At 38.1% G+C, this 72,089-nt stretch overlaps 1 protein-coding gene across 1 annotated transcript; it reads right to left on the bottom strand.

Moving 5' to 3' along the window:
- Nucleotides 1-9,113: 9,113 nt before the first annotated feature.
- LOC131060433 (inositol 3-kinase) lies at nt 9,114-48,316 on the bottom strand. Its single transcript, XM_057993671.2, has 2 exons — nt 47,158-48,316; nt 9,114-9,843 (listed from the first exon to the last, which is right to left on the bottom strand). The coding sequence occupies exons 1-2, from the start codon at nt 48,040-48,042 to the stop codon at nt 9,409-9,411; spliced, it is 1,320 nt and encodes a 439-aa protein (XP_057849654.1). The 5' UTR covers nt 48,043-48,316; the 3' UTR covers nt 9,114-9,408.
- Nucleotides 48,317-72,089: the final 23,773 nt, after the last annotated feature.

Below are 72,089 nucleotides of genomic sequence, written 5' to 3' on the forward strand. Positions count from 1 at the left end.
TCTCGGGTTTCTTCAATCCAAGATTGAAGGATTGCTTCGAGGTCTTGAGGAGGGAAATCACTTCCTTGAGGCTCGATAATTTTCATTACTACCAAGGAGGGAGACCGAGACTCCAAAGAAGAGATCTCAGGAAAGAGGTCTAGCGCTAGGCGAGGTTGAGACTAAATAGCAATCCACTAGCCTGTAGGTGGAGAGCTCTGAAATCGGTTAAGTTTTTTGCATTTGGACAATCAGCATCTCTATGATCCGAGAAGTTACAAATCTTACAAACAGAATTAGGGCCTTCAAAAAACACCTTTTGAGACCAGCTACCATTTTTGGAGGTAATGTTAAGAATGGAGGGAATATTTTTAGAGGTATCCATGAGAAGGTATAGCCTAGCAGGCAAATTAGGATTTTCAAAAAAGTTTGCATCTATTTTAAGGAAAATCCCCAAAGAGTTACCCAGAATCTCTATGATCTCTAGTTCCTTGTATTCAAGCGGTAAATGTTGAAGACGAATCCAGAAGGGAACAAATTTAATAGGAGTAGAAAAGAGATTAAAGTTAGGAAAACATTTTTCCATATATAAGCCTGAAGATTCAAAGCACCACGATTTAACGTTTAAAACATCATCCCTTTCTTCTTTAGAATGAAACAAAGTACTAAAAAAACCATTCCCATTGTCAACCACAAAAACCTCATTAACCCCTTCCCAATTTTCAGATGCCCATTTGAATAAGACTCTTTTTTCTATTGATATGTTCCAAAATTTACATATTATAGCTTTTTGAAGATATTCTACAATCTGAGGGGAAAGGGATTGATTTGAGAAAGTAACGTTTACGTCATTTACTTTCTCACTAATCTGAAGATCGTTGCCCTTATCCGACTCCCACCTCAAGCTATCTAAAAATGAGTGTGAAAACGAAGCCTCTTAATCCTTTTTCTTCCATTCCTTTGGCAATTTCTTCATTCCTAATTTCTGCTACATCCTGAGCTTCTGGGATAGTTCTCTCTACCTTATTTTGCTCAGTTGTCCAAACTTGGCCCATTTGACTAACTTTCTCTTTTCCTTTGTCCAAAGGACAAGGAGGTATGAAAAACCTATTAGACTGATCCTCATGATTCCAGTGAGGATTACGAAGAGACCTCCCAAGTAACCGAAGATCCTTTCCTTCCTTCAGGATCCTATTTGAATGGAGGGATTTCCAAAGACTGGAACTTCCCCTTTCTGTGTGACACTGATTGAAGCTCTATTGAGAAATGGGAATGTTATTTGAAAAAGAAGGAAAGGAGCTAAGGGGATTGGAAATTCTGCTTGGAAACTCCTGAAAAGGCTTACTCTATGGTTTGACTGGATAGATAGGGGGTCTCCAACCTATGGGCTTTTGGGCTTTAATTATCTTATCTCTGGAAAGCGATACTTGCCAATGCTTTTGGGACCACGCCTTCTTAGGTAACGACGAGTTTATTGGCTTCCCTGAATATCCTAGAGGGAAAATGGGAATGTTGTTCGGGAATGTTCTTGGGCCAAATGAAGAGGAAGAATTTTAAGAATTTGGCCTGAGGTGCTTACCCAAAAAAACCTTTTAAAATCCAAAGCGTCTATCTTTATGGGGGAGTTGTTTGAATGGTGTTTGAGAATGTCGACCTATTCTTTGATTTCTACCAACTATTCTCCAGCCATCTTCATTCGGCTCTGAGTATCTACTATTCCATCGAGCCATCTTGAGATCCTACTGAGTTTTGTTTGTCTTACTAGGACATAAATGTATTTAGAAAAACTCTTAAAAAGCCTATTAGATAGTTAAAAAAATTATTTTAAATATTATCTACTTTATTTTGACTTGATATTTTATTTTAGATATTATTTAATATATATCTTACAGAAATAAAATAATTATCAAAAAATTGTTTAATATTTGTTTCACTAATTTCATTTTGTTTTGATTAAGTAAAAACAGGTTTTTCAAAGGAACCCGAACCTTTTACAAATCAGGAGAGCACTAGAGCTTGAAAGAACCGTGCCTAATCACTCCAACAACAAAAACTGATCCCACCTGAACAAAAAGGGATCTCAACACACATAACATAAAGAACCCCAAAAAGACAACAAAAGGAAAGCAAAAGGACAGCACAAAGACTAAGACAGAGACCGAGACCGAGACAGCTAGATATTTTTCATAATATCTTCAGCGTGGACCACCATCTGCTTCATGTTGTTCGCAGAGGTCTTTAAATCATCCAGCTCTCGACCCTTGATGTCGCCCTTATTCCTGGTGTTGGCTCTAGTCCTCTTCTCATGACCTTTTTTATCCAGTTGATCCTTCTCGCCCTCTTTATCTTTGATGTTATCAAATCTGTTAATCAAAATGTTCACATTGTCCACCGAGGCTTTAAGAATCTGGAAGTTATGTTCAGCTATCTTCTTCACTGTAAGTTCCATCATGTCAACTTTGTTGCCCAGATTATTCATAGCAATTTCTATCCCTTTCACATCTTTATTTCCTTCCATCTCCTTAACCTTCTTTTCAGTTTCAATAATTTTACTCACCATGTTTTCAATGGCTTCAGCATTATTAATTGCCACCGCCAATTCTTTGACATTTTTAGACAGAGGTTTGTCGCCTATCGTGGCTCTTTTGACAACAATCATATCCTTCTTCAGGCTACCTATGTCTTTCACCATTATGCTGACAGTTTCACAGAAACCCTTAATACTCTCATTATCTCCAACACAATCACTAGATTTACCCCTTTTGTCCTCTTGGTCCTCTTTCTGTAGACCTTGAGTATTCAAATCCTCATTGTTGCCCACAACCAGGATATCATCCCCCTCCTTACCCTACCCATTATCATTTTTATCCTCATCAGAATCAATCAAAATTTTATTAATATCTTTGTTACCTCCCCTGCTGATGTTCTTCTTCCTCTGGGTTTGCTTTCTGGTACCTTTACCTTTCTTGTTTTTGATGAATTTACCTTCAAAGGACTCATCCTCAGACTCTGAGATATCAGAATCCACCACTATCATCTTCCTCTTTCCCTTGTTCCTCCCCTTTTTGCTTAGCTCCTTCAAATCGCCTTCAGTTTCCGAGTCAAAGTTAAAACCACTAACCTCACTCTTTGTTTCCTCATCCCTTGCATTTTTACCTCTAATAGGTTTATCAATGCATTTCCCTTTTAGCAATTTATACACAATAGCCATAAGACCCTAATGAAGAGCATGGTCGCCCTTGGGGTCTTTCTGTATCTCTTTGATTGTATGGTCCATGGAACATGCAAGATAATATGGCAGGCTTACCTTTTCACCATGGCGGAAATGGTTGAGCAAGACAAAGTGGTGCCTGTAAGCTCTCGTAAATCTACCATCCAACGTTATATAGGTAATTGTAGCAAACAAAATGAACCTCCATGGCCTGCATATACATTTTGGGGAGTGATAGGAGTTGTCAACCTTCACCATTTTCTTCTTCTCACCATCTGTGACAGGAAATTTGGCCGCTGCCTTATCAGAGATGCTATGATCTCTATAGAATTTCATGCCCTCTGTCACCATCCTCCCATGGCTTCTGCAATAATCTCCTCATCCACAGTCATCATCTGGGTCCCCACCAAAACTTTGTCATTCTTCCAATTCTTGATAAAGTGCTTAGTGACCGTTGGATCTTTCCCACTAAGCCTCTCCATAAACACACTTAAACCCCCCTTCTATAGAATATCCCAAACCTCTTTGTTCTTCTTCCATTCCGAACAAGAGGTTGGTTCGAACCTTTTTTTGTTCCCTCCCATTTTTCCTTTGCAATCACTGAATTTCCTACTCTCGGCTCTAATTCTTCTTCTCTGGTTTCTATTGTTGCCCTGAAAAACAACCCTGAATCCGTGCCAAGTTATTATGATAAGACACTTAAATAAATGTTCATCACCGTCGTTGCAAGCCTTCATCGAAATAAGTGGAAGAAGCATTTAGAAATTATGGTTGATGATGCCACGTTGCCTCATCTGGATACGGTCCAAATCGAACAAGGATTTCAATACACATGCAAGTTCGCTCTCACCATTAATAGTAATGATTTCCTCAGTTCGACAGGCCAGGTTGGCGGCCCAGTCAGCACATGAATTAGCTTCCCGGTACACGTGTGTGAAAACACACATATCAAATGTGTCACTTATTTTCTTCGCTGCTTTAATTGCATTGCTTATTGACCAAGATGGTGGGAACTCCTTGTTCAAACAGTTTATTATATTCAAAGAGTCTCCTTCACACCAAACTCTGGTGCAATTGGCTTCCTTTGCTAGGACCATCCCATGATAAGCTGCCATAGCCTCAGCAACATGATTAGTTTGATTTCCTATAGGCATGCATTTAATGATTTTGCATTTTCTCCATTCGTCCCATAGGACCACACCACATCCCACATTACCAGGATTACCCTTTGAAGCGCAATCACAGTTGATTTTCATCCAACCATTGGGAGGACATTCCCATTTCACACCCTCTCTAGGATTAGTCTGAAAGTAATCTCGTCTCTTTAATCTCCAATTCTTGAATATAATTTGATCATCCTTGTCTTGAGGGTTAGCAATACCACCTATGATATTAATATTTTCCAATATGTTTCATTTTATTTTCTCAAACACAATTTGAGTCTTAGACACCTTCTCTCTGAACACTCTTTCATTTCTCTCTTTCCATATTCCCAGCATATATGGGGTAAGGTCAATTTCCATAACAAAATTGTAGACTTATTCCTTGATGGGGTGTTGCCAAGAATTAAAAACCTCTTGAACTAATTCCGGGAAACTCCAATTAATATTGAAGTGATCCAGACATCTTCCCCAGATATCAGCAGAGAAGGGACAATGAAAGAGCGGGTGGTTAATGGTCTCCTCATTCTATATACAAAGAAAACAAACACTAAGCATACAAATACCTCTTTTTCTAAGGTTATCAATAGTTAAAATTTTATCTTGAAGGGTTGTCCAGAAGAAAATATTAATTTTAGGAATTAGGCCTTTCACCCAAGCCTTAGCCCAACAAGGACTATCCACTTTAGAAAGCTGCTGATAATAAAGAGAGGCCATAGTAAATTTACCATTTGTTGTGAGTTTCCAGATTAATTGATCTTCATCTTCCACCACCACCATGGAGTTAATTATTTTGTTCAGCCTACCCAAGGAGGAATCAACTTGTGATAAATCCTTCCACTGTCCATATTTCCAGTAGTCACCCACCATAGAGCCATATTTCTCCTTGCACTGATTCTGAAATCTACTCCAATCAAGACTTTCATTCAACGGGGACTTGAGCAACCAGGGGTCTTCCCAAAATTTGATAAGGTTTCCTTTCCCCATCTTCCATTTCACACCTTTGGCAATTAGATCTCTTGTTATTGAAACATTTTTCCAGATATTGGATCCAATTGGGATATCTTATGCATTGAGGAAGCTTAGAAGAGTAGGATGTTGTCTTTTATACTTATTGTCCCATGTCAATTTCCATTCTCCCTGGTTATTATACCCTCTCCAAATCTGTTTGGCCATAAGAAACTCATTCATGTCTCTTATTCTTCTTAGACCCAGACCTCCCTTTCTTATTGGTTTACAAATCTTATCCCACGCAATCAAATTCATTCTCTTCTTCTCCTCGACCCCTGTCCACAGAAAAGTTCTTTGAATTTTTTCAATAGCCTTCGCAAACTTGGCAGGAATTCTGAAAAGGTTGATGGCATAAAGAGGAATACTTTGAAGAGTTGATTTCAAAAGCTGAACCTTACCAGCTTGCCTAAGAAGAGAACCTTTCCAACCTGCTAACTTTTTATGGAATTTGTCCACCAAAGCTCCCCAGAAAGTATCAGGAGGATCTTGGCATAAAGGGAGCCCCAAATAGGAAGCAAGAAGACTCCCCAATTGACACCCCAAAATGTTGCTTATTTTTATCTTTCTTCTTTCCGGAGTATTGATGAAGTAAACAAAACTTTTAGACCAATTAATAAGTTGCCCAGTAACAGACCCATAACTATCCAATTCTTTCTTTAAACTCCTAGAATCCTGCACTTAAGCCTTCCCCATAATTATAGAATCATCCACAAACTGTTGATGGGAGCAAACTTGATCCACTGAAGATGGTTTCAACCCACAAAACTCTCCCTTCTCAACCAACTTTCCAATGCATCTCCCCAGACATTCCGCCATGATAATAAAAATAACCGGAGATAGAGGATCTCCCCGTCTGAGACCCCTTGAGGACTTGAAAAAGGGGGAAGGAGACCCATTAATTAAAACAGAAAAAGAAGCAGAAGAGACTAATTGCATAATAAGACTGATACTTCTAGAACAAAAACCAAAAGCCGAAAAAACTTTCATCATAAAATCCCAGTCCACTCTATCATAGGCTTTGGATAAATCAAGCTTCAAAAGAAAGCCTTCTTTTTTAGCACTAGACAAAGAATGAATGTTTTCATGGATCGAAATTATCGAATCCAAGATTTGTCTTCCAGGGACAACCACTTTGCTACATGTAAGAAAATTTTGTAAACATACTTGGACAATCACCCTCCACAATCCCACTTAGTGGATACTTCAAGAGGAAGACCATACATGAATAGGGACGGATATGCTACTATATAAGGTGAAATTGGAAATTCAAATATTATAAAACCAAAATAAAGATCCAACCACATAAAAACCCTAGTTCTACAATGAAATGCACCATACACCAATGAAGAACCTTAAAACATGCAAAACAACAAATATAAAAGATTATACCATTCACATGCTCATTAGGGTTTGATCGTCATTGTTTCATATCTCCATTGATCTTGTTTTGACATTGTTGTTCTTAGATTTTATGTGTGCACGAAAGCTCAATAAAGAACGAATTGTGATTGTGTATGTAGACACTTGAGTGATTGATTGCATTAGCATTAGTTAAGGATTGATAAAGATGAAAGGATCCTCTTATATAGAGAGTACCCTAAAATTGGAAGGATAAGATTAAAAAGTGGAAAGATAAATGGTTGGCTCAGATTAGAAGGTAGGTATGAAAAATAGAAAAAAAATTAGGAAGGTGGTTAAAGGTAAATTAAGAGATGAATGACAAGTGTCATGAAAAGAAAAGGCTAATGAATTAATTAAATAAATAAAGATTATTTAATTAATAGAAGAAATGGAGCCTATTAAATAAATAAAATATTTACTTAATTTAGGTAAAAGATAATTTAAATAAAAAGTTTAAAAAATTAATTAAATAAATAAAAATCTATTTAATTAATAGAAAGTTTATGATAAAATAATTAAATAGGCTAGGACAATTTTAGATGTCTACAACTTGTTGATTAAGGAAAACTTGTAGCTAACTTTAGAGGCGGTGGCAGCAAATAGGACACCAAGCAAAAATGAAGAGAATGCTATATCTAGTTGGCAATTTGCTTCAGGTTCACAAAGTACCTATTACAATTCCCCTGACATCTATTGTTGGTGTAAACCTAGCATATTATCTAATTAGTTTCCTATTCACATTTATTCAAGTCGTTTACTTTTTATCTCATATCATAAGATTTGTCTTTATAACAAGGATCTTTTCATTTATATATATATATCAATTTTATTTTGAATATAATATTTTTCTCTAGCTTCATAGCATTTCCATTACTTCTCTTGTGTGAAAGATTGTTTTGGTTGTAGGTGTTTCTTAAACTCCTATAGGGTTGATCAATCTTTAACTCTTAACACACACACACACAATCTCTGTGAGAATACTTACTGAATATTGGAGGTTCCAAAAGAATTGAGCAATAATAAGCAAGCCGCGTGGTGTGCTTGTCCTCATTTTTGGTAGGTGATGTTAATCCCACTGAGCAACTTGTAGGCATAGAATACATCACAGCAGCCCCTAAAAAATCGCTTGGAGTAACGGTAAAGGTCTCCCGTTAATGTTGTAACTTGTATCCGTTCTCTTAAGGATAACCATTACACGGCGTCATGTTATATTATATTCCTAGTCATTGGAAAATGACAATCCATAAATTTGCATAAAATGTTTAAAAATGGACGCTCAAAATCTAATAAGGATGTAAACTCACAGACCTTTATAAGATCTACTAATAGTCAAATCTTCATCTGACCGGCAGGAGTGGACCGTTCTAAGGCGAATTATATAAACAAAGCTTAGAAAGCAAACACAAGATTTGACACAAACTGCCAGTAATGTTAATACCAGAGAAAGGGAAGATGCTAAAACATCAATCCAGTGAGACTTGCAACTAAAATCAAGCCTCAACAATCTTAGCAGTCCCAAATAGAGGATTTTTGGTGCAGGCTATTTTATTTACTTTAACAATGAAAACAATGAAATTATTGGACAATAACACATTAGAATTTAGATATTCACTTTCAAATTTCAAACATCCTATTTTCCATATACAACAAACGAAAAAGCACAAACAAAGCTTAAGTACCAAACTACATGTTACAAATCAACCTCTACTTTGAAAATTGCCTGTTCTACCAAAAATATAGCCAACCATTAGGCTAAAATTTAAAACTCCAGCTGTAAAAACTAGACATCTCGGTCTGAAAATCCCTCCTAGCTTAGACAATTTGCTGTCTCGAGGTGAGAAATGGCTTCCAGACCATTGGAGACAAAAAAGCTTCCACCATGCAAAAAGTAACCATCATGGTGATAAGATCTCCAGAAAAACTACTGTAGAAAATTGTTTGAAGACATAGCTGTTCAGAGTTCTTTTTGTTTTCCCAGCTTTTTATCTTTAAAAAAAAGACATTCTTCATCCGTGAGAGGGGACGCATTTCCATTGCCAAATGGCTGAATACACCCATATTTGGAGAAAACAGATGTTCCCAGGTACATAGCATCCCATCCCAGTGCGCATTGGATGTTTTACAGGTTTTCAATTTTTAAGTAGATTTCTACGCTCTTGAAATGACTAGAACTGAAAAATATTGCTCATCAAACTAAACGAGACGAAGATAAAGAACAATGATTCTATGGATAAATACTTTATCCATTCTGAATGGAGTACCATTTTAGACAGGATCTTCATGTATGGATTAATGATGGCAAAAAAATCATAAATGCTAATTTCTTTAGGACCATATAATTAATTGGGGAATTAAGTTGTAATTTTGTTATTTTTATTCAAATGCAGCTTGTGCCGCAGTCAATTCAAGGTATGTAGATTTATAAGCATTCATTCCATGTGTGATAAGAGACAGATTGCATATTTGCTGCAATCTTCAGTCTCAAGGCTTTTGTGCTATTTTTCATTTCAAATTACTGCAATAACATCGCAAGCTCAGCACAGATTCCATTGTGCATCCCAATAGGATGCACAATTCAAAAACAATTATATACATCTGAGGGCACATGGAAAAATTAAATCAGTGAACTTGCGCTCAAAATGAGGATTATTCAGAAAATTTCTTAATAGCATTTATTGGATGAACTGTGTTAGCATTAAGAAAATCCCCGCGCTCTTCCCCTTGAGTTGAGTTGGAAAACTCCACCGGATGTATTTGTGAACGAATACAACTGATATCTTTGGTTCTCCTGTCTAAATCTTCTCCTACATTTTTATCTTCCACTCTGACCAAGTCAGTCTGAAAATCATCAACCTCTTCCATTTGAGATGACTTCAGAAGCTCCACACAATCTATTTCTGCAGGAACACAGATGCTGTTTTTTATTTTCTCTTCCAACTCTTGTTCTAAAAGCTGATCTTCCACTTTAGGTATCAGAGTAAAAGCAGATGAATCTGACAAAGTAGAATTGTGGACACAATCTGTTTCTATGAAGCTATAAATGCTGTTTTTAGTCCTCCTGTCTAAAATGTCATGCAACCTCTGCAAACAAACAAAAATGTGCTTTAGAATACATGAATTTGAACCAGCAAAGGGGTTGGAAGATAAAGACTTCAACATGTATGCCAATGTAGATGGCATCCAAACATACAAAACAAAAGAAAAACAGTCCAAGTACAAAATGTAATTGGAACTACCTACATAAAATCATACCAAGCTATAGACGATTATAAGACAATGTGTGTACAATACAGAGGTCGGAAGCTCATAGCAGCCAACAAAAATCATATAAGATTCTATGTTGTCACAATGCTTCTAATTGATCCAAGGGGCACTTTGGTACAATAAATTGGAAGAATATCAAAAAACTATCTACTAGGGCACCTTGTCTCAGACACCAACCCTTCACCGTTGATTAGAATTCAAAACCATTATAAGTAAGTTGAAAAACCTTGTGTTGTGCTCTAGACCCACCAAAGTGGTTGGTATAGGATAAATTTTGGCCAGAAAAGTTTGACCATCCAACCAAAATGCTTTCAAGTGCCCCAGATCATGAAATACATATATGTAGAAATTACCAAAGTTTTCACAAAATTATAATCTGTTTACGTGAATTTCATATAGCATCCAATCCCCTAACTTCCTGGGAAAGCACAACATATCATATGGTTTTTTAGATTCCAAGGGAAATCACTTCATTTTCTATTTTTTGGCAGTCCATTTCCTACTATCAGTAGATTTAAAGGAATTTTTATTTGAATGTAAAAAATCAGTGTGTTGTCATAAACAACTCGTAGTTTCAGCAAAGCTTTGTTAAATTGCAGTATCAAATGTGTTTATACTTTATTCGTTTTCATTTTATTGAGTTCCTACAATTGAGTATGCTGTCCACCAGATTTCCAATTAAATCTGAACAATGTGCATAAGCCTATTTAGGTGTTGGTATGTGGATCAAAAAAATTAAGTCATTTGGATTTTATTTTTCTGTTAGGATGTTAGTTGGACTTTTCTACATGGTAACGTAATATTATGTAAAGCCTTAAAACTTTCCCTAACACATAAGAGAAAAGACCTAAAGTGAAAACAGTAATATTAAATAGGCTTGATACTGTAAGAAAGGAGAGCATATATATTTTATGTATATGATATTTTACACTCATCTACAAAAACTTCTTGTAGCCAATGCAACAAGCATACAGGTATTAGACACTTTTTGACAAGAGTCGGTACCCAAGTCTTCTTAAATAAATTATGTTCTATAAATTTCCAAAACTGATAATTTCAATAATATTGAAGTTATAATTCTTCCACTTTTCAAGCAATCTAAAAAATGTTATTCCTGTTGTCTAAGTAATTCAAGGTTTCATAAATTCAAAATGATTCTACGTTTCTAGTTTTACAAAAAGTTTGGTTTCTATTCTTGAGTGCAAATTTTATATTTCTTTTAATTAATGGAATTCTAGGTATTCTACAGGCAAAAGACAAGAACAAATGCAAGCCAATCAGCTAAAGATATTTTCTTCGTTGTTGATGAGGGCATGGCCTGATTTTGGATATACTGTTGTGCATGGGTCCAAAAGTACCATTTTAGCCAAGAAATGCGAATGTCCATGTAGCAACTGGGTCAAAATAAACGAAAATGAATTGACATGGCAAAACTTAGCTAGACTTGCCAAGCCTAGCCCAGCCCATGCAATTGACAAGCAACATAAAAAAAAAAAGTATAATTGTTTTTTATCATGTTGGATCCTTTGATAAGACAGGGAATAATGTACTGGCCAGGGCCAAAGACAGGCATTTTACTTGTAATCTACAAAAGAACAAATCTCCACTTTCAGCAAGAATAAACATTTGTAATATGGTTATTGCCACTAATTCTCTAGAGTTCCACAGGGATGGATCCCCTCAAAAAATGGCATTTCTAGATATGGGGACATCCCTAAGACAGCAGGAAGCCAGGGAGATATCCCTCCACTGTGCCCCACTACCACCACCAGGCAGGGGACGTCCTTGGGACATCTTTCTCAAAGAGGGACATATTCAAGGCATCTCCCCTTGTTCCCCAAGAATCCAAAGTAACTCGCTAAGTCACTCGAACATACCAGAAAAGCCCAACCATGCCCTGTGTTAAAACACTAGAAAAATACAATTTAGTTTTAAATTAAAAAGGCATTTTTTTTTTTATCGATAAAAGGCAAGAGCCATAAAATGTATTAATTTAAACAAAGGGTAATACATAAACAACCAACTAAAGACCAATTTTGCAGAAATGGCCTACTATGAGGCCTCTGAAAAAGTATAAGTCCTGTTTGAAAAAATGTGAGCCTACTCTATATAATTGCCCAAAAAGGGATACCCTGATATACTGCTCACAAGTTTCAAAATAACACAGCAATTTCTACTAACCCAGTAATGTTTCTGAAAGTTAAAGCCGATTTAAACATAGTAAAAAACAAAATCCTAGGCTTTTATACTTTTCCGCGTGCAAAAATCATAGGACTTCCTTAAGCTTTTTCATTTTCTTAGCTGAATGAATGGGTTCCTCTGTGGCGTCCTTTGTATTGTCCTTCGTTTCTAACTCGCTCCCAGTTCTTTGAGCTGCCATGAAATTCTCAACCCTCTCTTAACTACCATGAGCTACTGCTTCAACCATCTGAAGAATATGATCCACCTCAAATCTAGTACCCTGTCCACCATTCTTTAATCCCATCCGCCACTTTGTTAGCTAAGAGATCTGCCTCGCTGTTTGCCTGCCTATATATATGGTTCAAGGTAAAAGCTTCCAGATGTTTTAGAAGTGCCAAAGTCCTATCAAGTAAGGCATTTTTTTATATTCATGCCCCCGACCGTTATTCTAAAAGTTTATGGGCCCTACCCATACCCTAATCACTCAAAGAAAACTATAAAGAACCTCATGCCAACACTCTAAAATTTAAATCACCGCAAAAGCTTGAAAGTATTGAGCAAGGCTGCAAGAGAGAGCATTGGCAAGAGGGAGAGCAATAACAAGAGGGAAAGCAAGTGCCAAATAATCATCAATCAACAGTTCAAGTTTCAAAACGTTCATCAAGCCCTCAAGCCTTTAAGGTAAGCCATGGCCCTTTGTCTTTTAGACTTTTGGGATTTGCATTTATATTTTAAATATTCATTCCTAAATGGTATATCTGAAATCAATGATTATGTGATAGTTTTTTTTCCTCAATTTAAATATATAATAAATTGTTCATAGATTTGTATATGGTTATAAAATGCTAGTATTCATAGAATCATTAATGTTCATAAGATGTTGTTAGGGATGGTTGAACTGTTGTTTTTTACTAACATTTTGTAACCTTATACTATTTTATGAACAATTTATAGTACATCTAAATCAAGAATTGGAAAGAAAAAACTATGAACAATTTATAGACATTGATTTTAGATTTAGCCATTTATGAATGAACATTTAAAATACAAAATGCAAATCCTAAAAGACAAAGGGCCTTGATTTACCTTGAAATCTTGAGGGCTTGATGAATGTGTTGAAACCATAGTTACAAGACTCGGACTCACCTCAGACAAGGCAAGTTGATTTTGGACTCTAACTCGAACTTGGCACAAAAACTTGGCAAGGACTCGGCAAATTGAAAAACCCAAGAAATTCAAAGATTTTTAAGGATTTAAAACTTGTTCCATGCACCCTTTAATGAATAAACCTTAAAGGCACAATAACATCATCAAGCTAATTTGATCACATACACAAATATACATCAATCACACAAGTATAAACGCAAATTGTAGCTGCAGGAAATAACACTCACGATATATAAATATTGTCAAATGTATATAAAACTCGTGGAATATGAAATCCATGGCATCAAACAAATATTAAAACAAAAATTATAAGAGTGGCTCAAGAGAGGTTGCATTACTCATCCCAACATCACGACACATCATGCGTTGGCTATTAGTAATTTATTTTAAGCCTTCAATACTGCACGTTTTGTTGACAAGCTCATTAACAAAGAGTGGTTAAGTAAAAAGATAAATGGTTATATTTTATTTTGACTTTACCTAGGATACTAATAGATGGGATTCCTCTATTAGTTGTCTATGCAAGGCATGATTGATACATTTGCATTATGAAAATGGCATTTCTTGCCAATTGTGACTTAACTTGTATTCAGCAACACAGGGACTGTAGCATGCCAACTTTGCCTATGGCGGTCCTTGTATACTAAACAAATTTTCCAATATATGAAACAAGATGATCCTTGATTGTGGCTTTGACTGCAAATACGCAAAGATTTGCAACAAGGGATAAGTATTATGTAGATTATTATGACCATGATTCATCATTGGTCTATTACTTGCTTAGACTTATAGTTTGATGGGGGTTTGGGGGCAACACCAAAATGAGGTTGAGAATAGCACACCTCGTGGGGGTCTAGGGGCAGCAGCCCCAATGAGGTCAAGAGGCAGCGCACAACATTTTCATATTTTTTTAAATCCTAGATGGTCATTTCGTAAGTCATTGAAATTTTACGAGTTTTGTTTTTTTAATTAAAATGTTTGAGTCTTAGGCCCAAACTCACCTAGACTCAAGGAATCTAGCGACTCGCCGAGTCTAGGAAAGACTTGATCGAGTCCAAGTCCATGTCCCCCAAACTCATCAAGCCTAACTCGCGGAGTTTTAGCGAGTCTAGTGAGTCTTGTTACACTGGTTGAAACTTGAATGGTTGATCAACAAGGACTTATCAATTGCTCTCCCTCTTGTTAATGCTCTCACTCTAGCAACTTTGCTTCTTCTCACTCTTGCTATGCAACTAGTGCACTTGCAAACGACCACAAAAACAGCGTTTATGGGTTTTACTTTAAACTTTACATTAGGATTAATACTAGTCAAATTAGGATTTTGGATTAATACTAATCAAATTAGGATTTTGTTTTTGTGTCCTTTGCTTCTACACTTTGTGTGACCAAAAATAAAGAAGTAAAAATGAAATCTTCGACAAAATTTGAAGATCAAGGGTACCCTCTACTTTTGTGCTTCATGCAACCTGAAAGTAGAAAAACATGAAGAAAATCCTTGTGTCGTGTGCCCTTGGATAATGACATATGTATAGCTTAAAACTTAAACCATTAATTTCAATTTTTGCAACATCATTATGAGTTCTCACGGCATCCTTGGATAATGACATATGTATAGCTTAAAACTTAAACCATTAATTTCAATTTTTTCAACATCATTATGAGTTCTCACAGCATTGGTGATGAAGAGGATAAAAAAAAGTGCCTATGAAGGTCAAATCTAAGACCCCAAGTACAAATTGGGGGTGGAATGGTGAGGGTGAGGCATCTACTTCCATTGGGAGTGCACATCTTAATTGCCCTTCCAAATTATTAGAAGAATTTGCCAAGAGTCCTTTCAATAAGAAGTCTCAATTAAGACAACTTGCAACCAAACTACAAGCAAAACATGAGTTAATGCACAAACCTTTCACATCCAAGCAAAGGTGTGGATGTACACGACAAGTTGTCACTCAAACAATGGGCTTAAATAAATAAATTGTGGAGTTCTTCAAAAAACAACCACCTACATTACTGCTATGCCACCATGGTCCTACTCCTACTACTAGTGCTAGAACTTTCCATGAGCCACAACTTCCTACTTTTCCACCTAGTTCAAGCACACCAGAGCCTAAGGAGAAAACTAGAATGACTACTAGCAGTGATGCTGCAAACACAATGATAAAGTTATTCAATGTCCAAAATAATGATGAGATAGATGATGTCATTAGCCAATTCTTTGCTAATGGTATTCCATTCCATGTGTCTTGCTCTCTTTATCATAAGGATGTTGTGGTTAAGATAATAAGAGCAAGACCACGACATATGCAAACCATGAGAGACAAATTTGAGAAAAACAATCTTGTGTAAAAGCTTTTCCAAAATTAACATTCTAATGGAGAAAATGATGGCTACCAAAGTCACTAGTGGATGCATCATAGTCATAGATGGGTGGACAAACATTAGGCCTCATTCAATCAACAACATCATGGTCACACGTACAAAAAGTCCTTACTTAGAGTTATTGATTGTTCAAGGCACCGCAAAGATGATGATTATCAATTCCAAATCGTTAGAGATGCAATTGAGGAGATTGGACCACAAATGTGGTGCAAATAGTGACAAATGCAATCTATGTGTGCAAAGTTGCAAGAAAGTTGATTGATACAGCCTACAAACATATTTGGTAAGCTCCTTCTTGTGTGTATGCCATGAATAATCCTCTCAAGAGGATAGGCAAAGCTAGTTGGATCAAACAGGTTGTTAATGTGGTAAAATGTGCAAATGTTTGTCTAGCACCACCATACTTCACATGCACTATTCAGAAGCTTCTCCAAGAAGAAATTTTTGAAATGAATTGAGACTAGATATGCATAATGGCCACGACAAAGAGTAGAATCGATGACTTGATTCTACGTCAAAGTAGAGGAAGAGAATTGTTATGACCTAATCACGCATCACCCCATCCCAGATGGGGACCCCCTACTTTTTAGGCCCTCTCGATCTTTTGTTTTGGTTTTTGGGGTCTTTTGGTGGCAGTCTCGTCAGTCTCTCCGCTTTGCGAGTGTTCGGGGGTCAAATTGATTAAGTCTACTTTTCGTTTGAGTGAATTTGGTGAAGTCTAAGGCCCGTTTCGTCAATTTTAGGGTTTCTGCCTTTAGTCCTAGATTTTAAGGGTTTATGTTAGGGTTTTGGAAAAACTGAACATATAACTGGAATCAGGACCCTTCGAGGAACCTCCCAGTAAAATTTGAGTCAAAACGGAGCAACTTTCTATTTTTAGAAAGTTCCTAATTTTTAGGGATTTTACCAAGTCCCGGAATGTCTTCATTTTGCCAAAAATCAAACTTTCTATGTTTAGTAATTTCTATGTTTAGTAAGTTTATATTTATAGTAAGTCATCCTGCGTCCTGTTTTGGGGCTCTAACACTGACGTTTTGAAAAGTTTCTTTTTTTGGAAGTTTATTTCTGACAGGACCATTCGGGCAAGGTGATGAAGATCAAGCATTCACGACTACTTCTAATTCTAGAAAGTCAAAAAGCAAACAGAATCAGTCAAAAAATGGCTAGTTGGCATTCATACCTGAAGTGAAAAGCTCGAAAAGTGTTCTAAGTCTAGCAGGATCCACTTCAAATAACACTTCATCCAGAAATGATCAAGGAAATCCTGAAGAAGTCAAAATTCCTTCACCAAGTGCAAAATCCACCCTAAGAGCTGAAAGGGCGCCAAAATGAAGGATGCACGGAAAAGGTCCAAGTTGATGAATTCCTCCTTCCATGTCAAAAGGCGCCCAAATGGAACGCTCTTGAAATGATGAAGAAAAGGAGAAATTCCTCCTTCCTTGGAAAATAGCGCCCATGAAGTAGACGAGGCACCAAAATGAAGGAGCCATGGAAAATGAAGAAAATGTAAAGTTCCATGCCAAATGCAAAATAGCGCCCATACCTTAGGAGCGCTAAAGTCACATCACCGTGGAGAGATGGAAAATTGTGAATTCCTCGGCCTTAATGAAATTCTACCCTACTCCTCAGAAGGGCGCCAAAATGTAGTATGCATGGAGGGATAGAAAAATTGTGAATTCCTTGGCCTAGGTAAAATTCCGTCAAGTAGCAAGGAAAATTTGGAAATCATTGAATTCCTTGACCAAAGGGAAAGTGCCCTAGAGAAGAAGAAGGCGCCAAAGGGAGGTAATGAAGGACAATGTTAAAAATCATGAATTCCTCCCTCAATGCAAAATACCGCCCAAAGTGTCAGGAGGGCACCAAACAGAGGTATCCATGGAGAGCATGGAAAGAAAGAATTACATCCATCAAAGTCAAAATTCTATACCCAGTTAGGAAAATTGAAAATTCTTCCAAGGCTTGGAAATGATGAATTCCACCATGAAGAGTGAATTCCATGCTCAAGATTGAAAACTCAAAAAATTGTCTAAGGCGTGAAAATCCAAGGGTCAAGAATGGAAGGAAAAGCAAAAATCCTCTCGGTGAAATTTCCATTTTTAGACACCAAATCATATCAGAATCTAAACATTTTTACAGATTTGGAATCATGAGAGATTTCTCTCTCTATTGGACCCAGGGCCTAAATTTTAGGGAAATCCCTAAAAAATAAGAGATGTTGAAGAAGCGTGGAAAATTCCCTCTAGAGCAAGAAAAGTCAAGCCAAGATGATAAATCAGGTGAACCTTAAAGAATATTCCAATTTCCCTCCAAAATTTGATAGAATGGAAAGTTGGTGAGTTGACATAGAATATTCAAGTATGATGCATGACTTAGTGCATTAAGAGAAATTTCCAAATTTGAACTCAACAACAAGGAAGATTCCATGTACATGGCCAGAATCAAGAAGAGTTGGAGCAGAAGTAAAAGTCATACTTAGTGACTTTTTCATCACTTTCAAGGAACTTTTCAAGATGGCGGAATCAAGCAAGACGGCTACCATCACCAGGCAGGCACAGATAAAGGCAGAGATGAAAGGCTTTCTTCCAGTTTCCCAGATAAATTCTAGGTGGAAGGAAATCAATGATACAAATTTGGGCACATTCAACCTGGCTGCCTTCAAGATCAGAATGTTCGGAACAACAAGATATAATCCATCCCCAATAGCTATCAAGTTTGTCAAGAGCAAAATTGTTGTGGCAGATGGTTTTCCTCCTGCTATTCAGTGTCCAGATTTAAGTCTGGAATGTGCAAAGCATTACAATCCGGAGCGGAAGACAATTTCAACGTCAGATGGCAGGCTGCTGGCGACATTGACTCCGGAGTCAATTGGTGAAGCTTTCGGAATTCCTTCACACCATTCCATGACATATGGGACCATTAGCGGAGCTCAAGCAATGTATGATGTGGGTCTTGCCAGGTGTGCGGATTTAATCAACAAACAGTGGTTGTTGAATCCTAAGCCAAATGTCTCCAAATTGTGGAAGACTCGCTATCTTTGAATTCAAACAGGAATATATGGACCTGATAAAGATGTTGAGCAGGGTAATGGGATGTTCACATACTGTGAATTTTGAAACATGGATATTCTTCTACATTGGCGAGATCATGAATGCAAATGGGTTAGTAGATTGGGCTAGATTGATCAGCCATTACTTGCACGAACCGCTGAGAGATTTGAAAGAAAGGAAGTCCTGATCCTTCTTCATGAGTTCCTACGTAATTTATATGCTTGCAAGAAGGGGAGGATTTGATGGTTTGCCAGCAAGTGGAATCATGGGTTGTTGACCAGCACAGCTGAAAGTGCGTGAGTGTTATCCTCAACTGCATCTCCACAATGTTAGTTCTTAAAAGTTGGCGAACAACACCTTCACTATGTACTTGACAAGACTTATGCAGAAAGAATTGCACACAAGGGTGTCGCCACAAGCTAGGGCCTTGGTTCAAAAGTATGGAGCCACTTTCTTACAGTTTCCTAAATTCACCTGTATCAGGACACAGGGATTCTCATTCCAGTCATACAAATTGCCAAGGTATCCATCCGACAAATTGGTACTGCTTGAACTCATGAGGCAGTTAACAGCCTATGATCAATTGCAAAAGAAGAAGAAGCAGTCTATTCAATTCCCAGTTGTCCTAGGTGATTTCGTGGAGGTGTGCTCGGATTTGGAAGTAGTAGAAGAAATAGCATTATATCGCCTGGCATATTACACATCCAGAGCACAGTATAATCCTTATCGCCAAATCAAAAAGGTTGCTGGAGTGAAATTCATACACAAATTTCACTTAGAAGATTATTGGGCAAGTGCCAAGGATTACCTTGAAGTCCGGAAGAAAATGTACTCCAGACTGTGCCTTGACACCATCAGGATAAGTGAAATTGTCCAAGTACCGGATCAAGTGAAAGAGGATTCGGACTTGACGCAACCTGAATTTGAGAAAGTGAAAGATCAGCCCATTCAGCTGCCAGACTGGTCGGAGCTCGAAATTGATGATTTGAATATCTTGGCTAGACCTGTGCTGAAATTCACTAAACACTGGATTGATCAGCAGATAAGGAAGTTGACGGAAGGAAATGTTCAATTGACCTATCTGTTGATGGGAAGTCTAGATTCCCATAGTGAAACAACTGAAGGATCTTTGTAGGCCCAGGCAGAAGGAGAAGTTTGGCTTGATAAAGGGAAAAGTGCTCCAAAGAGGGCAAGGACAGCAAGGAAGAAGGATATCCAACAGGAAGTTCATCATGAAGCCCAGCAGGAAATCCATCAAGAAGTTCATCAAGAAGTTCAACAAGAAATGCAATAGGGAAAACCTCTGCAAAAGAGAGCAAGGGTAGAAAGGGTGTAGTCACCAACAAGTTCTTCCAGTGTGCAAGAGGTAGAAATGTTCGCGCAGGAAAATCCAGCGAATCCACCTCCAGGCAATACTCCAGCACCGGATATACTTAGCATCGGTGCTTCACACAAACCCAATCGGCCAAGAAGTCAAAGACAGGGAAGTCCTCCACACCAGGAAGAAACTCGTCAGGATAGTTTCGTAGAAGCCATCCTTGGTGAAATAGAGTAAAAATCACAGGAGCAAGAGCACATGGAAATCCATAGCCACTCCATTCCCCCTCTTGATTGGCCGATGGATAGACTAAGGAGGGAGCTAGAAAAAGAAATTGATCTAGCTCGGGAATTAGAAGAGTTGTTGAAAAGGTTGGATCAGCCGACAGAAAAGAAGGCTCCCCGGAAATTTTCCAAGGTCGTGAGGGATGAATCTGGATCCCGGACCTTGCACATAGCTGAGCTTGCAGTAGATAAGGACAGGAATGAAATTAGGCCGAAAGATTATGTTATCAGACAGGTTAATCTTGGTCACGCTTCCACAAGACAAGTAATTGAAGACTTCAAAGGATCTTCCTTAGCCTTGAAGAAAAGATGCAAAAAATGAAGGCAAAATGTAAAAGGTCGAGGGAAGAAAATAGAGCCTTATGCAAGTACATTAGAAGTCTTAAACGGTCGCTCAAGGAAGCAAGTCCCTCATGCATTCCTCCTTCTTCCCTCCCTAAGGAAGTTGTTGATGACACAGAGGTAATCAGAGCAATGGCACAGAATTCTAGGGAATGGGTGGAGGATGCCTACACTGCAGCGGGAAAATTCATTGAGGACTTGGCTCAGCTTCATTCTAGGTTCACAGAACTTCTGAACAGATTGGAGGTAGCAGAAGGTTTGTGGGAAGATATTCGTATATATCAGGACTAAACCATTCCGCGGCTTAGGGCTCTAATGAAGATTCCGAAGCAAACACTGGTTAATGGGAAAGTAATTCAGGAGAATGAGGTTTATGACTTTCCCCGATGGTTCTGTGTTGTTTGCTCAAGAAAGAATACCTTTGATAAATTCAACATGGAGTCTTTAACTTTGAAGGACTCAATCAGAAGGGTGCAGGAGGAAGTCATCAATGTAATTGAAGCACTATTCGCAAAGAAGCTCAACGAAGATGGAGTAACAATGAACTCCTTGAAATCCCAGTTGCATGAGTTCTTCTTCGTAGGTTCATTCATTGAGGAACATTTTGCGAATGTTTCTTCATTTTCCAATACGATGAAGAAGACACAGGAAATCATGGAGTGGGAAAGCTTCTTTTCCAAGAGCGAGGAGGAAATTACCTTGATGGAGTTTGACATTGAAAATGTGCCAAGTATCTCCATCGGAGAGCTGGAAACCGTCATTAGTAAATTCATTGCGTATGCAATTAATGAACGGGATAATGGTCGTCCATTCTTGGACGAGAATCTTTTGACTTAGTAGTGGTGGCGCATTTACTGCTGGAATATTTTTTACTTAGTGGCAGCCCAATCAATGCATGTTGAATGCATGAGGAATCTTTTTGCATGCAGCCCTCTTATTAATGGTTTTATGACAGATTCTTTTTGCATGCAGCCGTCGCATGAAGAATGATGGGCATTTATTTCTTGCATGGGAATATTTGTTGTATTTTGGGCAAGTTTGATGTAATGGGGTGCATTTAATGCACAAATGGATGCCATTTTTGGGCTTATTGAATTAATTGTATATGGGCATGATGGATATTAATTGTTGATTCCCACCTTGTTGCATCATGAGTGGAGAATCTTAGGATGAAACCCTAATTACGGTTTGCATGTTTTCATGGCCCAAGGCCTATATAAAGGGGTGACCCCCCTCATTTGTAAGGGAGGAGAGATTATTATCTGAGATTGTTGCTAAGAGTTTTTGAAGCAATCGCTTAATACATTGTTTCATTGTTGGTGTGTTCTTGTGTTGTTCTGAAGCTCGCATGGTCTCAGTCTCTTCATAGATTAGATTTGCTTTCATGTTGTTAGATGAACTCGATTTGATAGGGTTGCTTGTTGTAAAATCCATGCTCATACTTTTGGTGTGCAGCTGATTATTGCATATCCTGCAAAGTTAGCCTGAGCCTCTATTATATGTGTATGTTTTACTTCGATTACCAATGGAGATTGTTCGATTTGATGGTTTCTTTTGGTGATTTGAAAATCCTTAACACACCCTCTGAAGATTGCACCGCCTTCGTGTAGTTGTGCTCTGCTAGCGAAGCGAAGCGTGGTTGGATTTGCCATAAGTAATCTCGTCTCCTTGTTCATAGGATTAGATTAGTCATAGCCTGATTTTCTAAACCCTTCACTCATTTACTTTCCGCATATTTTAAAACCCAAAATCCAAAAAACAGAGCTTTCATTGCAAATCTTTCGCATAAAAATCCTTGAACTTGTAAGTTTGTTAAAATCTTTTGTGAGCATATGTAAGGCCCCTTGGGTTAGCAGCAAACCCATCAACTAACTGAGTCACATCCACGCACGAAAGGAACCTTGAGATTAGTCGTTTGATCTTTCTTTGCAATCTTAGCATATGGTCTAATTTTAAACAAGAGAGAGTGAAGTGGCCGTTGGAAACTTTATTCTATGTTCAGCGTAGTCCAAAAAAACGCATCAACAAGAATGAAAGAGGTGGTAAAGACAAATGTTTTTGGGTTGATGCAAAATATATGGGAATGTTAATACACCTAGCTTTGGAGAGGTGTATGAGTGCATTGATAGTATGTTTGACCAAATGAAGGTTATTCTGCAAAAAAAAAGATCCCACATTGTAGTTTTATCATGAACATATTCAGCCAATCCTTCAACAAGGATGGGATAAGTTCAACACTCCCTTGTGCATGGTTGCCCATGCATTGAACCCAGAGTGGTATATATAGAGGCCCGGTAGAGTTATCCTCATGAAGGATGTTGATATGAAGGTGGGGTTCATTATGGCTAATCAAAAGATGCACAATGTTAAAGATGTTGCCACCATTTGTACTAAGTGAGAGAAAATTGACTCTTAGGGAATATCCAAAAGAGGCCAAGATAGATAGGGAGACTATGGCACAAGAGGACCCAATTCTATGGTAGACTATGCATGGGTCTTATTTTTTGACACCCACATTATCCATTTGTCTATTGTCCCAAATCTTTAATTCTTATGTTGCTAAGAGGAACTAATCTACTTATAGCTTCATCCACTCTATAAAGAGGAATAAACTTACCTTTAGGAGGGCAAAGAAGCTTGTAGTTGTACATGGTGACTTGTATCTCATTGACCACAACACAATTATGTACAAGGAGAAAGTAGCAATCTAATGGGATATAGAACAAGAGGAGCCAACACAAATTGAAGATGATGAGCCAAAGCCAAAGTTGGTTGGTATTAGTTTGGAGGACCTTAACCTCAAAGAGTCCATCAATTCAAGTGATGAGGAGTTTGACATTTACTTTGGGGATGATCAAATGCATTGGGTCATTGAACAATTATATTTGAATTTGAATGTAATCAACATTTTGAATTTGAACTTTCAGTATTCTGAGATTTTCTTGTTCAATGGAATGTGTTTATATTTCAAAGTTTCATTTGTTATTCCTTCATACATTTTTACAACTAATTTTTAAGTACTATATATATTTGCATCATGGTCCCTCTACCATCCCCAAGTCATGGTCATTGGTCCCCTCATCCCAAGACTCCATGAAACTATGCATTTTTCATAGCACTTTCAACGATAAGCAATGCTAAAAACCTATTTTCATTAATGATTATCATATGAATAGAGCAAGTTGTCTTGCTGACAAAAAAACATTGCTTTTGAAATTAAAAGATGTTCCTTGCTATTCTTGTCAACTTTTCCTGCCCTAAGATATATCTCTTTTACTTGCTCTAGCTATTTTCCACTTTTTTGCACTTATTTTAAAACCAAAATGATCAACAAGAAGAGAGACTTGATAGGGGCTGACTTCAAGGAATCTAAAATAAAATTGGGAAGGTAATAAGCAATATTTGTGGCAAATAATTATTATGACAAACCTGCAGCAATGTTGGGCCACATGAAAGTTATGTCCAAATAATCAACTACTAATAACAAACATGAATGTATATATGAAGGCCATTTGAAAAAAGCCATGTTCCACGAGGACATGTCCCCTGGCTTGGTACCCCTGTCCCCATACCAGAAACGTTTCAGGGACTTGGGGACAGCCATGAAACATCCCCTTCCCCATCCCAGTTTCAGCCAAAAATCAGAAACATTTCGAGGATGGCCAGGAAACGGATAGGGGACATAGGGGATGACTAGTTGTCCCCAAGACGGCCACAATGAAGACAATATATATCAGGAAATTGTCCTATGAAATAAAATTTCACAATTTCCTATAATGCTGAAGTCAACAGTTACACCATAGACTCAATCATTCCACCCATCTTCGAGCAAGGAAAGAATTACCCGTCTTTGAGCAAGGAAAATAACAGAAATAAATGAATAAAAGACACCTTCTATCTGATGCTTCTTGACATAATCAGCGATGTGTTAAGGTTGGTTGTCTTAGGTTAATCAACAAATGGTTGTCTCAAAACAATCATTAACTAGCAGCAATTCCTTAATGAAGAGGCAACAAACATGTAGAAGAGACGCCACCTTTGGGAAGATTGTGGCTAAGGAAAGAGACGCAACTCTTCATTACCATATGAAGGGTATATAGGCAGATCGGAGAAGGGGCAGAGGATCAATTAATGACTGGCAGATCAGACTCTCTGCAGATCGTAATCATTTACAGGCTGATTATTACAATCATTACTGAGACAACAGATTGGTAGCTGTGTCTTAATTATGCATTAAATACTTGCAGTCATATTATATTGGAATTCAGTTAGTAAAAAAGGGCATATACATAGCCTATAATACAACATGTTTCATTTGTTCTTATATCTATACATTTAATAGATTTATGTGTAATGATGTAATCAGATCTATATAACAATTATATTTAATTTCATTAATTTACTTATATAATCATAATACTAGAGAGATTAGCATAATAATGACCTAATCCTTAGTCATTCCTATATTGCCCCTCGTGAGGGTAGGTTGTTTTGTTGAGGGAAAGGTAGAGTAATTCCATCCCAAAATGGGTGAGCCCCAAGAGGTGCTATGGACGGGTGTTCCTGGAACCCTTAGGGATTCCAAGTGGTGGTATGGACAGGTGTTCCTGAAACCCTTGGGCCTATTTGTGGAGGTGGTTTCCTAGCACCCCAACAAGTAATTCCACATCCTCTATTAGGGTTAATAATTAGGAAAGGAGTAAGGATTGGGGGCTAAAATATGGTAATTATCACTTGTATAATCATTATCAATTGTTCCTTAGCATTGATAATCTAATTTATGGCATAATGATGTATAATGATGTATGTTAATTCCTGGGAAACAGGCAGCCTCCTAGCAGGGTACATTACAGTCCCCCTTTCAGCCAAAAATCAGAAACATTTCGAGGACAGCCGGGAAACAGATGGGGGACATAGGGGATGACTGGTTGTCGCCAAGACAGCCAAGGGACATCCATATGTCCCCTATCTGTCCCAGGGACAGCTAGCCGTCTCCTGACATACATAGGCAAAATTTTATAAACTCAGAACCTTTCAATGCTTGTTTGGTTTATGACATAACCACTAGGATTTACCAAAAAAAAATATGAAAATGGTGTTCACCACAAAGGTCTTTGTGATTTTGAAGGTGTTAATTTGGGCTGCCCCTAAACCCCACGAGGGGTGCTTCCCCCAAACCCCCGCGAGGGCCACCGCGCCTCGACCCTGCTGGGGGAGCTGCCCCTTGACCCCTTTGGAGGCATTTCCCGCAAACCCCCATCAACTTATAAGTCTAACCAAGTATTGAACCAATGAAGAATCAAGATCACAGAATTTGCAAAATACATAACCCCTATTGAAAATCTCTACATCTTCACAGTCAAAGCCACAATCAAAGGATTATCTTGTTTAGTATACAAGGACTGCCATAGACAAAGTTGGCATGCTATATTCAATTTTCCTTATACTGTCGAATACAAGTTAAGTCATAGTTGGCAAGAAATGCCATTTTCATAAGGCAAAAATAGTAAAACTGTGTTACCCCGAGTTTTCGAGACGGGACGGCAGGGGACGGTGGGACGAGTTTCCTAGATGGTAAAATTTTGTGCCAATTTTGGGGACGATTGGGGGGACGGCAAAGGGGACGGCTATATAAAATATAGGGAAAGTTTATAACATATAGGGAAATTTTAAATGTTCATATGAAAAATAGATAAAGCATGTATATATACATTAGATTCATATGAAAACATGGATAAAGCATGTATATGTACAATATAGAACCTTAACATACCACATTTGTGTTCAGAATTCATTGTCAATACTCAATATTCATTCATATTTCAAAATTCATTGTCAATACTCAATATGCATTCATAATTGAAAATTCATTGTCAATATGCTAGCACTTGTTTGCATGTAGTTCATTGTTTCTTTCTGGTTGGAGGATATTTTGATAGTCTTCCATTACTATTATGACCTACAACCGCTTCTTTATGCACTACAAAGTTTTGGGTGTTTGTGAAATTCATTACCAAGCTATTATTCATATTTCTGAGTGCTTTTGGCTATGATTCAGACCTGTTTACCTTTCATATCAGTGAAAAGTCCAATATTGCAAACCTGCAACCATGTTTTTACGCACTACCGAGTTCTAAGTGTTTGTGAAATTTATTACCAGGCTGCTGTTCATTATTTCTAAGTGCTTTTGGAAGTGATTCAGACATGTATACCCGTCATATGAGTGAAAATTCAGTTTTATAAACCTATAATAAAATTATAAAAATGTTTTTTTGAGCATTTGAGTCTTTTTTATTTTTTTAAATGTGCTGGGAAAAGGGGGACAGCTGGCCGTCCCCGGGACGGTTAGGGAACGTCCCAGACGTCCCCAGCCATATTGGGGACAGGGGGACGTCCCCTTTGAGAATCATTGTTGTCCCCAAGTTTCCAGGACGTTTCCCACAGATTTTGCAATTTTGGGGATGGCCCGGGGACGCGTCCTCAGATAATGTAGTAGTAAAATAGTAATACCTATTATTACTATTCAGATTACCCATGCTCACAAAAGTTCTACAATGTCAATGATGAATGTTTAATCAATGTTATGATATGAATATTTGAAATTTCTCTATATTTTTAAAAATTTCCTTATTTAACAGTCGTCCCCTATTGTCCCCTAAAAATTGGCCAAAAAGTATCCCCGTACCAGAAACATGTCTCGTCGTCCCCTGGTATCCCCTAAAAATTTGCCAAAAAGTTACCCTGTACTGGAAACATGTCTTGTGTTCTATGAAGCCAAGTTTGGCATAAATGGGGAGAAATTGCATAGGTCCAATTGAAGTCCAAGTGGAGCATTAAGATAAACCTAGGTTTGCCTAGGGTCTAGCCTTGGCACTCCAAGTTCCTTGTGGATCCATCCCAATGATGTGCCCAAGGCAAAACCAAGCATATCAATTGTGAATATATAGGCCAAAGGCATTTAACTTTCTTTTTTTTCAAACCAAGAAATGCATTTAAAATTTATAATATGACTTATAATTTGGCATAAAGTGACTCAAACAACATTTATTTGACAAATTAAAGGGTCTGATACACCCACTTTGCCTCCAACTTGCCTTTTTACAATTGTAAAGCTTGCTGCTTATTTTTGAAAGGTGAAAGATTTTTAAAGGTATTCTTCCATGTTTATTGAGTGCTACAGAAGAGATTGTTGGATCTATGAAATTTATCAATCATAATGAATTTATTTTGAAAAAATCAGATCATGTTTTTTGAGAATATTTTCCCAGTTTTCTTCTTTCTAAAAACATTTTAAATATTTTTTAGACTTTTTAAAAATATAATAGGGTTACAATTTTTTTCTTTTCTCAATTTAATGTACCCTAAGGTTGTAATGTTTTTTTTTTGTTTTGTTATCCACACATAATGGCTGTCAGTTATAGTTCAGTATGCTAAATGACAAAGAGGTAGTTAAAATTGGCTTAGTGTCACATCTATCCAAGATCATATATGTGACCATAAGTGAGTAGCTTCTTGGAGGTGGGGGTTTTCATTGGTATTGTAATCAATGTGGAAATGAGTATAGGAGCTCATATAGTCAAGTGAAAGCTCACTTGTGCACTATGACTAAGGAAGGAATAAGAGTTTGTCCATGGCCAAACCAAAAACAAATGCCAAAAAAAATAAATTAGGACATATATTAAAGAACAAGATGCCAACAATGTAATTAAGAGAGCAAAAGGAAGTCATGTTCTCTATCAAAGAAAGGATTGTGCAAGCCTCCTATTGGCCCTACAATACCAACTGCCCCATATCCTTTCATTGCACCACCATGTTCCCAAAAAGATAATACCCCCTCTATTTACCATGAAGGAAAGGCCTTCTAGAATGGGAGATTGCACATCAATGCATTGCTTATTGCATTTATGCCAATAGGCTTCCTTTGAACCCTATGAGATCACCACATTGGTGGGAAATGGGGAAACCAAGTAGTAATGCAACTACCCTTAGTCTTGGGCAAGAAAAGGTGTGCACCACCTTGTGTCCAAAGAAAAATATTTCATAGCGACATTACTATAGGCAATCAAGGAAATAAGGTATGAAATAAAAGTACTGATTTCTAATGAAATAGACCATTTATTAATGTCATTGTAATGAGCCCTAAAAGGGTGATATCTGTTAAAGTAATTGATTGTGAAGGGCCAATAAAGGATACAAATTTCATGCCTGACATCCTCAGAGAATCCATTGAGATGGTGAGATGCAAAAACATTGTCCAAGTCATTACAAACAAAACTCACAATTGCAACACAACAAGTTTATTAGTGGAAGCTAATTTTTGGACATTGTGCGATCCACTCCCTCAACTTGGTGATGGGAACATAGTCACACAAATCGAATAGGTCAAAAAAATCTACACTAAGGCAAAGGAGATTCAAATGTTTGTGATAAATCATCATTTGTCATACACCATCTTTATGCCCCCCTCCAAGTTGGAGTTATTGAAAGGAAAAATCTATGAAGTTTCGATATTTTATTATTATTTTTTTTATTTACTTTAAGTTTGCAATTAAATTTACAAGAAATCTAAGCTTTAATTCTCACTCCATAACAAGCCAAACACCAAGCCCCTACCTTCTTGGTGGCGACCTTAGCCTACTCTATAATGGGGAGCTATTTTTGAGTTAGAGAGATGACTCCCCTAATGTGAGGATAATGTGATGCAATGAGAGAGCTCCATGTGTACCATTAGTTTTAAACAGCAAACTCCACAAAATGGGTGATGCAATATGTAAATGCCATATAACTAATAACCAATGGTGAACAAGACATGCATCGGCAAGTTAACATATGACTCCAAAATAACTTTCCAATTTGAGGGAGAAATGCAATGGGGCCAGTTCCCAAACAATGAATGAGACATAAAAAACACAACTTAAGAAAGGGTAGCCAGCAACTACAAGTCAACATTTAAACATAACAAAATGGCACAACAAGTCACAAAGTGTAACTAGTGCAAATGTTTGATGCAGTAAGGGAGACAATGGAGGGCGGGTGGTTCCAGAATTCAAATTTGAGCTGGAATTCTGGATCGGCATCAGGACAGCATGCGGCAGATGATTCAAAGATTCCTGCTGAAGGAGGAGGTTCAGATGGTAAGGACCCCGATGATCCCGTGAATTTGGGGGACCCAGGGGGAGGACCAACACCACGTGAAGAGCAGTTAGCAATAGAGAGCGGGAAAGGGCAGGTTCAAACTTCAAAAACAGAAGACGACAACTCGGAAGGAGCCCAAGGACAGCAAACGACTTTTGTTTCAGAGAACACAGTGGAAGGAAAAGATCATCCGAAAAAGATTCTTTCGTCAACGGACCCTAAAGGGGGACCCAATGGACAAACAAGTAAGTGGTCCTCGTTGTTTGGGATTAAGCCTAAAGGTAATTCCTCAACGCCTCCTGTTAAAAACTCCTCGAATGTGTCTCAGGGCAAGTTTGCTATCGTTGTTCCTGACCAAATCATTGATCAAAACATCGCTAGAATGGAAAATACTTTGATTGGTTATTTCTTTGGATCTAGACCTAACATAGAAATAGTTCGTGGATTTGTCAAAAGAAAGTGGAACCTAAAAAGTCAGGTTGATGTGGTAGCAATGAACAAAGGCTGTCTATCCTTCTCCTTTTCTTGCGATGAGGATAGAAGAAACATTCTATGTAGTGGATCTTGGGCAATAGGCAAATACATCATGTACATCCAGAAGTGGTACCCTAATGTAGCGAAAGGAAAGAATTTTTTGGCCCAAGTCCCGGTGTGGGTCAAGCTCCCCGGGCTCCCAATGGAATTCTGGGAGGAAGACATTTTTGCAGGAATTGCCAACACCTTTGGGGAGCTTATCGCTATTGATCAGATCACGGCTTCTAGAAGAAGGCTGATCTATGCTAGGATCTGTGTTGGAGTTGGACTTGATACAAACATGCCAGAGGAAATAGAGATAGAATCAAAACTGGGGAAGTGGAAACAGAATATTGTTTATGAAACAATCCCCTTTGCCTGTTTTCACTGTAAAAAAGTGGGACTCTGGGCTAAAAAATGTCCATCGATAGAGGATAAACCCCATATCCAAACTAAGGTTTGGAAAAAAGTGGACAAGCCACTAAAAGCTCGAGAATCCAATGATCTTAATCAGGAGAAGCAGTCTCAGATAGAACAGGTGGAGGAAGAAATCACCAGTGAAGTGGGTAATGAACTAAAGATTCAGATGTTGGAACAAGGTGTTAAGGACTCAGTACACAAAGAAAAAGACAACACTCAACAAGAGGATCAGAAAGAGGACAAGACAGAGGTAGAGAAAGCAGATAAAAAACCCACAGATAATAAAGAGGAAGGAGATAACTTCAACCTTGTTTCAAAATCTCAAGATCAAGATAAAGAAATAGACTGGTTCCAGGAGGCCCAACCTGATACCATTTTGGGCCAAGGGCTATCGGAAATCTCATTAACCACCCTAGCAAAGGGAAAGTTGGCCTATTCGGAGGAACAAGATCCAAAATGGGGAGATGAAGAGGACATAAAAAAGGCACTGGGGAAGAATGAAACAAAGCAGGAGGACGAAGAAGTAGCAGAGGATAAAAGAAAGAACAAGAACAAAAAAAAGAATAACAATAACCCAGTAAATAGTACGCTGACTAGAAACACTAGAAGCAGGCTTGGTGATGTGGGAGCGCAACACACTTCTCCAGGGAGACACTCAAATGCCAAAAAAAGATCATTGGAAACAAGCAGGAATTTAGCAGATGGTACCCAAAGAACCATCTTTGAGGCAGGTATTTCTAAAAATCCATGAAAATCATCTCCTGGAATATTAGGGGACTTAATAGTCCTCACAAACATAATTTAGTTAGAAACATGATTAGAGACAAATACCCTGACATTTTTTTGATTCAAGAAACTAAGATGGTTAAAGATAAAGTTGAAAGTTTGAATATTTTCAAAAACGGAAGAGTCAGCGGAGGTAGTTCAGAAGGTGCTTCGGGAGGAATTGTTACTTTCTGGAACAAAAACAATATAGAAGGAGAGGTGTTAATTCAAGACAACAATTTGGCCTGTATTAGATTTAAGCACATTAAGAATTGCACTACATGGGTCCTAACTAATGTTTATGCTCCTAACACTAAGATTGGGCGAAGCGAGATGTGGAGATATCTTACTGGGCTGAGAAGAAGGTTTGCTGAGTACAGCTGGATAATTATGGGAGATTTCAACACTCCCTTGAAAGAAAATGAGAAAAAGGGAGGGAGTCATGCTAATCTGGATAGCAGATTGGACCTAATGGACTTTATAAACAATAATGCCATTCATGATCTGGAGTTGCAAGGAGTCAAATACACTTGGACTAATAGAAGAAGTGGTGATAATTTGATTCAGGTTACACTTGATAGAGCTCTTCTTTCCTTAGATTGGTTTAATCTTCATGAATGTTCTTTATCTTCTCACATAAGGGCAGGATCAGATCATTACCCTATAACCTTCACGGCTGAAGTAAAGAATAGAAGGAGACATTTCCCTTATAGATTTGAAAAAATGTGGACTAGACACCCAGATCTGGAAAGTAAGATTAAGGACTGGTGGCAAGTCAATATTGAAGGCAATGCCATGTATAAAGTGGTCAAAAAGTTGAAGAATGTTAAAGACAATGTCAAGAAGTGGAATAAGGATTGCTTTGGGAACATCTTTACCTCAAAAGCGACAACCCTCTTAGAACTCAAGGAAATCCAGGATGAGATACAGAACAATGGTTACACCTATATGTCTAGAAACACTGAAGATGCTATTCTTATGAGATATCATGAAATAATAGCTAAAGAGGAAACCTACTGGAAACAAAGATCGAGAAATGTCTGGTTAAAGGAGGGGGATAGGAACACTAAATACTTGCATATGTCCACCCTAAGACATAAGGCCATAAATAGAATTGTACAGATTAAAGTGAATGGCAGATGTGTTGAAGATGATGATTCCATGAGCAAGGCTGCTATGGATTTTTTCTCTAATTTACTTGCTAAGGATCAGAATTTGAATATACAGGCCCAAAGGGAACTTCTAGACAGTATACCTACCATTTTGGGGGAAGATCAGAATGATCGTTTAACTGCCATTCCTTCCCATGATGAAATTCTGACAGCTGTTAAGTCCTTTGAGGGCAACAAAGCCCCAGGTCCGGACGGCTTTCCCATGTTCTTCTTCCAAATGTACTGGCATATTATTGGAGATGATGTTACCAAAGCTGTGAAAGAGTTTTTTGGTGCTAGAAAACTTTTGAAAGAAGTTAATGGTACTTTTATAGCTCTTATACCCAAAAAGATGGGGGCAGATTCAATGGATCTTTTCAGACCTATAAGCTTATGCAACTCTCTCTATAAGATTATCTCTAAGGTCCTTACCTCTAGAATTCTAAATTTGCTTCCTTCCATTATTTCGCCTCAGCAAAGTGGTTTTGTCCCGGGAAGGCAAATTTTGGACTCTATTATCTCTGTTCATGAAAATATCCATTCTCTAGCCTTTTCTAAAAAAGAAGGTTTTTTTCTAAAACTTGACCTCTCTAAAGCCTATGATAGTGTGTTGGTGTAAATAATTATTCATCTTGGATATTATTACACCTTACTTAAGTTTACTTAGGTACATGCATTTCATAGTAGTTTGGATATGAGACACTTGGATGTTTGTGCCATATTGGGATAGTGTAAGAGAATTTCCACCTTTTATGGTGTGATCTTGTTGTTACACTCCACATTCAGTGGGTGATCCACCTCATGTGGAATATTATATTGTTTCTCCTAACTACCATACCTATTTCCTACCTACCCTTGTTTCTTATTGAGCCACATGTCATGTTTGTGTGCTCAAATATCCATATAGCCTTGCTTATATAAGCAGACTCATATTCATTGTATATAAAAAACGATTGACGATCCAGTTGATTAGTAGTTTCATCTTGATAGAATACAGTTTATTTCTATCATATATTTTGTTCTCTCTTATTTGTGCTTTCCATTGCCTCTTGATCTTGGCAAAATCTCACATGGTATCAGATCTTGTCCATGTCTCACATGGTATTAGAGCCATTAGAGTGTCATTGGTTTGCTAATTGAGAGAAATTTGATGCTATTTGGGGTTTGCATTTTGGAGTTTTCTATTGCAGGTTTTTATTGGAGCTTGATGGGTCAAATCTGAGGTTACCATTGGATTGAGGAGGACCAAAAAGGTCAGTTTTGCCTTTTGTTTCATCAAAATCGGACTTCGGAGGCCAAATCTATAGGCATTTGAAGTTTGACGCTACGACGAAAATTTTCCAGAAATTATAATTTTGTAAGCAATTTTCAAATAGCGATATCTCACTCATCCGGACTCGTTTTTTCGAGCAATTTTTTTTGTTTTGGGGTAGAATTTCGTGATCTGTACAGTGGTGCAGAATTTTTCTGATTTTCGGATACAGATTTTTTGGAAATCGCGAAATCCCGATTTTTACAACTTTGGAGGCTTCGTTTGGGCTCATATGGACTCCTTTTCGGGTGCCGTTTTTTTTGAAAGTGCATATTTTTTCATCTACTTTCATAATCTGCTATCTATTTGCAGTGATTTTAAATAGAAATTGTACTTTCAGTATTTGGCCATTTTTGGCATATTTGGTACTTGCATTTTGCTTGGATCTTAGTTTAGATCACTAGTAGTATTTGTTGAAGTCTCTTAGATCTCATTTTGAGAAGTTGTAAATTGAAATCAGAAGTCCACTTTGTCTTGTTTTGCAAGTGGCCCATTGTATACGCACTAAGTATAAAGTGTCAAAATCACCATTTTGGGGGGATTTCTTGATTGAGTATTTTGGGGGGGGGTGTCTTGTGTGATTGTGCCTCTCTATCTTGTGTTTTTTCATTTTGGTGCTATGGGTTCTCCTAAATTTCATAATTATGCATCATGGAAAATTAAGGCATGGAGTAAACTAATGGAAAAAGGACTCATTTATTATGTAAATGAAACTATTACAGCACCACCTGATCCTAAGGCTGATCCTAATGCTCAAATTGAATGACTTACTAAGAATGCTATGGCACTTGGAACTCTTAGAAAGTATGTATCAGATGACCTCATTTTTCACATTGATAAGTGTACAACAATTAAAGAGGCTTGGGGTATTTTTAAGAAATTGTATGGTCAAGTTGATGAGATTAAGGGCTACAAGCTTGATAGTGAACTCACAACTTTGGATCCCAAGGATTTTGATACAATCCAAGATTATGTAACAAAAGCAACTGAGCTAAGAGCAAAGCTAAAGGATTGTGGAATTGACAAAAAGGATGCTCAATTGGTTTATAACTTGTTGGACAAGCTTCCTTGAGAGTATGCAGCCTTTGTATCTAGCTTTCACACCCATAGATTAGCTCAAGAATCCTCATACACTTCTCCCTCATTTGATTCATTCACGGAGATGTTGATATTTGAGCAATCTAAGTTGACCACGATGGGGATTCTCAAATCTTCAAAGTCACAAGCTTTGGTGGCTAACAAAGGGAATCAAAGTAATCAAGGAAAAGGTAAGAATCAAAAGCAACCTAAGTCTAAACCACAACAAGATGGAGCACAATCTTCCTCTCCACAACAAGGTGATTCACCATTCTCACCTAAGAGGAAATCTTATAAAGACAATCTTTTTTGTGGATATTGCAAGAAGTCAGGACATGATGAACATCATTGTTATAAGAAGGATATTGATGAGTTGAAGAATCTTCTTGAGAAGAATAGAATCAACCTACCTTCTAGAATGTCTACATCGGCTTCTTCTTCCAAAGATAAAGGAAAGGATCACTCTTTTGGGATAGATAAAGGAAAGGGACAAGCTCTTTGTGCTACTACAAGTCATGATTCAGGGAGATGGCTTCTAGATTCAGGGGCTTCTCATCATATGGCATCTTCGCAGTCTATGTTTTCTACATTTGAGCCTTGCCACATGCCACAGATTTTGATGGGCAATCATACATACATGGATGTGATTGGGAAAGGATCTATTGCCATTGGTGATAACTCCTTCAATGATGTGTTGTGTGTACCCCACTTGACAAATAATCTTCTTTCCATCTATCAAATCACACATGGGGCAACTAGGAAAACTGTGGAGCTTACACCTGATTCAGTTATCATTAGAGACTTAGAGAGTGGAGCTATCATTGCAACTGGGGTGGTTGATCATGCATCTCGGTTGTACTGTTTTTCAGATTTTGGTCCTATTGATGAGGTTGATTCTTCCTATGTTGATGATTCAGATTTTGAGAACTTTGGGCATTTGAACTTGGGGATTCTCACATGTGACCCCGTTCTTGAGCCTTGCATTTCATCTCCTTCTATTGATATCACACCACCTATTGCACCTAATGATGCAGCTAGTGCGACAGTTTTGCCTTCTTGTGATTCAGTGCAGCAAGATATTTCATGTCTTCCAATTTCAGTTGATTAGGATGCCTACTTGATAGACATTGCAAGTTTGTTTGTGGACTCCTACATTGCAGATTTGGGAGACACCATTGATGACATTCATCTTCTCTTTGATGAAGATGATCCTTCTTTGATTGTTGTGAGGGGTCACTCTAACCCTCTTGTGCATTCTCTACATGATCAATCTTTAGAGGTTGACATGATTGTGGATACTTTTGTACAACACTTGGAGGAGGTCTCTTTATCTTTTGAGGAGACATATGAGTCTTTGGATATTGTTCTACATTCTTCTCCACTAGATCTTGGAGTACCTTTTTCAGCAGTGTGGCACAGTTTACCACCTTTGGAGGGGGTATCTTTCAGCATCAACATGGGGACACTTGAGCAGTTTTCAGAGATTCCTTTCATCATGAGTATTTTTGCTTCATCTTCCCTTCATGGTTGGGGAGACTTCATGGATACACCTTTGGTTTTGTTTCTTCCTAAGGGGAGGAATGTTGTTCGACGTTCATGGAGCAGTTTCTTCATTCATCTTCGAGCTTCTATCATTGGTGCAAATTCCACATTGAGGAGGGGATTTCTAGTCTCTCTTCTTCTTCTCTCATATGGGGGGGACTTTTTCCTCACATGGGGTTTTGTCCTTCACATACTTCTATGAGAGTTCTTTGTATCTAGTTTTCATCTCTCTTTTGGGGGAGGGTTTTTTCCCATTGGGGTTTTCTCTCTTTCCCCGCTTTGTGAGAGGTTTCCTTGCATTGTTTTTCATGCATTTGCATTTGTACATGGGTACCTAACATGGCCTCGTAGCCGGGACCCATCTTGCATTGCTTAGTTGCATTGTAGTCTTAAGTGCATTTCCCTAAGTTGCACTTAAGGGGGGGTGTTGGTGTAAATAATTATTCATCTTGGATATTATTACACCTTACTTAAGTTTACTTAGGTACATGCATTTCATAGTAGTTTGGATATGAGACACTTGGATGTTTGTGCCATATTGGGATAGTGTGTGTAAGAGAATTTCCACCTTTTATGGTGTGATCTTGTTGTTACACTCCACATTCAGTGGGTGATCCACCTCATGTGGAATATTATATTGTTTCTCCTAACTACCATACCTATTTCCTACCTACCCTTGTTTCTTATTGAGCCACATGTCATGTTTGTGTGCTCAAATATCCATATAGCCTTGCCTATATAAGCAGACTCATATTCATTGTATATAAAAAACGATTGACGATCCAGTTGATCAGTAGTTTCATCTTGATAGAATACAGTTTATTTCTATCATATATTTTGTTCTCTCTTATTTGTGCTTTCCATTGCCTCTTGATCTTGGCAAAATCTCACAGAGTGGATTGGGATTTTATGATGGATTTTCTTTCTGCTTTTGGTTTTAATCCTAGGAGTGTTGGCCTTATCAAGCAACTTGTTTCTTCGGCTACTTTCTCTGTGTTAATGAATGGATCCCTCTCTCCTTTCTTTAAAGCTTCAAGAGGTCTCAGGCAAGGGGACCCTCTATCTCCAATGATCTTTATCATCATGGCGGAATGTTTGGGGAGATGTATTGGAAAGCTGGTTGAGAAAAGGGAGTTTTGTGGTTTGAATCCTTCTTCAGCAGATCAAATATGCTCTCATCAGCAGTTTGTTGATGATTCTATAATAATGGGAAAAGCCACTATGAAGGACGCTAGAAGACTAAAAAAGGCTTTGGATAACTATGGAGAGGCTACTGGTCAGCTTATAAACTGGTCTAAAAGCTTTGTTTATTTTATCAATACCCCGAAGAGAAGGAGGATTAAAATTAGTAACATTCTGGGTGGCCAAATTGGTAGCTTGCCTGCCTCCTATTTGGGGCTCCCCTTAGGTCAAGATCCTCCGGATACCTTTTGGGGAACCTTGGTGGATAAATTCCATAAAAAGCTGTCTGGATGGAAGGGAGCTCTACTTAGTCAAGCAGGTAAGGTTCAATTGCTAAAAACCACTCTTCAAAGTATCCCTCTCTATGCCATCAGTCTGTTTAGGATTCTTACTAAGTATGCTGAGGCCATTGAAAAAATTCAGAGATCCTTTTTATGGACAGGGGTTGAGGAGAAGAAGAGAATGAACTTAATTGCTTGGGAGAAGGTCTGTAAACCTATGAATAAAGGCGGTCTGGGCCTTAGAAGAATAAGAGACATAAATGAATACCTTATGGCCAAGCAAATTTGGAGAGGATATAGAAATCAAGGAGAGTGGAAAAAAATATGGGACAACAAATATAAAAGCCAATGTCGGAATCTTCAAAGTTTCCTCAAAGCGGAGATTATCCCAATTGGATCCAATATTTGGAAAAATGTCTCTAGGACTAGAGACTTAATTATCAAAGGCACAAAATGGAAGTTGGGGAAAGGGAATCTTATTCAGTTCTAGGAGGACCCTTGGCTTTTGGAGCTCCCTTTAAATGAAAACCCTGAGTGGAACAGATATCAGAACCAATGCAAGGAAAGATTTGGAACCAAGGTGGAGGATTATTGGAAAGATGGACAGTGGAAAGACTTATCTCAAGTGGATCAGTCTTTGGGTAGTTTGAACAAAGTCATGAACTCAATGGTGAGGATTGAAGAAGAAGACCAGTTAATTTGGAAACTCATAGCTAGTGGTACTTTTACTATGGCATCTCTTTATCATCAACAGTACAATAACATGGAAAGTCCTTGCTGGGCTAAAGCATGGGTGAAAGGTCTTACCCCCAAGATCAACATTTTCTTTTAGATAGCCCTTCAAGACAAAATTCTTACAACAGAGAATATCAGAAAAAGAGGTATCAGCATGCCAAGTTTCTGTACACTCTGTAAGCAGAATGAGGAGACAATAAATCATATGCTCTTTCATTGCCCCTTCTCAGCTGATGTTTGGGGAAGTTGTCTGGATCAATTCAATATCAGTTGGAACTTCCCCAACTCGATTTAGGAGATTTTCAAGTCATGGCATCATCCTTCAAAAAACAAAACCACTACCTTACTATGGAGAATTGCTTTACCTCACATGTGCTCGGGTATATGGAAAGAGAGAAATGATAGAATTTTTAGAGAAAAGAATACTAGAGCTAACATTGTGTTTGAAAAAATAAGAAGAAGTATAGTAGAAAATATGAATATTATAGGTGGTATTGATAATCCTAACACTAAGGAGGATCAATTTGTCTATAAAAAATGGAGATTAAAAGCTCAAGAGGGCATCCAGAGTAATCCTAGAGAGGGAGTGATATGGACCAGCCTGCCTAGGGGATGGATGAAAATCAATTTTGATGGGGCCTCTAAGGGAAACCTGGGGGTTGCAGGATGTGGAGTGGCCCTAAGGGATGAATGGGGAATATGTAAAACCATAAAATGTATTCCTATAGGAAATCAGACCAACCATGTTGCCGAAGCCATGGCGGCTTATCATGGGATTATCCTTGCCAAAGAAGCCAATTGCACTAAAGTTTGGTGTGAAGGAGACTCCTTAAACATTATCAATTATTTAAATATGAAATTCCCGCCATCATGGTCGATTAGTAATGCTATTAAAGCTACTAGGAAAATCAGCGAAGAGTTTGAAATGTGTGCTTTTACACATGTTTACAGGGAGGCCAACTCTTGCGTTGATTGGGCAGCCAACTTGGCTTGCCAATCGAGAGACATCATTACTAGTTATGGTGAAATGGAGATTGCAAGTGAAATGAAATCCTTGCTCAATCGAGACCGAAGCTATACAAGGCAACGTGGTACTTTTAATCATTATTTCTAATGACCTCTCCGCCTTTTTCGATGCAGAGCTTGCTTGAAGATAATGAGCTATTAAATAGGTGTCATATCATTATTATTTGGCACGGATTATGGGCGCTCTTACAGAATAACCACAGAAACCAGAGGAAAAGTTATCAAAACGAGAGAAGGCATTGCAAGGAAGGTGCTGGAAAAATGGGAGGTAACAAGAAGAGATTTGAACCTGCTTCCTGCTCTGAATGTAGAAAGAACAAAGAAGTCTGGGGTATCCTTCAGCAGGGGGGTCTCAATGTTTTCATGGAACGACTAAATGGGAAGGACCCCACAATCACCAACTATTTCATCAAGAACTGGAAAAATGGAAAAATTTTGATTGGATCACATATGATGAATGTAGACGAAGAGGTTATCGCTGAGGCCACGGGGATGACTACCGAGGGTATGAAATTTTATAGGGACAGAGGGATATCAGATAAAGTAGCAGACAAGTTTCCTGTTACGGATGGTGAGAGAAGAAAGATGATCAAAATTGACAACTCCTACCACTCCCCGAAGAGAATTTGCAGGCCATGAAGGTTTGTCTTATTTGCTTCTATTGAATATATTACCTTAGATGGTAGGTTTACCAGGGCATATGGGCATCACTTCGTCCTTCTCAACCATTTCCGTCATGGAGAAAGGGTTAGCCTTCCCTATTACCTTGCCTGTTCAATGGATCATACTATAAAGGAGATCCAGAAGGACCCTAAAGGTGATCATGCCCTCCACCAGGGGCTTATGGTCCTGGTTGTTAGGGTTTCAAGCAGATCCGAAGCAAATATGAACTAACAATTATATGCAGATTTTAAATACAAAAGATAAAGAAATAAAACAGGACACAGATAACACAGAGATTTAACGTGGTTCACCCAGAATGGGTTACATCCACCATACACAGTCGTCCAATCTTTCTTATTATCCAGCAAAAACAGTAAGTCAACCCTTCCAATGCCTTAAGCATCCCAGCCGCTTATAACATGCGTTTTTAGGGCAACAAACAAAGTCGGCCTTTTTTAGGGTTTTATTACAATGTCGGTTTTCATCAACAAAAAACGGCAAAAAACGTGTTGAGTGTACAGTACTATGCTGATCAGTCGCCACATTTCAACAATCTCCCACTTGGAGACTGATCAGGCTCCACATCGAACAATCTCCCACTTGGAGACGGATACTACACGACACCACTGTACATGCAACATCCGCTGGATAAAACACTAGGACTTGACTGGTATAAATTCCACAATTATCAATCAAGAAGACCAACAGAAACTGATGAAGAAATCAGCTTCTCCTGTGGAACTGCCTTTGTGAACATATCGGCAGGATTCTCACTTGTGTGAATCTTCTCAAGCCGTAACTGACCCTCCTCCAAAATAGTCCGGATGAAGTGGTACCTGAGCTGAATGTGCTTTGTCCTTGAATGAAAAGCAGAGTTCTTCGCAAGATGAATGGCACTCTAGCTATCAGTATACAATGGGCTATCCTCTTGTGTCTGACCCAATTCCTTCAAAAAACATTGCAACCAAATCATCTCTTTGCTGGCTTATGTGGCGAGGATACGTGCTAAGTGTACAGTACTATGCTGATCAGTCGCCACATTTCAACACTGGTTTATAAAATGCTAAAGGGGAAGTGCATTGAAAATGCCTATTAAAGGCAAAAATGTTAGAGATGAGACTACGGAAAGTAAGGATAGTGGTTTCAACTTTGATTCAGAGACCGAGGGAGAGTCAGAAGAAACTAGCAAAAAAGGGAGGATTAGGGCCAAGAAGAGGAGGATTATTGTGAAATCTGAAATGTCGGATTCTGAAACTGAATCCCTTGAGGAAAAACCTGTTAAAAAGAGGAAAGGGAAAGCCTCTGGAAAGAAGGCTCAGAAAAAGAACACTAAAATGGGTAGCAATTCTGATCTCAATTATGTTTTGGTTGAATCTGAGGAGGAGGATGATGAAAATAAGAGGATCGATAGTCAGGACAAAGAAGGGGAGGGTAACCCGGTTAAGGATAATTTGGAGACTGTGAATACCACTAGTCTGCATAACGAGGAAAAAGGGGGTCAAAGTGATAGTGGTGAAAAAGATACTGTTAAGGCTTTCTGTGAGACCATTGCTACTATGGTGAAGGATATTGATAGTTTGAAAACTGATACACAAGCCATGGCAAGAATTACAGTTGGTGACAAGCCCTTGGCGGAGCATGTTAAAGAGTTAGTGGCCGTTCTGCATAATGCGCAAGCTATTGAATGTATGGTTGGTAAAATCTTAGCAACGGAAAAAAAGGTCAATGAGATGGGAGATAGAAAGGAAATGGAAAACAAACTGAAAGATTTTGGCAGCAGAATTGACAAGCTAGAGCACAATGTCAAGCAGCTTGCTGATCAAAATTTCCAAATCCTCAAATCTTCGGTGGACAACATGAACATCTTTATCAACAGGTTCGAGAATAATGCAGAGAAGGATGGTGATAAAGAGCAGGTGAACAAGAAGGGTCATGAAAGGAGGACCAGAGCCAACACAAAGAATAAGGTCGACATCGATGGTCGTGAGCTGGAGGATATGAAGACCTCAGCGAACAACATGAAACAAATGGTTGTTCACGCTGAGGAAATTCTGAATAGTATTTAGTTCCACTTGCTGTCCTTGGTTCTGTCTCTTTGCTGTCTATTCCGAGTTTTTAATGTAATGATGTATTAAGTTGTGCCCATCCGGTGGGTTCATTTTGTCTTTTTGAAGTGATCAGGCACTTTTTTTAGCATTTCTGTTTTCCTAGCTTGTAAAAGGTTCGGGTACCTTTCAAATACCTGCTTTTACTTAATCAAAACAAGTCACAAAGTGTGATGTGTAGAAGTTTTTAGCGCTTTTGCATGGTTTTAGAGTTTTATACTTGGATATTTTCCCAACATGGGATGGCAGCCAAAAAAATCAACCACAACTCAGCACAATGCTATCACCATTAATATGAAACAGTAAACAACACCAAATATGAAGAAAAAAGACAAAATCATGACAGCCTACCAGTTCAATATGCAATGTATAGATTCAAAGACCTAAAAGTGGTATATGACACAAACAGAAGCTTCAAACACTGAACCATGAGCGAAAAAGGTCAGCAACAGTCATGGGCAAGAGAAAACAAGACAATAACTCTACAAGATACTTTTGAATCAAGATCTTCAAAACCATGAAAAAAATAATGCTCAGTTTTGCATAAAGGTTTCTTTGAAATCATTTACTCTCTTTTATAATTTTTGCTGACTGGCAAGTAACATACATTTCGTTGAGTCTAATCTGTGCAACTTGCTAATTCAACGACCTTATATGGATGTGAAACAAAATGTATTTTTTTTTTCTACTTTTCAAAGTTGGAGGCAACTCATTGTTAATACAAATCATGATGCCCAATGAAAGATGCTAAATGCAAGATCTGGATCTAGAGGACTTTTAAAAACTTGCATTAAAGAAAATAATGTAGATGGCCAAGTCATAATACTCTACTAGTTATAATTCCAAAACTAAACAAAGGTTCAGTCCTTAGGATGCAGAAGTAATACAATGCCTCAGTGAGAGTGAGGTCTCAGATTTGAACTGCACAAGTAACCCCGTACATGCAGTTTGTGGGAATAATAGAGGAAACACTTGAATACAGTGTGAAATCTGATGTACTGTATATTAGTAGATCCCAGCTGTACTGATGGAGGAGCATCTTGGGGTGTAAGAGCAATCTTGCATCTACCAAAAACATTTTATTTAATTTTTGCTATACTTTAGCTTTAAAAGTTTTTAGGTGAATAAATGATGTAATAAGGCCTAAATATTTAATTTAATATTTAGCCATGTCCTAAGGTTTAAGCTTAATTGGGAAATGAACACATGTCAGTGGCATCTACAAGGCATAAGCTCAGAATATTTCATTTTGGCATCCAATATGGGAGTGGAAAAAAACTTTCCTTCCATGATCTTTCATGTTGAAACTTGCCATTTTATGCATTTCATCGTTTCAAATTTGGCACCCAAGTACACTTTGCCTATTTCAGGTCCCGAGAAAGTTACGGAAGTTTCTAATTTGACTGGTTAAGATGGAGGTGGCAATGTGCAATTCAAGTGGAGAAATTAATGTAATTTTCTAAGTTTATAGGCAGCCTCCATATCTTGTGGTGGGATTTTTGCAAGATAGAAGTGTGGGAGCACACTAGAGAGCAAAAATCAGATTTGAATGTAAATTATTTGTCATAGTTCTTGCTTGCAAGTGTTACTGACTTTTAAATCAGATTTCAGATTTATATGTGAAGCCAATAAGGCTTAAGTTTTGTATTTCCATATTGGCATTGTAATCACATTTTCAGTAAATCAATAGAAAAGATGAATTTTGTTTTTCATTTTCCTAATAATTTCTTTGTTGAATTTGTGAGCTGATTTGAGAGGGGCAGTCTCCCTACATCAAATGGTACCAAAGCCAGTGTTCCTAAGCATGTAGACTGAGCATCGAATATGAGGTAGTATGGCACCAGGCTCTGTGGGTGGAGTGCACGAGTTTGTTACTATTTTCCAACAAAGGTTGAGGCTGGGTACAAGGTGCACAAAGAGAGAGGTGTGTCTTCCAGAATTTTGTTGGGTAGAGAATAGTTGTTGAATGTATGTGATGTTTTTGCAGATAGTTGAGTGTGAAGATGAATTTAAAAAAGACAATGAAGATTCTTTTGAAGAGACCAATTGTGTGGATAGCTATGAAGCAGTAACTGAAAAATAAAATTTATGAGATGATAATAGACATCCATTTGAGATTGGATAGAATAGAGGCTATGCAAAATAGTTTTGTTAAAAATGTGAACAGTTATAATAAAGAATGTCATGTAGATTGCATAGTGGAGGAGAGAAATATAGTTAAAGAAATAAATAATGAAGTTGCAGAGGTTGAGGACGAGAAAGAGGAGAATGCAGCAGCAGTTGGGAATCCCTTTGAGCACAAGAAGGTATTGGAAAGGACAACTGAAAGTGGAGACGAGTTGGAGAAAACAAAACCTACAATTGTTGTGGATAAGAGGAAAAGAAAATAGTTGACAAGTTTTTTATTTTTGCATGTATGCTGATTTGTTTATGACTGAAGTAAATGAAACAGATGGAGGAGTGAAAGTGGGGCTCTTTGACTATCCCCATCTTTAATGAGAAATTTGGTGAAGATGAAGAAGATCTCCTACTGAAAGAGGCGATAAGGGAGATAGAAAAGTTATTTAAAGGAGACGAGAAAGAGGAAAGTGAGGTAACGTTTTGAATATAGATAAAAGAGAAGGTGCAGCAGAGTGACATGCATATGGCACTGAAGAAGAAAAGATCCTCGTGCAGGGGGGCAAGAAAGAAGAGAAGAATGAGTTTCCAGCTAAAAAATGTCTTTTTGAAGGCATGAAAGAAGTGTTACAATATGTTGTAGCTGAGATTGATGAAGATGTCATAGTAGAAAATGGTGAAACACATATCACAGCAGTAGAGAAAGAACATACTACAAAGGTAATGGTTAAAATTTTCAGTTTTATTAATAATAAAGATGATGATATGTTGTATGTAGATGTTGAGAATGATGACATAAAATGGAAGGATGAACATTGGTGCAAGATGGACTATAGTGGATTGAATTTCATGAGAAGGAAGAAAAGAGAAAAGATGAATGGAGGTGTAGTTGGAGAAGTTCAATGCGGGATGAGGAAGAAAAATCAAATGGATGAGGAAGACAAGTGGATAAAAAACAAGCATACAATTTTCAAATGTTCGCGAGTCACCAACTCAAGGAACATTTCACTTACCCAAGGTGTCTGATGCAAGAGCATCTTGAGTGTAAGAGCATTCTTGCATCAACCAAAAATATTTTATTTAATTTTTGCCATAGTTTAGTTTTAAATGTTTTAGGCGAATAAATGATGTAATAAGGCCTAAATATTTAATTAAATATTTGGCCAAATCCTAAGATTTCAGCTTTATTGGGAAATGAACACATGTCAGCGGCATCTACAAGGCATATGCTTAGAATATTCCATTTCAGTGTCCAATATGGGAGTGGAAAGAAACTTTCCTTCCATGATCCTTCATGTTGAAACTTGTCATTTTATGCACTTCAAAATTGGGAGCCCAAGCAGACTGGCCATTTTTGGTCCCAGGAAAGTTATGGAAGTTTCTAATTTGACTAGTTGAGATGGAGGTGGCCATGTGCAATTCAAGTGGAGCGATTAATGCAATTTTCTCAGTTTATGCACAGCCTCCTTATCTTGGCGTAGGATTTTGGAGGTGATTTTAAACTCATGGTTTTGGAAAACAATAGTTGTTTTCCCTCCATTACATCTCTATAAATTGGGGGCCGGAGTTAGCAATTTAAATTTTTGCAGGATGGAAGTGTAGGAGTACATTGGAGAGCAAAAATCAGATTTGAATGTAAATTTGCTGTTGTAGTTCTTGCTTGCAGGTGTTACTGATTTTTAAATCAGAATTCAGATTTGTATGTGAAGCCAATAAGACTGAAGTTTTGTATTTTCATATTGGCATTGTAATCTCATTTTCAGTAAATCAGTAGAAAAGATGAATTTTGTCTTGCATTTTCCTGTTAGTTTCTTTGTTGAATTTGTGAGTTGATTTGAGAGGGAGAGTCTCCCAGCATCATCTACCAAGGCAAAAGTAGGGAGGCATTGGGGTTTGTTTTCATTGGGCCAAAATATTCAAAGTTGAACAAACATGTGTTATATTTAGTTCGTGAATCATAGAATAAAAAATGTAATAAATAAAAATCATAGTTTGCTTCATCAGGTAAACATCCGCTGCTCCCCAGTAATTTATACATTTCTGAAAACGGAACAGTTAATTAGAAGTCAATGTTAGAAAATATAACATTACTCAAAAAAACTAAGTATTGTGCTTAATTGATTGGCTTGATGAGAATTTTAACTAGCAGTAAAGGTGGAAAAATCATAATTCAAATGCCTTGAGGCGATCCTATATGAAAATCATAGAACAATAGCGCCAAATCCTAGAAAGTTTGAATAGTTTACGAATTTATCCCCTACAAAGCCAAGTTAGCACCAGTCCAAATGAAATCAGTCCCGAACGATTATAAGTTGTAACCCACCCCAATTGTTGATTTTCCACAGCCATTTTAAAATGCACTAAGTGTAGGAAAGAAAGCATATTTACCTGTAAGTGATGGTTAGTGAAACGAGGAACGCCAATCTGAGCAACCGCCAGTGATCCAAAGTAATTGCCCATGAGGGCAGCGTAATGAAGGGGTAACCCTTGCATAAAGCCGGCAGAAAAGCCAGCGATAAAACTGTCGCCGGCGCCGGTGGGATCGAGTTCGTGAGCAGGAAAAGCGGGGACATGAAAATGACGATCCCGGAGATAGAGCGTGCAGCCGGCTGGACCATTGGTGACAATGAGGCAAGTATTGCGGCGCACTCGCTCGATATCCACATACGCCGCCTCCACCGTGGAGGCCTTGAGGTAAGTGATCTTCCTTTCCTCCAAAACCTCATAAAACTCCGTCTCGCACAGGTTGCGCAGCCCAACCGTGCCATCGCTCGCATCAATGCTCCGTATTAAAGCTTGAATGTCCGCCACCACCACTTCTGCCACCTCCACCATCCGCTTCAGTGTCTCTGGCACAATCTCTCCTGCGACTCCCACCGCCAGGGCAATCAAAAACTTGTTATTTTCGTCCACGGGAGGGATGTCAGAGGGAAAAATCGGCTCGCACGCATTGCTCACTCGAAGCAGGCGCTCCTTGAGACCGCGGCTGAAATCGGCGTGAAATTGTGTGGTTCTAGCGCCGGCGAGAATTGCAGAGGGCGGATGAGCGGCTGTGGCAGCGGCGTAGGCGAAATCTGATCCAACTTTGGAGACAACGGTGGAAGGGAGGCGGCAAGCGTCCAAAATGTTGGTAATGTACGAAACAGAGCCCCCCAAGGATTCAACCTCCCCTCCAGATCCCAATTTAAGCACATCGTGGCAGTAATGCCCCACCACCAGAGCCCTCTTCTCCTTTTCCTTCTCCATTACTGCAACACCGTTTTCCTCTTCCATCCCTAAAAATACCACTTTACAATTACATTTGCAGAGCCCTGCACTCCCCTTGTGCTGCTGGATGGTTCCGATTCTGAATTTGGTTTTCCATAAAATTTGGGAACAAGGAATCCCACCGATCTTTCTTAATAACCTTCCCACCAGGTGTTTGCTCTGCGTATGATCTCTCTTTCCTTGTTCTCTAAAGGTAGGGAAGACGACGCATGGTGGCAACGAGTCCTATGTAACTCAAAAGTGTTTTGGACAAGTAGAGATCTTGTTGAACTCAAATATGGTCAAAAGTTGAATTGAAGTAATGTCATTTTTAATTAAGTTATTCGCTCCAATTATATACAAATGTGCATGTGGCATTGCCACCCCCATGGTATAACGAACCTGTTAATATTCCTAATAAAATATTGTGAGGGGACGTGTTCTTTTAAGTCAACTCATAAAAATGTGTGTACCTTTTTCAATGATGTATTCTTTCTTAGGAATGTTTATGTAACATTTTTCAATCATGTATTTGTTCTTAGGAATGTTAATTTTGAATTAAATTCTTTTTACTGTTAGAGTTGGGTGTGTCATTCACCTTCCAAGTCCCAAGTCTTGTAATCGTGATTTGATTTGATTATGTAGACGATAAATCAGTTATTTTCAACATCATGGAATAAGGTCAAGGGAGACATCCATGTGAAGGAGGGATTTATTTATTATTTATTCATTCTTCAATTGAAATGTATTATTATACTTCATCTTTTGAAAATAATGCAATTTTGGCTCTTTTTGGGGTGGATTTTTTAACCATAAGGGTCTCACCATGTATATCTAGTGTAATAGTTTGCATTTTATGAGTTTGTTGATTTGTTATTTTACTTATCTATTATTTTATTGATATAAAAGTGTTGGTCTAATCACATCGTAATTGGATTAAACTCATACATTATTTTTGTAAGGCTATTTATCTTGTATTTTTTAACATTTGGTATCAAAGTTTTGACAAGATTGTAGAGGGGATGTCTTTCTTGCAATGTTGTTGGATTTTTTGTGGTTGCAATGAGAGTCTTGTTTAGTGATTTTGTAATCTAAGTGTGGTTAAAGAAGTCATGATAAGCGAATCACAATTAGAGATTAAAAAATTCATGGCTTTAAATACTAATTGTTAAAACTAAAAATGTAAGATCTTTTGGAGTTGAGAGAGATCAATGAAGAGTATTGAACACATAAGGATAAGTTTAAAAATATTTTTAATCAGAGTGGACAAAGATGTGTTAGACACAATGTGCCACTGAGAGGGGGGGTGAATCAATGGTTTCCAAACTTTTCCCTTTTCTATCCTATGTGTGTATATCAGTTAATAGATCTAACTAAAAGCAGACTTATCGGTTAGATGGGAGACAAACATAAATGCATTCACACACAAGGAGACATCACATAACACCAGCATATACGAGGAAAACCCAAGATGGGAAAAACCTCGGTGAGAAATGTTGTTGGAGTCTACTGCTCCAATCTAGCCTCACAATGAATCTTTGATTACAATGTTTAGGGCACCAACCCAAGGAGCACCAACCCTTGATTTAGGGCACCAACCCAAGGAGCTACAACCCCTGCACTGAGCTCCAACTCAGTGATTACAAAATCATATTTTGATACCAAAGCTATCTTCTTGTTACAAAAGAACTTTGTAACTCTCAAGTATGACTCTCCACCAGTTCTCCTCTCTACAAATCTCTGTCGGTTCTCTACTCACCTTTTCTCTACTGCACCCTTGTCGGTTCAGCCTCTTCTCTCTTCTACACTGTTGCTCTCTGTCGGTTCTCTCTTCTACACTGCTGCTCTCCACCGATACTATCTTTTGTCAGTTCTCTGCCTGTCTTCTCTGCAATCTTCTGCAACTCTTCTTTGTCGGTATGGTCACTACTGGTTCTCTCCTCTGTCAGACTCAATGACTGACTATCAGTTGCCTCACTATTGTCGGTTGAACCCTTCAACCCGATTCTCTCTCACACTCAGTCTCTCATCTGATATTTGTTGATTACTTGACTGATTTCTTCTCACATGCAGCAACACTCTCTCATTCAACAGCAACCTTCATCGATTTTGACTTGCATATTTATAAACTAATTTTCCCGCCAAAAGCCAATTCAAATTTTGAGCGGTTAGGATTTCCTTATTGACCTCGAGGCAAACCAAATCCAATCAAGTCTCATCAGATCTAATCGCCTTGATTGATGAACTGTAACTGATCAATCAATCCCGCCATTGTCGTGCCTTCCTGATCACGCCTTCTATTTTTAGTAACCTGCATTTAACCTGTCGGCGGATCTCTTGGTCAATCTCCAAGAATGGCTTCGTGGTTTCCTTCACCTGCCTTGATCTGCTCAACCAGTCTGTGTTGGATCTCTGATGTCTGTTTGACCTCAAGTCGTAAACCTTTGTTGTGCATCCCGTGAATCTCACAGTTGACATAAATGTCGACCTATCACCATCTACCTCGCCACCTAACACTTCACCGACTCAACACACCGACCTGTGCATGCATGCCACTTCACCTCCACATGGCAACTGTGTTGGTATCCACCTTTGTTGGATCATCTATGTCAGTATGGATGGGATCACTGACCAACTCCATTACCAGATTCATCTACATGCTTACTAACCCTACCGGTTAAAACTTGAACCGGTCTATCATCAATCTCTCACCTTTCTTCTTTTCAGGTGGAACACTTCAATCGATCAGCACTCTTGCTAACCTACCTTATACACATCCTCATCAAATGGGAGTCTTCTGCATCTTCACTTTGTCTGCATTACTGGTGGACATACATACCGATAAACTCCTTTGATGACACCATGTCATCAACCTTTAATTGTTTCCATCTGAGGCATCTGCATACCGGTTGCACTCTCTATCTGCAGTTTCTCAACCTTGCCTTCTTCATCATCAGACCATAAATCATCTCAACTGGTTTGTCAAAGTGACAAACCCATCACTCTTTATATGTCTCGACAACTCATCATACCTTCTCTGTCAGTCCAGTGCATATCCCTGAATTCATGCACTTGAGGCATCTTTGAGATATACCCGTGGATCTGGTGTGAGTCTTCAATCATCTACCTTTAACTCTTCTTTCTAATCTCAGATGACTATGATGCATTACATGCATAATAGGGGATAAGCTCCACTTATCGGTGGTAGTGGATCCTTGTCATTTGCATCTTGCCATGCACCAATGTGGCTTCCATGTTTGAGCAGCACACCTCCAAACAGGCACATGTGATCTCGTTGGGGCACATTCAATGTCAGTCATCTCTTCAAATGGCGACTACATCTTTTTCCAATGGGAGTCTTGTTGTTTTGCATCCACACAACATATTGGTGACCTATACATCCTTCTCCTCTGGTGTTGATGTGATTTAGATAGTATTTCGCCTCTTCATCACAAACAACAACCCAACATCTTGCCCACTCACAGATGTTATCATTTACCGATTGTCATATCATACCAGTCTCCTGTCCATATCTTCAACACAAGTCAAACAGTAACTTGTATACCGGTGACTCCAATGGTCATTGTACTGAATGACATTCTCTCCCTTACCGATGGTATGCAACACTAGGTGACATCAAGGATATCACATCCTGTATACATCCATGACAGTGTTGCACATACTTCTCTTATACCAATAGCCTTCCTATACTGTGTTAGTGAACAGATTTGTCCTTTCTTGAAATGATCAATTTTAAACTCTGTTGCCTTCTTTTAAAGACAAGTGTTCAACTAAATAGTTGGGTAAGTGTTATATAAACCACTTCCCTCTGAATTTTCCATGGGTACAGCTCCCTATTTCAGTTATTCAAGGAATAATCTAATTAATTTTATTTGAGTAGTAGCCTTTAACTTGAAAGCATGTAAGGTTGCCTACTTCATTCTTGGATGAGAGGCCAATATTTCACACGTATTTCTAAGAAAAACTATATTTCCAATCTTTTCAATACAAGAGATGGAAGTAACTGAATCAAAGTTTAGAACACCATTTCCACAATTCTAATAAGAAACGAACAGATAAGAGAAACAGAATCTGTTCTCAAACACAAATCTTTTCCTAAAAACAAACACTCAAAGGAAGGAGTACCAGAAAAATAATAATTTTCTGCAATAGAAAGGTCATTACTATTATTTGATTAGATAAGCATATGCAAAGACATGTGTCTACACAGATTCAAAACCCACAGATTTTCCTTCTCCCAAAAACAGTATGATCTTTGTATATATATATATATTCGTCTGTGACAAAGGCACGATAATACATCTATAAATCCTTTTCCATTCTAGATTTAAAAGTCTGATTCCTCCTTTTACAACACAGAAACTTTACAAGACAAAGGGAAAACAAAAACTAACTAAAATTCCTCACCAAATCTAACCCCTATTCTATCTATCTTTCTTTAATTTATAGTTTTTAGAACAGGGGAGGTCTCCCCGAAAACTCGACCTCCCCCAAAACAGTTATGAAACCAAAAAGATGTATTTTGGGACAGATATCTCGAAGTCTTTGCATAAACATGAGAAATTACATAAGTAAAGAAAACCAGGCCTGGATCAATGCATTATGTCGCTTTCCCATCACCATCATCCTCTCTGCTTTCGCGGGCGTCGTGGGCGGTTGTGAGCTCCTGGATAATAGATTGGTTCGAAACCTTCATCTCATTGAGCTTTGTCTTTGCCGCTTCCTTATTCCACCGGTGCTTCACCATCTTTTCGGCATGTTTCGGTAACTGATCATTTCCAATGAAGGTCATAGACTCAATCCTAGCCACTCTTGTTATATCTTCCGGAGTGAAATTACCCTTGGCTTTGATTTTCTCCATGTTTATCCGGAAAGCCCTGATTGCATCCTATGTGTTCAACCCGCAAATTCCCAATTGACAATCATGGTTAGGGTTAACCACCTTGTTATCATTAACTATATTGCACTGGAGATCCTAGAGCTCATAAACAGAGGTCTTAGCATTGGAGATCACAGACTTGAAGGTAAGCACCCGCCACATTATGGTTTTCTTCAGCACAAAGAGCTGACATTCATCCGCTGCCAGTTTGATTGAGTGTTCTGTCAGAAACCTGGTAACCCCATATTCTTCTATTTTGGCGAACAAAGGTAAGATATTCTGCCATTTGTGTTCCTCTTTCTCCCACGGCACAAGCTGATTTTGAACTTCGACGATAAGACTCTATATCTCGTCACATAACTTCCGGGAGTCGGTGATATACTTCTCCCTATCCTTGACTATTCCCTCAATCCATTTCTCCACGGCTTCTGCAATACTCTTGGCCCGTTGAACTTGGCTCATTAACTTTTTATTTTCTGGTGAAGTTGGGTCGAAGTTCTCTGTAGCATGAGATATAGGGAGTGCCCCAAAGCAACCAATATTGTCGATGAACTAGGCAAGAATATTTATGTGTCGCTTTAGCTCTCTCTTTTCCCTCCCATCCTTCTCCAATCTGGTGAGCATTTTCTTTGCCGATACCTGGAAGAAATGATTGTCTGAGTCCCTACTCATATTTCCTAGCTCCACCTTCGTGATCTCAAAATCATCAGGGCTAGCTTCCTTATTTTCATCCTTGGGTTTGTATGAGGCGATTTCAGCAACCCATTTTCTAGTTCCTTCATCATTGTCCAGGTGAGCGGCGGTTTTGAACCTTTTCGGCTTGGGGCCCTTCTCTGTGTACTTAACGACCATTTCTTGAATTGGAATAGTCACGGGAAGAAAATTCTGCTTTCTATTCACCGAAGTGGTCAACCACTTAGGAGTTGCACTGGAACTGGTTGTTCCTTTGATCGCTTTAGAAGGTGGTGTCATAGCCACAGTCACCGTATGAGAATCTAGGGCATTAGCAACATCACTATCCAAGTCTTCAACTTCAAATATTTGGGCATCAAGAATCGTATCTTTCAGCCCTATATCCTTTGCTTGATCCATCTTTCTTTGAGCAGCACTTTGGGATTGGGTATGTCAAGGAGTACAGAAATCCAAAGCTGAAGTAGACCTACATCTAAGCTAGGGTGGCTTTTTATCTTTACCTGCATGAATAGGCATAGAAGCATTGTTAGAAAGATGCTTTCGTGAATGTAGAGGGACCTCATTACTTCTCGCAAAATTAGACTTAACGCCTAATTTTGTTGCTTTCTTCCTAGAAACCCATGTCATGGTCCTCTCCAAAATCCCTTTGGTCCTTAACTATATATCATCTTTCTCCTCCTCGTCTCAGTTGATTGGAGGCATTTCAATTTCTGCATAGGCTAAGTATCTTGGTTCAAATAGCTCTAGATAGCCCTCTTCGAGCCCCTTAATGTCCAGCTTTACCTGTAATGAAATGACTTGTTCTAACACCATCCTCATATTTCCCTTTTTAAAAACCTCGAGCTCATCGCTACAGTCTTCCTAGAAGTCTTCTAATTGTGGCATTGGGAGGTATGACATTAGACCAAGACTTCGGGAAAAACCCTTATTATCAAAACTTTTCCTTTCAAGATACAGGGAAAAATTGAAATTCCTGAGATCTGCTCCAATACTCAAAGCGTCGGACATCAAACTACAGGACAACACACCCAATTGGATGGGAAAATGACCCTCCCATTTATCCCTGGGTTGTGCCTTTTCAATTACAAAGGTCAGCTGCCTACATATCTCTGCCAGAACAAAGCAATCTAAACAAAAATGAGGGAGCTTGAAAGGCTCCTCTTCAAAGCCGCCTATCCTTATGTAATAGAAGCATGGAAACTGGATATAGAAACTGCCAAACCTCTTTATCAATGTCTGTGCATCCTCGGAGATTCTTTTGGCTTTCATATTCTTCAATTCATGGCACAAGTTGCCCAGAAAAGCATTGTGCACCCTTCTGAAATCCTGCAAGGCCTTATCCTTTTGCAGCATGGGATAGAACTCATATACGAGAACATCCTCCTCAGTGAGTTGTTTTGGTATTCCAACTAACTCCTTAACACACGCCAAATAATACAAGAGATACGAAGACATAAAGAAGTTTTGTTTGAACTATTTAGCTATACTCAGTTGTTCCCTCATTGAATCAGCAATCAATTCAGCCCAATCAAGATACTGCTTCCCTTCTAAAACCAATTGCACGTAGCAATAAATCCAGTCGTCGAAGCTATAAGCTTCAGCAGACCCTCTGGCCCGGTGCAACAAAAGCATAACATCATGAATGTGAGGTAACATGTGATTCTTATTAGGATTATTGGGTAATCTGGAACCACTTCTTTAAGGAACCTTCAACCAGAATTTTGCTACATTGTTACGATGTCCAGTTTTGTCCGCGTTGAACTCGATGATTGACTGAGCAAGGGAAAAGTTGGAGAACTAGTAATCAGGTATCTTGAAGACAGAGGAAATTACTTCACGATTTATGGCAAGAAGGGTTTCACCATTGTCTCTCCTAATGGTCTTAGAGACTGGGTCGTATCTAGCGATACATTCCCGAATCAATTCTATGCAGGGAATGGCTGGGGGAAAAGTTGTCGCTTCTATGAGACCACTACTCAAAATCTCCACACCAAAAGATTTGTCAATTCCCTTGAACACCCTCTCTTTTAAAACCTCAAGATTTTCCCCTTTAAGGTCGGTATCGCTAACTATGGGTTCAGTACATGCAAGGCTAAAAACATTCCCGAACAAATGCAGTGTGGACTTCATAATTCAAAGCAATAAGCCTTAATTGGTTGCAACAAACCTTTCTATGAGAGAGAAAATGCAAGTAAAAACTACTGGAGAGAACAAGAAAAGGACTCACCTTCACAGTTGAACAACCAGACGACGACTAGCAGCAAACAAGACTCCTATCCAAGAAAAACAAAACCGCAGCAACAAGGAACAAGATGCAGAGCACTAATAATCCTTCATACCTTATAGCGAGGGCAATGATATAGAACCATTAAATGCAATAATTCCAATTGTCAGTCTGAGTGTGTTAAGTTTGTGGATTGGACATCGCACGCATGCATTGAATGCATGGCGGCGTTTTTGAAGTAACCACCAGTTCCCGAAATGATTACTTACTTCGAAAAGCCAAGGATTGACGTCACTTAAGACATGGTTCACCTTCCTCATATTTGGCAATGAATGCACCATCAAATCATTTAACCCGCGGGACCCACCAACTTCGTACACATATGAACATCCTGAATAGACTTCATTAGAGTTCAAGTAGTTCAAGGTGTACGTCGCGCTCAGGGAAAATCTTTGTCGAGAATATTAATTATACCAAGCTACTGACCATTTGTGCTATGTTGAACATTTTGAACACATTTGAACCTCTTGAACTTGGTTCAACGAGTTCAACGCCCGGAGAGAGATGATGTAACACATTACCGAACAAGAAACCTTTAAAGAGCCGCTGCAAGACACTTAAAGAAAATATTAGTATGAAAACCTCCTTGAACACCTAGGAACCTATGGAACCTAAATGAACCTATTGAACCCGGTTCAAGATGGTTCAACGTGTTCACAGAGTTCAACCAATTACTAAAACTCAACATTTTTGATTGAAAGACGATTTACAAACGTACTAAGGGTTTGAACCGAGGTTCTTACAAGAAAGACAAGGACTCTAAATGGAATTTTTATAGGATGACTCGCTCTTGTCATGAGGAATAAATGACACAGTAACATACTGGTTGACATCAATTTCAATCACAATGCCAACAATCTCCCCCTTTGGTATTGATGTCAACATATGTAGTAGCCGGCATACTACATAATCTCTCTCCCCCTTTGTGTGAACCAACTCTCCCCCTTTGTATCATCCATGGATTCTCACACATGTAGTATGCGATATACTATAGAATCTTTCTCCCCCTTTGACAACAATGGAAAAGGGCATTGTCAGGGTTTCACTCCTTGTATCTACCAGGCACTGACAAAAATCTTTCTCCCCTTTTTCTTTACCGGATGCATCTCCTCCTATGATACCGATTGTTACATCTTCTCAAGTTACAACACTTGAGATGGAGAACTCAACCACCAACTGACACCAATTGAGTATGCAAATTTGATACAAATTGTTAAAGCACTCAATTTGCAGAAGGATGTGTTAGTGAATACTACTTACCTGTCAGTCAAACTACATCTTCCCCTATCTAATCCCAATTTATTTTTAGAATCAAATGTTATTGTGCTATGAATACAACCAATTGGGAAAGTAGATACCCTTAATCATGAAATTCTCCTGGGTATTCCTACAGCAATTTCTATCATTTGCAGTTTAGGCAGTCATTACACCCATAAGTTCAAGCATCCCAGTTCAGTATTATGAACCCTTGAACTCCCCCCGAGTCATACATCTCAGGTCCTTAATGTCGGTCAGGTCCAATACCGGGGCTCTAATCAACTCCATATACCAGTTGAGTTGTGTAAATGTGATCATCTAATGATCTTTCAGCTCCATTATATCCACCACAACCTATGCCATGATCCTCGATGTATACAATGCCATACAATGTCATCATCAAGTTATAAATCAAACTGATCAACCCAAAAATATGCATGCCTGCATGATCAACAACCGGGCCAACATATGTCATTCAGGTCTTCATCAACACCACCTGAGAGATAAACTCTTCATTACATGCTATCGGGGCTAATGCAATGATCTCAAACCTCATTGTCTTACATAACCTGCTAGTACCTGTCATCATTCATACCGGTAACATCCTGCACATACCAGTTTCTTGTACCAGTCCATCATCACTACCGAAGCAACTTCTTGTAACTCCTGACATTTTGTGTCACTTTGCATCTGATTCCAATTGTTAATATCCATCTATTGACACATGCAGTAGTGATCCAACTCTGATCTATAGGTGTGTAGCCAAGGCCGCTACTACACACACTTATCATCTCATTTTCTTCCTTCATACCGGTAGCAGCTTGTTCTTCCATGTGTCCTTCTTCAACTGAGGGGGTGAATGATAAGGTTAGTGTACTACTCCCCCTACGGTCTTGTATCTCCTTTAAGCCTTAGGAGATATCACCTATGCATTGAATGCACAATGTCAGTCCATGGTTGCATCTTCTTGCTTCTCCCTCCATACATGCTTGGTCACATTCTTCTTCCCATTTTCAGTCTTGGGAGCAAGTCTTACCTTCTTCTGCAGATTGGTCCTTACATTTTTGGATCCAGCATCACAACCTGAAGCAGTGCTATAGTAGCACACAACATCCATCCCAACCTCATGATTGGGGAATCTTCTAACATACCTGTTTGACCATCTTCTTCTGGTCATGTTGTTGTGACTAGCAACTGAAACCTGTGGGCCTCTTGATCACGCGGGGACATTTCTCCTTTCGTTCCATGCAAATCTTTGACTTCCATATGCTCTATATTCATTTCTATGTAGAGCATAGTTGTTATGTCGGCTTTCATATACCTACAAGTTCCTCTTCCTGCATTCAAACTCTCTATGGCCAAAACCATTGCAGTTATAACAAATACTATTTGCATAACTGGGAGAGGAATTATGCATGTTTCTACTCCTTAAGACATTTTGCTCATTTGCATGATATTTATGAGATCCTAGATTGTTCCTTCTAGATCCCTTTCTACATTCTTCTGCCCTATGGCCAAAACCATTACATGCAAAACAGTAACCGAAGAAGGAAGGTTTATAACTTACAAACTTATTCTACCATTCATGAGGAGATCTTACTAATTTAGTATCTCCATTTCTACTTCTTCGGGGATGGATCCTAGATTGATCATGCTCTGGAGCTCTTCCATCTGATCTATTCTTTTACCACACTTGCTTTGTCCTATGGGCAGTAGCATTTCCTTGTCTTCTACCGGTGGAAGGTCTTCCTTGCTATCTTCTCATATTCTTGCTTCTGGTGAAGTTGTCTTCTCCCATCTTCCCTTTTCCTTTGGGATCTGCATTGTTCCTCCTTCTTGCAGCATCGGTCTTCATCCTTGTCTACATGTCTTCACCGGTTGTGGTTAGATCGACTTTCTTTCGGGGAGCATCTCTAACTTTGAAGGCATGTCCCTTGTTCTCTCCATTTGAGGAGACAAACAAAATGTCATTGTGGGGGACATTCTTGTTGGTGGAGCATTCACCGGCACCACTTCCTAATCCTTCAATGTCCTTGGCATGCTTTTGATTTTTTAACATTTTGTCCAAGGCATCACTATTGCCATCAAACCAGATTCTCACCTTGAGATCATCCTGACATTTCTCAAGGTCATTTAAGAGAATCTCCATTTCTCCTAGTAGCTTCTAATATTCTTTATCTTTTACTTCTAGCTCAAGTGCTAGATCATTACACGAGCACTCCTTGGTGTCTTCTTATTCAAACTTTAACTATGAGACACATTTCTCAATTTCTTCAAGGCATTTGATCAACCGGTTCTACTCCACAACTGCAACATTCTTGAATAACTTGTACTCATTTCTCACTCTACCAAGCTCTTCAAGTGCATTTACAATATCTCCTTCAAGATCAACTTCTTCTTCCTCTTCCTCTTCACCTTCACTATCACTGCCAAACACATCTTGTCGGTAGGAGTGATCTGCATGATCATTCTCAAATGCGTGTCTCTCATCTTCTAATTCTTGAGCCATGAAGAGGTGGGTTCCTTCTTCATCATTGTTGCGACTGTTAGCAAATCTACCTTCATCATCTGTAGATACATGAGATGCATTTCTCATTCTATCTTCACAAGTCGGTTCTGTAGTAGTAGGCTCATTTCCATAGAGCTTTTTCAGTCTGTCCCATAAGCTTTTTGTCGATCTGCATTTGTCCACCCGTGAGGAGATATCATCTGACAATCCATAGAGTATAGCCTTCATTGCTGCATCATTACACTGGTTTCTTCCTTCTGCATCATAATCAACAGGAGGACTGACTTTACTAGGGCAACCATTTACAACAAACATCCATACATCAAACCCTAGGGAGGACAAGTAGACTTCCATTCCGCAACTCCAAATGGAATAGTTTGAACCATCAAATACCTGAGCAGGGATTAACACTAAACAAACAATTATGTCCTTAAGCCAGAATCTACCCAAGTTGGAGAAATCTTGTCTAACCAGGAACCTAGGCTCTGATACCAATTGTTAGACATGATGTGCCACTGAGAGGGGGGGTGAATAAGTGGTTTCCAAACTTTTCCCTTCTCTATCATGTGTGTATACCAATTAATAGATCTAACTGAAAGTAGACTTATTGGTTAGATGGGAGACAAACATAAATGCACTCACACACAAGGAGATATCAAATAACACCAGCATATACGAGGAAAACCCAAGATGGGAAAAACCTCTGTGAGAAATGTTGTTGGAGTCTACTGCTCCAATCCATCCTCACAATGAATCTCTGATTATAATGTTTAGGGCACCAACCCAAGGAGCCACAACCCTTGCACCGAGCTCCAACTCAGTGATTACAAAATCATATTTTGATACCAAAGTTATCTTCTTGTTACAAAAGAGCTTTGTAACTCTCAAGTATGTCTCTCCACCAGTTCTCCTCTCTACAGATCTCTATCGGTTCTCTATTCACCTTTTCTCTGCTACACCCTTGTCAGTTCAACCTCTTCTCTCTTCTACACTGTTGCTCTCTGTCGGTTCTCTCTACTACACTGATGCTCTCCACCAATACTATCTTATGTCAGTTCTTTGCTTGTCTTCTCTGCAATCTTCTGCAACTCTTCTCTATCGGTATGGTCACTATCGGTTCTCTCCTTTGTCAGACTCAATGGCTGACTGTCGGTTGCCTCATTGTTGCCGGTTGAACCCTTCAACCCGATTCTATCTCATACTTAGTCTCTCATCTGATATTCATTGAGTACTTGACTGATTTCTTCTCACATGTAGCAACACCCTCTCATTCAACGACAACCTTCATCGATTTTGGCTTGCATATTTATAAGCTGGTTTTCCCGCCAAAAGCCAATTCAAATTTTGAGCGGTTAGCATTTCCTCATCGACCTCAAGGCAAACCAAATCCAATTAGGTCTCATTAGATCTGATCGCCTTGATTGATGAACTGTAACTCATCAATCAATCCCACCATTATCATGCCTTCTTGATCATGCCTTCTATTTTTAGCAACCTGCATTTAACTTGTCAGTGGATCTCTTGGTCAATCACCAAGAATGGCTTTGCGGTTTCCTTCACCTGCCTTGATCTTCTCAACCAGTATGTGCTAGAACTCTATTGTCCATTTGACCTTGAGCCACAAACCTCTTTCGTGCATCCCGTGAATCTCACAGTCGACATAAATGTTGACCTATCACCATCTACCTCGCCACCTGACACTTCACTAACTCAACACACCGACCTCTGCATGCATGCCACTTCACCTCCATGTGGCAACTATGTCGGCATCCACCTTTGCTGGATCATCTATGTCGATATGGATGGGATCACCGACCAACTTCATTACCAGGTTCATCTATTGGCTTACTAACCTTGTCGGTTAAAACCTGAGCCGGTCTATCATCAACCTTGCACCTATCTTCTTTTTAGGTGGAACACTTCAACCACTCAACACTCTTGCTAACCTACCTTATACACATCCTCATCAGATGGGAGTCTTTTGCATCTGCACTTTGTTCGCATTACCGATGGACATACATACCGGTAAACTCCTTTTATGACACCATGTAATCAACCTTCAACTGTTTCCATTTGAGGCATCTGCATACCAGTTGTAGTCTCTATCTACAGTTGCTCAACCTTGCCTTCTTCATCATCAGACTGAACATCATCTCAATTGGTTTGTCAAAGTGACAAACCCATCACTCTTTATCTATCCCAAGAACTCATCATACCTTCTTTGTCGGTCTAGTGCATATCCCTGAATTCATGCACTTGAGGCATCTTTATGATTTACCGATGGATCCGGTGTGAGCCTTCAATCATCTGCCTTTAACTCTTGTTTCTTATCTCAGAGGACTATGATGCATTTCATGCATAATAAGAGATAAGCTCCACTTACTGGTGGTAGTGGATCATTGTCATCTGCATCTTGCCATGCACCAATGTGGCTTCCCTATTTGAGAAGCACACCTCGAAACAGGCACATGTGATCCAGTTGGGGCACATTCACTGTCAGTCATCTCTTTAAATGGTGACTACATCTTTATCCAGTGGGAATATTGTTGTTTTGCATCCACACAGCATACCGGTGACCTGTACATCCTTCTCCTCTAGTGTTGATGTGATTTAGATAGCATTTTGCCTCTTCATCACAAACAACAATCCAACATCTTCCCCACTCACAGATGTCATCATTTACTGGTTGTCATATCATACCGGTCTCCTATCCATATCTTCAAAACAAGTCAAACACTAACTTGTATACCAGTGACTCCAATGGTCATTGTACTGAATGACATTCTCTCCCTTACCAATGGTCTGCAACACTAGGTGACATCAAGGATATCACATCCTATATGCATCCATGACAATGTTGCACATACATCTCTTATACCAGTAGCCTTCCTATACTGGTTGATATCAATGACAATCACAATGCCAACAAGATGGACAAAAAGGCTCGAGGAGCAGTACAACTATGTCTTCTCGATTGAATCATTATAAATATCTCTAATGAGACTATAGAACACAATCTATTGAAAATAATGGGTAAGATTTATCAAACTAAGAGTATAGAAAAGAAAACTTTATTTAAAAATAAATAATTAAGGCAAGACTTTGTCGCTAATTATTTAAATACATTTAATATTTTTTTGAGCTGGTTATGTTAGATTAGATGAGGAGGATAAACATAGCTTATTGGTATGCTCTTACCTAAATCTAAGTAGAATCTAATAGTTGCAATCAATTGTAGTACTCTATAGCATGAGATGGATTTTCTTATTTCTACTCTACTTGGAAAAGAAAGAAGACAAAAATCCATGGATGAGGGTTCAAGGATGCACTACATGTATGGCGTATACTCAAGGAAAAAAGTGGTAAGAAAAGGGGGACAAGGAGAGGTTTAAGTCAAAAGGATAGTTTAAAACCCCTTGTAAGAGTAAAGTAAAATGTTGAAATTATGGTAAACAGAGACATATATAGAAGGAATGTAGAAACAAGAAGAATACTTCTAAAGATATCTCTAATAATAAATCATGTGATGATGAAAATGACGCTTTGATGATTTGTGCTATGTCAAACCCTTCCCCAATTACTTCTTAGTGATAGTATCAATATTAGGCATTGTATTATGGACTCTTATTACTTCATATTTTGGAATTTATGTTGGACTATGTTATGTGATGCTTTAGACGTTTGGAGTATAGGTGAATATCTTTGAGTAGCATGCTACTCTTGTGTGCTCTTATGTGGACCTCTTTACTTTATGTTATTCATGGATATCTCATAGTGGTTACATTTTCATATGATGGAATATGGTTGTCTTTTATATACATTTATGCATATAGTTCATGTGATACATGAGTTTTTGAGATGCAATAGAATCATGTTATGATTAATTTAATCTTTACCATTACTCTTAATATGGATGTTTGGATTACATGATGTGGAGAAGTTAATTACATGTGATGTTATGATTTGGTTATAATGCATGCATATGTTATTGATATTTGTATATTATTGTATATTATTGGACTGACACATTATTTTGAGGATGCATAAAATTGCCAATGGACACCCGGGGTCAAGTTGTAGCCTTATTGTGAATATCACAGTTAAATCACTCTTGTCTGTTGTGAAGGGTTAGGACATATATGTTGTATGTTGTAAATGTAATTTTCTTTGTAAATGTGAAATGTGAAATGTGAATGTGGTTGTAGTGGTTATGTGTTGTTGTGTAAACTTTACACCCTCTTAGAAGCCCTTTTGGTAACTAAAATCACCCCTTTGTTATGGAGTAAGGCCCTTGGGTCATTAGGTTAGGGGTTGGGGGTGTTTTGAGGGGGTTCTCTTTTGATTTCTATGGTTTTTGGGTCTTTTAAATTTAGAATTTTGTCTACCTACGGGTTTAAGTTTGTTGGGATGGATATGATTCCATCCCAACCTCCTCCTTCTCCCAAGAGGTGGGAGAGAATCATATCTCATTTCTTGGGACACTTGGAATGTGATGGAATATTTGAGGGGATTAGGTGGAGTAAGGAAAAGGGGAGAGATGGCATTTCCTCAACCCTTATCATCTTGGGATGGATGGGAAGAGGGGGTGACAAGTGTCACTTCCTCTTTCTAAGAAGGTTCTCCTCTTTAATTCTATTTATGGAATGAGGAAGAGGAGTAGGGGAATTTTGGCATTCAAAAAATTTTGGGAAGCAAAGAAGGAAGGGAGGAAGGAGGAGGAGGTTTCAAGGATCTAGCAACCAGCTTTGAAGAACTTTTCAAGTAGGTGTCTTCCTCTTATTGTAATAATGTTACATTACATATTTTCTTGATGTTATGCTTTGAACTTCCTTTGGTGTGTACTTGGATTAGGGCTATCTTGTGATTTTTTGTTTTGCTTCTCCTTGGTGAATTTTATTGCTGATTTTTTTGTGCATGGGTGGAATTGGGTGAGGTACTCCTTCTGGTAGGGGTATGAGCACCCCATTATCCATGAGGAAATTTGATTAAGGGTATAAGTACCCAATTGTTTATTGGTGATTGGGATGAGGGTATGAGTACCCCTGATTTTTTCATACATGGTGGTTGGGTTGGGTATGAGTACCCAGAGTTTTGAGAAGATGGGATATGTGTATCCCCTTGTTTTGAAAATTTTGAATGAAGAATTGCTTTACATGAAAAATGTTATGAGGAGAAAGTTTGTCTACCTTGAGAGGTGTCCCCATTTCACCCTATGGGATAATTACTTTGGCTTTCTCTATCTTTGTGGGTTTGGGAGTAATGTGGATAACCAATGATGTGGGAATTGTGAGTGTGTTTTGCTGTTGAAAAATAATGTTAGATACATAATTATTTATGTGTTTGTGTAATGTTGAACCCAGGTTACACCTTGTCCCCTAGCTCGAGAGTGAGCTACTTTAAGCTGTATGGCTAGGAGGAGAACTTCCCATTGGCAGACTATTGTAGGGATAATTGATTGTTTTATGACAGGTTGAAATTTAGTCATCCTTGGAAGAGGTTGTTGGAAACAATTGTTGTATTTTTTATTTAAAAGGGAAAGAGGATTCTCATGTTTCCTATTCTTATGAAAATCATGTTAACCCAAGAGTTTCTCTAAGATTTTGTAGATTTGCATTTTGCTATCTTTCAACATAATGTAAAAAAATTCTTCATTATTAGCCCTTTAGGGAGCAAAAGAATTTATGAAAACTCTTTTTTCCTTAAAATTTGTGCTATGTCAAAAAGGGACCCTAAAAAAAACTAGATGAACTAACCTAGTCTTAAAGAGGTGTTTTCTTCCAAATTGTAGAGATAGCAATTTCTTTTATCAATGTGAAAGGATAAGTATTAATGTGTATGGATATTGTTGTTGTTATGTGAACATTATGGTGCATTTGCATTTTTAATATGTTGTGTATAATTATATGATGTCTTGATATTGTGACATATATATTGTATCTAAGGTTTAATATTATAATCCTATATTTATATGGATGTGTTGATGTTCATTTTATGCCTTATGTTATCATAGCTTGTTGGTTGATTAAATTGTGCTTCGACTATATATACATTGAGGAGGTACCGTTGACATTTTTGGAATGGTTATAGGTATAGGGTATTTCTCCACTTGGATCCATAGGTCTGAGTTATTCCCCAACGATGGTTATATGGAGGTATCACATTAGTTGTAACCTATTTCATCTTACTTCTTGTACTTGATTTGAGCTCCCTATGTATTTTACCCTATGTTGACCCAAATATTGTAAACGATATGATTCCAAAAAATGTACCTTATGTGAATACCCAATAAATGTGTGTTTTAATGTTTTGTTTAAACTATGTTTTGTCATAATTTAATTGGAAAGTGCTTATGTAGATTTAAATCTTGAATTTAAATGTTGAATATTAAATGAGGATATATTTAAATGTGTTTTTAGATTTGGGTGAATTAAGGGTTAGATACTGTTAAATTGGAAAATAGAAGAAATTAAATTATTTTATTTTGAAAATGGAAAATGGGTAAATAGGCAAGAAAAATATTTCATTTTGGGGGGGATAATTTTGTTTTGGATAAAAAATTGGGAATGTGCAAACCCTCTTTCTGGAGGAACCTTTTTTTAATAATTGTGGGAGCAATTAGGAACTAAATTTGATGATATTTGAAGCATTGTAATAGGAATTGGGAGGAGAATGTGCTTGTTCTTGGATTCATGCATTCATGAAGCAAGTTTAAAGAGTTCAATTGGAAATTTGGCAAAATCTGAGGTATTTCAATAAAAAAAATTTCCTTTTCTCATTGTTTATAATTTCAAAAGGTTGAAATGGAATTAGGGGAGTGTTATAACTTCCCAATGCATTTTATTTCATGAATTTTGGTTATTTATATTTATTTTTGTTAAAAATTTGAGAATGTTTCCTAGAATATCATTATAATGCCTTCTATTTGTGTTACGTGTGGTGCTAATGAAGAGGATTCCACACATCTTTTCTTTTGCTACCCTTTCTCTACGCAGATCTGACACTTTTGGTGGGGTGTTTAGAAAGATCCTTGTGTGCATGTGACTTCTCTAGTGGAGTTCTGGAACAACCTGGGTAAGCCTCCTACAACATCTTCTTTTCTCCAGATAATGTGGTATATTGGACCTACATTCATTCTTTGGCAGCTTTGGTTGGAAAGGAATCGAAGGATTTTTCGCGGGGAGAGGTTATTGGCTCAACAAGTGTGGCACATAATTATGGGTATGATCCATGAGATGGTGGAGGCCAAATGTGAGGTGATACTCTCACTTGACAAGAAAGATGCAAATAACAAAGAGACTCGGTATTCAGGGATTGTCTTCTGCCTTGGCTTATGTTAGAAGATGTGGGCGCACCAAAAAGAAGGTTCAAAGGGAAGGCAAATGGAAGCCTCCCCCAGAGAAATTCTTGAAGATCAACATAGATGGCTCCTCCTGGGGCAATCCAGGACTGACTGGGATTGGTGGTGGTGGTAGAAACAATTTAGGAGAAGTGGTGTTTTTCTTCTCTATCCATAAAGGGAAATAGGCTAATAATTTTATGGAGGGGTTAGCGATTCTATGTGCCCTTGAATGTGCTTATGCTTTAGGGTGGGGCAAGGTTATTTGTGAATCTAATTCACAGGTTATGGTGAATTTGTTAGTTAATCAGAAGGTGATTGATGTTAATTGGCAACTTGCTTAGATTGTTCAACAGATTTTGCAAATTAGTTCTAGGATGGTGACTGTGTCTTTTGTCCAAATTCTGTGTGAATGGAATGGGGCAGCTGATTGTTTGGCTAAGTGGGCCTTTGAGAATATTATTGATTGGAGGATTGAGAAGTGGGGGCATCTGTCCCCTAGCTATTGCCAGGAATTGGAGAGAATCTTTGCTGATGATATGGAGGGATATGGCGTTAGGTGAGGTTGAAGCTTGTTTTGGAGGATGGTGTTTGACTTTCTCTTTTGAAGCCTAGGGTTCCTTGCTTTTCTTGTAATGTTGGTTTCTGAATTTCAATAAAGTTTTTACCCCTTTTTATTCAAAATCATAATAATGCCTATTTTTTTTAAATGAACGAAAAATTGAAATTGATAGTTTGGAATGGGTGTTGGGCACTTTTAGCACCAAAGATTATTATTAGTTTTTTAAATTTAAAAAAATTAAAATTTGATGAATTTCCAATCTATTTTTAATGGTGATTCGAGAAATTTACTAGCTTTTGGATTTTAAAATTACTAAATTTTTTTGAGTTTTTTATGTGAATTATGATGTTTGGAATTGTGGGAATGAAGGTGTACTTCATGAAATATTAAGATAAGTCAATTGGAATTGTGTTGTGAATATTATCGCAAAATTGGAAATTGTGCATTCATGTTTTTCATGTTATAGTCATTGAAAAATGTAATGAGCTTAGAATGTAGGTATTATAGATGCTTATGGGAGTGGATTACAATGTTTTTAGAGTTTAAAGGGATCACCAAGATATCTCATTCCAAGAAGTCATGGTAATAAGTGAAAACTAATGAAACACAAATAATAAATTAATAAGATGATGGATGCCTACACTCATACCTTGAGTGTGTATATAGACTAAGGACGTTTGTAGAAGACATGGTCTCTCACGAAGCATGGATCTTGTAAAAAAAAATCTACTTTTCTATATGAGAGGACTACTTGATTCTACATAAGTCATATCAATGAGCTTCACAATGACACCTCCTCTCTTGCTCTCCAACATCTAACCCTCATGTGGTATGAGTAGTACCTAAAAGATGATACATTCCTTTCCTTGTTGGTGTGATTTTGTGTTGCATATTTGGATGTCATGTATTCTCCACATCTTGTGTGTGTAGTGCCCTTCTCCCCATTTTTCTTTTGTTTGTGTGATTGGGCCTTGTGACTATATCCTAGCATAGTGAGGTGAACCTATAGGTATCACATAGTTGGATTGTAAGGAAGTTAAGCAGCGGAACAACTTCCTACACTAACATTGAGAGGAGGGTAATGAAGTTTTTTTTACAGACCGTTACAACAATTACAAAAACTTTAACAAAAATAAACATAATGTCATGCATACCACAACACAAAAACACAATGATTTACGCGGGGAAAACCCTTTTGGGAGAAAAACCCCACACTCCAAAATCAGCTCAATATATTATTCAACAATTAATAACATATTACAATATACTTGCAGAGCAAGCTCTTCACAAGAGTGTCACTAATTAGAGACTCGGAGGTAACTCAATAGCCATAAGACTCTTACACACAACCTCTATCTCATGCACCTCATATATAGGAGATACAATACAAGAAACCGTCAAACGATATTACAATTTACCATGGGCTAAAACCACCCAGTAAAGTAGAGTTGACCTTATCTCTATTCTAGATACCTTATGATGTGTCAAAACACACATCACCATGTGTTCCTCCTTTATACAACTCATTTATGTGTCCAATGCAATTTTATATTTCCTATTACACGAGTCCAAACTTCCAGAGGCCATTACTTGTGAATCGGGTGTCTGATTGATGAACTGTTTGATGCACTGGAAAGCTCGCGAAGTGCTCTATCACCTCGTAACTCGCTATGTCAACTACACCCACTTTTTAGGGTGTTTTGGAGGGTCTAAATCCATCAAAATAAAATTTAAACCTTTCATCAAACCCTTCAAAAACTAAAACTTTAATATCTTCAAAACTAGTTGTGATCTTGCAACGAAAATTTACCAGCATGCTTATCTAGCCAATCCAAAGTTTTGGGGATAATTTCACACTATTTCGTGCTCAATCGAAAACTTACTATAAATAGTAACCTCATGTAAATGCAAGGACCACTTTCCCAACATGGATGTCATGGAAACCACCATTGGAGCTTAAGGATTGAGGATCATGATCTACATGTATTTACTTTATGTACTTTAGTTAGTTTTATTTGAATTCAATTTGTTAAATGGAAAGACATTTGATTTCTCATGTGATGTAAATCTAATATTGAAAAGGACCTCACCTGGCATTGGATTTTAATCAAATATAATGTGATAGTGAATCGAATCCTAAATTAAGTATCTCAGTGTTGGAACCAAGCATGATCATATTGTGATTTACTTTCATGCTTAAATATTATAATGGTAAAATGAACATAATAATTGTTACTTTGATTTAAAATGAACTTAATGTGTCTTGGTTGAGTCTTGGATGATGTTGTGGACTCATATTTCTTTCATCTTGTCTCTAAGTGTTCATCCCTAGGATGTTGTATCATTTTGGGCCATCTTAGAGCCTCTTGTAAAGTATTACAAAATTCAATAAGTGACATAAATTATTGTTCTTGACTCTTTTTGCTTAGGGCAACATGTAGGAGCATCAAGGAGGTCCTAACGCTCCTCCTTACCTTCTCCTTTGCACTTTAATGGAGTTGTGTGCTCGAGAGATTTGATCCTATGTTATTTTAAAAAAAATTTGGTTTAGTTATTGTATTGAGCCATCTTGGGTAGTTCTAGTGCATTTTTCTTATCTTGGGGACCCAACCCCTGTCTTGGTTCTACTCACTAATTAGGACACCACCACTTTCCTAGGACTACAACATTGGGATTGGAATCAAGTGCCAAAGTTTGACTCTAATGCTAGATTGGAACTTCAATGCCAAAAGTTGGAAAACTGCATCTAGACACCAATGTCCTCTTTGGGTGCTAATGTCGTCAATTGCTCAGTTTTGTCATTTCCTCTTCCAAGTGTATTTTTTGGTATTACTCCAGGAAACTCTAAACATGGAAATTATCCCCATTGACCTCAAGAGTCTTCCCAAGCCATCATTTTTCTGGTGACTATCTTGCATCAAGTTTTAGAGAATCTCTTTTCCTTGGGAAGCATGTTGTTGCTTGGAAGTGGTCTATCATTGTTCAATTTGGTGAAGAGTTTGTACCTCCTAGTTAGGAAACCTCTTGTGTGGGTTTGCCCTTGTGTTTGATATCATATATGGCCTTGTTGAGTTGAATAGAGATGAATGTTTTCTTGTCCTACCCCTTGTCTAAGAAATAAAAAATATCATCGTCTAGTTGATTAGTGTTGGCTCCTAGGCATCATTCATTGGTGTTGGTAAATGGTTGTGTTATAATTATTGTAAAATGTGTTTTGGCATGGATTGGAGGTTTATGATTCCATTATCTTATCCTTGTGTGGTGTTACAATAGAAAGTGGTTGTGGGTTTGAGCCCAAACATCTTTTAGGTGTCGTTCCCTCTCTATTATCAATCAATCATGATAGATTTGTCCCATAATTATTAAGTATTCCACCAGTTTTACCTTGCTTATGCCATGGTGAGTTTATTCTTGTCATTGTTACCTTCATGTTGTTGTGTTCTATATGACACCTTGGTGCATGTTGTAGTGCAAGTATGACACTTTTTATTGTATCTTCAGTATTTTTATTTTTAAAAAAGTCATAATGTCAAGTTTTCCCTTGGTCCTTCGAACAAGGCATTACTCGTCATTTAAGGTTGATATTGTATATAGCTAAAAATGGCTATGACTAATTAAATGAATATTTATTATTTATTTAATGATTATTCTTCTATTAAATAAATAAATTGAAAAGTTTATTTATTTAATTCATTAAATCTTATTCTTCTATGTCAAATCAATTTATTAATTAAATATTTATTATTTAATTTTTTATCTTCACAACTCTTCTAAAGTCTTCTTTGATTAGATAATTCTAAATTATTTGATTAAATATATTTTCCACATCATTTTATCTTCTCCACATCATCTCATTTGCCAACTCATTTATATGTGGCTAAATAAATAAATTTTTCCTATTGTTTAAATTAAGCTGCATTTAATCTCTATAGCGTCGTAAATTGTACACCCTTGCTAGGGTGGTACAATTCCACGCTTGGTTTCGTACCCACCTTAGTGTGTTTTGTATTTTTCATTTCTAATCTCTTTTAAGTATTTAATTAATCAATTTAATTAAATCCAAATTCATATTTCATCACTTCACACATTATAAAGTTGGGCCCTTTACTCTATGCGTGCCCCTTTTCATCTTATTCCTTCAATTAATCATTAAATCATAAACACTAATTATGTCCTATTTTGATCTTTAAGGCCCGATTTCACATATCAAAACATGAATTAATTGTAACTTTGGGATCCTCTCTAAAATCATCATATCTAGCGGTCCTAAAAATTTGGTGAAAAGTTGGTCGGACCTTGTGCAAGTGCAACACGGTCCCCGACATTTTTCCTAAAATTTTGGGAGCACAATTCTATGATATTATAATGCTTAACCCCAAAAGATTGGTAGGAAATTCAAATCCTAGGTCATCCTAAACATGAAATTAAGATCTAGGGTTTCATACATAAGAGATCTCTTTCTTCATTTGAAGGCATCTAATCGAATCTAGAAACTCTTTTGGAGCAATTACAAGGAGCCTTCTATGTAGCGAA

The sequence above is a fragment of the Cryptomeria japonica genome, chromosome 5, assembly GCF_030272615.1.
Source record: "Cryptomeria japonica chromosome 5, Sugi_1.0, whole genome shotgun sequence".
NCBI lineage: Eukaryota > Viridiplantae > Streptophyta > Pinopsida > Cupressales > Cupressaceae > Cryptomeria > Cryptomeria japonica.

Coding starts and splice junctions, on each gene's coding strand:
- LOC131060433 (XM_057993671.2), bottom strand. CDS start 48,042: ATGGAAGAGGAAAACGGTGTTGCAGTAATGGAGAAGGAAAAGGAGAAG. Junction 9,844..47,157: donor TCACTAACCATCACTTACAG/GTAAATATGCTT, acceptor GTTTGTTTGCAG/AGGTTGCATGACATTTTAGA.